The sequence below is a fragment of the Dipodomys merriami genome, unplaced genomic scaffold (assembly GCF_024711535.1).
Source record: "Dipodomys merriami isolate MVZ:Mamm:240054 unplaced genomic scaffold, mDipMer1.0.p SCAF_9, whole genome shotgun sequence".
NCBI lineage: Eukaryota > Metazoa > Chordata > Mammalia > Rodentia > Heteromyidae > Dipodomys > Dipodomys merriami.
Window position 1 is genome coordinate 10,382,123 of NW_027206512.1, and position 64,609 is coordinate 10,446,731.

General features: G+C 38.7%; 1 protein-coding gene and 1 pseudogene across 2 annotated transcripts; one reads left to right on the plus strand and one right to left on the minus strand.

The window, feature by feature from the left end:
- Nucleotides 1-18,558: 18,558 nt before the first annotated feature.
- On the minus strand, nucleotides 18,559-24,289 carry LOC138820940 (matrix extracellular phosphoglycoprotein-like; annotated as a pseudogene).
- Nucleotides 24,290-34,992: 10,703 nt separating this feature from the next.
- On the plus strand, nucleotides 34,993-60,713 carry Nudt9 (nudix hydrolase 9). 2 transcript variants are annotated; one of them, XM_070012849.1, is made up of 8 exons: nucleotides 34,993-35,088; nucleotides 47,207-47,446; nucleotides 48,416-48,511; nucleotides 50,832-50,918; nucleotides 53,115-53,226; nucleotides 54,956-55,102; nucleotides 56,389-56,473; nucleotides 60,223-60,713. In XM_070012849.1, the coding sequence occupies exons 2-8, from the start codon at nucleotides 47,250-47,252 to the stop codon at nucleotides 60,387-60,389; spliced, it is 891 nt and encodes a 296-aa protein (XP_069868950.1). In that variant the 5' UTR covers nucleotides 34,993-35,088; nucleotides 47,207-47,249; the 3' UTR covers nucleotides 60,390-60,713. The 2 variants fall into 2 exon arrangements, with proteins under 2 accessions (XP_069868950.1, XP_069868949.1); XM_070012848.1 differs by lacking the exon at nucleotides 34,993-35,088 and adding an exon at nucleotides 37,633-37,968.
- Nucleotides 60,714-64,609: the final 3,896 nt, after the last annotated feature.

The window sequence follows — 64,609 nt, forward strand, 5'->3', positions numbered from 1 at the left end:
AGCTGGAGCGCCCGCACTTCATCTCGCTGCTTGCAGGAAATGCGCCTGTCCAGCCTGAAAGGGCCCGGAGTCTGCCCTCTGCACACGAGGAACCTGGCGTTCCTTGAAGTGCGCAGACGCTTCCCAGATCCTCACCTCAACCCACAACACAAAAAAAGGATGGCATGTACCACTCCTTGTCAGAGCACACAGCCTTCCTCTCCAAGACTTCAGCGCTGAAACCCAGTGCTGCAGCAGGAAGTCTACCCCACAAGGCAGAAGTGACAGAAGTCTCCGTGGGCTTCACTGTGTGTGGCCATCTCAATCCTATGCGAGGCTGATTTGGCCTCCATCTTTCAAGTACCGGGCCTCCACGTGGTTTAGAGGCCTGGAGCAGCCTGAGCTTTGGCCTTTGCATGGGAATGGCCAGTAAGGTGGGCGCCCCTTGCTCAGTGCTGACCACCTCTCCTGTGACCCTATGGAAAGTCTGCTCTTCCAAGGAAAGACTATTTCTTCATTGCATTTGCCCAGTTACTCAGTTCCACTTCAGCTTAGCACACATCTGTCAGTGTCTGCAACCTACTAAGCTTTGTGGTGGGGTCAAGGTGTGAAGATGTTGGTGCTAATATTGCACAGCAAAAAAGAAAGAGTGTAGACTAAGAGACTATCATGGAGTGGGGTTGGGGGAGAGGGGGACTGGGGAAGGAGATTTTCCTTCTTTTGCAATGGCGTCAGGATTTGGGATGCTGTGTTTAGATGGAGTCCACTGTAAATCACACTTATTTGTAAACAACTTCTCAGATCTTCAGCCCCCTGCATCTAAACCTGTAGTTGGTGGTTAAAACATCACCCCTGCCTTCCTGTCAGTCTCCTCAGAGCTGCTCCCCTTCCCAGCAGGCTCCATGGCTATTCTTCATGCTTCTTTATTTTTTTAAGGTAAATACTTTATTTATGTTGTCTGAGCAATAGTTTCTTAATCAAGATAATAAGGGTTGTGGGGGAAAAAATTCTAGCACAAAGTGGGAGTAAGATTGAGATTGATCAAAAATTATTGGAACAAATCTCAAATCTTTTTTCATTATAAATTGCAATTATATTTGCAAATAATTGTTAAGGTTCATGTTTGTTTTGACATGTAAGACTCCTACTTCCTTTGTAACATGTCTAAATGTTTTCGTAATTATAACTGGATACTTTTGAACTATGATCACCAGGAAAGATGTGTGTCATATTTTAATATGTGTCTAATCCTAAGTCCTCAATATACAGCTACTATATTTAAATTGGTAAGAAATTCTGTGGATCCTAAATGAATGCCAGAGTGACTGCCACAGTTTCTAAAATATATAATTCTTGAATTTGTAAACAGGATAAGCACCAGAATTTTCAAATATTTCATTGCCTTATTATGATTCATGTTCATTGGAAGGTTGAGTTCATGGTGAACTCAATACACCCCACTCTAGGTGAACTGTCAAGAGCAGGTGGTGTCCAGCCTCAAAATTGCTTTTGAAGCTATGTGCTTCAGGAAGGAAAGCCTATGAGACTCTTATCTCCAATGAACAATGAAGCTGGAAGTGGAGCTGTGGCTCAAGTAGTAAAGTTTCAGCCTTTCTCCACTTTCTCCGAGGAAGAAAAGGCCCTAAGTGGGCCAGGAAGCTGAGGGCCTCAGCTAGAGAGAGACCTTGAGGTGGTGCATGGCCAATTCCAGGGACTTAGTGCTCGTTGGCTTCTGGCCTAGGCGGCGCCTGTGCTAAAGCTTTTAAACAGAAGAAAGATCTTATAGAATGATTTGTACTTTATACCACTGGGAAGTTGATCTTCTGTTGATAACTGGCCTTGGTGACATCTTCGAAGGGGCTTCGCAATTTTCTTGGTTGCACTAATCGTAAGACCTGGGGCTTCTACTTTTTCTCTCTCTGAACCCTGTTTAGAGTTTGCTCTTTCCTTTGCTAAACTTAGTTGGCTTCCTGCTTTCTGCACAGGGGACTGGAGAATTTCACCGGGAAGATGGAAAGCTAACACCAACCTGATGAAAGAAATGGTCAGCTTATATCTGTCCTGGCTCCAGTGGAAAAATTTACAAGAGCTAAGGGGTTCTGAGGGGCAGAGTTGACTTCATTGAAACCATTACTGTGCAAGCAAAAGGGGTGTGTGTGTGTGTGTGTGTGTGTGTGTGTGTGTGTGTGTGTGTGTGTGTGTGTGTGTGTGTGTGTGTACTGTCTTGAACTCAGTGACTGGATATTGTCCATAGCATTTTCATTCAAAACAGGCACCCTACCACTTGAGGCATAACTCCAATCCAGCTTTTTCCTGGATAATTGGAGATAAGGGTTTCATGGACTTTTGGGGTTAGCCTCAACTGTAATCCTCAGATCTCAGCCTCCTGAATAGCTAAGATTACAGGCAAGAACACCAGCACCTAGCTACCAAAGGGTGCTTCTCAGTGATTTCCCGAGGAGAAAGTAGAGAAAGGCTGGAACTTTACTACTTGAGGCCTATGAGGGCAGAAAGGCTAAGTGACAGCGTGGGGCTGCAAGTTCAAGCCATAGTACCAGCACAATTAAAAAACAAACAAGACATCTTGTTCTGAAAAGTTCTCTTTGGTCAGCTATTTCTAGTCCTCTTAGCAATCCACCATGTATTGATTAAGTGGCCATAATTTCCCTGTGTTGCCTCTTATCTGTCTCAAGGTATTATTTAACTTGCTTTTCTAATACAGTATATGCACAGTTGTCTTCATTCCTCCAGGAGCAGCTCAGCTTCTGAGTAACATATCCTTCATGTCCTACTCTGTCCAGGCAGTCAGTGGATAATCACTGATTTTACTCCTCTTGGAATTCTATACACTGGGTTTACATTCCCATCATTTTTCTCATTATTATTTACTCTCCTAAAAGTTGAGTATCAACTTTTTCCTTTAGGGAGGATTCTTTTTTTTTTAATTTAATTTTATTTTATTTGTGAACATACTATACAGAGGGGTTACAATTACATGGGCAGGATAATGCGTACATTTCTTACCAAGCATTGTAGGGAGGATTCTTGTTATAACTCTACCTTGTGTACCAAGGCAGTCTGCCTCTGGTTTTCTATATAGTTTGGAATACACTTTCCTGATTTCTGATGGCAAAGCAAATATGCAGTAGCTGTTTCCTGACACTTTTACACTAAGTGGCCCTTTGGAAAACCCCATGATTCTATAATTTTGTGTTCACATAACTTATTTTAAGTTACTGCTAGGGCTAATTTCCATATTATTCTCATGAAAACTTAATGTTCTAAAATAAAAATTGTTTTTTGTTGCAGATGTTAATGCAAAGTCACAGCTCCTTCTTTTTACTTCCCAACTTTTTTGTTATCCTTTGCACTTGACAAAATTAATCTCCAAGAGAAAAGAAACTGGGTGACCAGCATACCATTGACTTCTTCCCAGCTTACCCAGAAGGTTGAGATTTGGAGGATCATGGTTCAAAGTCATGTAGGTAAAAAAAATTCCATATCCAAAAAGGTAGGGCTGGAAGCCTGGCCTAAGTGGTAGAGCAACAGCTAGGCATTCACAAGGACCTGAGTTCAAACCTCAGTAGCACCAAAACTTCCCCAAAACATAAACCTCTCCGCCCCCAAAACAACAAAAGCAACAAGAATAGAAAAGATGGATGGGGCAGAAGAGGCAGGATAGCATTCTGAAAGCTTGCTGATGACTGAATGACCTATTATTTCTATGGTGTAGGGAGTAGTTAATGCAGCTTTTATTCCAGAGCACCTTGTTGCTTACTTTTCATGGTGCCACTAGGAAATCTTACCTTCCACAATGGGAGAATTTTTTCTTATTGGATGGAAATACTCTTTAAACATTCAACACCTGAAATTACAATACCCAAGGCAGGAGACTTACAAGCGCAAGGCCAACCTAGGCCAAGTGTAGCAAGACCCCATTTCAGAAACACCAATCAACACAAGTGTTCCCTGGAGGTAAATAAAGTCTTTCATAGGAAGGAACTATGGTGGTTAGCTACTTTTCTTTAACAGCTGGGGTAAATTGCCAAATGTGTACATTTACTGCTGGATAGAGGAATGAGAACACTTTTATTCTAAGTAAGGAGGGACACTGGTCATCTAGGAGTATCAAGTGGGAGAGATGGAAGCTTAGAAAGAAAGCCAGAAAACACAGTTTTGCTCCAGAGTGGTATGGCTACAGGGGTGCCTGGAAGAGGATGTAAAGTTGGCAACAGGAGTGGAAGACGATTTGAGTTTGCTGACACTGCTGCTCATCAGTGCTGTACTGCTGCTCATCAGTGCTGCTTCTTGCTGCTTAGTCTGACTGTGAGGTAGACCAGATGTTCTCAACTGTGCTTTTACCCCCTAATTCCCAAGAAGGGAAAGTTTTTTTGTTATGTAAAAGGCACAAGCATACAATTAGGATGGGAGCAACTACAAAGCATTTCTGGAGGAGGAAATTAATATCTAAAATGTCTCCTTAGAAAAGGCCATAAAGAAAAGAAACCTGAAAGTATTCATATAGACAGATTAATTGCATTGTTTGCTATACATGAGACAGAATTACAGGCATGAGCCACTGATGTCCAATAACATTGACATGGTTTTAAACTTACATTTCAGATCTGGGTTTATGTCAGTGTGGATTCATAGTCATTCAGTTTATATGCCCTGAAAATCAAGCTTTTCCTTGCTTTTAGTATACCTCAATGTCATGTTTCCTCATAATCTCAACCTCTAAAAGTTTGTGTGTCTCAATATTAAGTCCTCAAAACTTCATGTTTCTTTATCTACATTTTTTTCTTAAGTGACCTAATTCAACCTGGTGTTCATAAACATCAACCCTTTATGGATAATTCTATCCTTGAGCTTTTTTTGCTCAAGGCAAACACTGTATAACTTGAGCCACAGCTCCACTTCAAGCTTTTATGATGGTTAATTAGAGGTAAGAGTTTCGTAGACTTTCCTTCCCAGGCTGGCTTCAAACTGAGATCTTATATCTGAGAATACCTAGGGTTCCAGGCTGGAGCCATCAGCATATAGTTCTGCGAGAAGATATTTATAACAGAAATTGGGTCAGATAACAGTGGAAGCAAAGAGGTCTCATGACGTGCTGTTTTTAACTAGGGAAGCTGGTGAGGTTGTTCCGTCTAAGTCTGAAGGCCTAAGAACCTGGGAGGCTGAGGTATAAGTTCAGAGTCTGAAGACTTGAACTCAGGAGAACTTGTGTCCCAGAACAAAGGAAAGTAATAGCCTGGCTCCAGCAAAGAGAGTGAATGGATGCTTACTTCACCTTTTCATTCTTTTTTAGGTTCATTGTGGAGTCGGTCATACCCAATAATGTTTTCTTGGCCTACAGATTCACAAACCATTTTGAAATAATATTTATGAATGATCTGGCCCTGCCAGGTTGACATATAAAATTAACCACTGCCACCATTTTTAGTATTTACCTATGAAGTGTTTATGTTATTTATTAAATTTGTATGTTATTATATTATAAACAATCTTAGGACTACTTAATAGGAGTCAATTTATCATTAGTGTGAACATTAATAATCTTAAAATTAATACTTTTAAAAGAATGAATAAGTGCCACGGATTCTGAAGACATTTCCAAAAAATGTTCTTTATTTTAAAGACATTTCCCTTGGCGATATAAATACTGATAATAGAGACTTTTGTAGTGCTAAAGTGTGTGTGTGTGTGTGTGTGTGTGTGTGTGTGTGTGTGTGTGTGTGTGTGTGTGTGTGTGTGTGTGTAAAGAGTGCTTTTACTTCAATTCTATGCTTGGTGCCTGATCTTGTCACTCAAGGCTCTCTGTAACTTGAGCCATGGAAATTCCTGCAGTTTTGGCTTATTGCTGGTTAATTTGAGAGAGAAGACTCTCACAAATTTGTTAGCTCAGGCTAGCTTTTGGTCCTGAATTCTCAGAGCTTAGCTTACTGTGTAGCTTAGACATGAGCCACTGGTACCTGGCTGTAGTTTGGATGTTTAATGTTCTCTAGAGGCTCTTATGTTGAAATCTTAGTTCCCAGGGTAGTATGATTAAAAGCTGCTAGAACCTCTAAAAGACAGAGTCTAGTAGAAGGTTTTAGGTCACTAAGAAAGTGTCCTCAAAGCAAATAGGAAAGGAAGGGATTCCAACTCTTTGATTTTCCCTCTTTTACTTCCTAGTCACTAAGCAAACACTGCTGTCCCTGCTCCACTTTCCTATCAGGATGTGCTTCCCCCTACCAGGGCTCATCAATGCACTGGAGCCTCCAAAGCTATGAGTCAAAGTAACCCTTTCGTCTTTATAAATGGACTACCTCGGGTATTTGGTATTCTGATGAAAAGCTGACTACCATAAACAGAATCCATCTGTCATGTTGTCATAATCATAAAAAAAAACAAAAGTTTGTGGCACTAGTATAAGCTGAAGTCTTGCTCATTGATCTCATTTATCTCATAAGAAGAAGAAGAATCACACTTCCTATAGACCTACTTGAGATTAATGAAACCTCTAGAAACCTCTAACAATTAGCGCTATGGACAGGGGTAAGGCTCAGCTCCACATGAAAAGAAGTCTCTGTTCCATATATTAGAAATTATGAACCTATCACCAGTTCTCTTTATAAAAGTCCAATATACTTGTATGCCATAGGATGTGTGTTCATCATTGGCTTTTGCTAGGAAATCACTATCAATCATAAGGCCAGCCAGGTACTGGAAGGGGCTTGCTCAAACACTGCCATGAGAATGAGCCCAAGCTAGCTTGCAGGAGGAAGAAAGGCCATGAGAAAGACAATGAAGGCACATCCTTCCAAACACCAGGCTTCAAAGTGAGGCTGAGATGGGGCTCAGCCCTCTGCTGCTCAGCTAGCTAGCCACAGATCCAAGAAGGAGCTCTAGAAAGATCAGCTGAGCAATCTAGCAAAGCTGGAGGCCTATGAACTCAATAAAATGCCTGCTGGTTTAAGTCTCTGACAGCTTGGAGATGTTTATAAATACATTTTTCCAATTACTAAATCTACATGTTTAAACTTACATTTTAAAAAAAGAAATAGTTTTTATTGGTATTGTAGGGTTGATATACAGAGGGGTTACAGTTACACGAATCAGGTAATGAATAATGAACCATGTCTCCCCCTCCATCGCTCTATCCCAGTTTTTCCCCACCCACAGCATATCCAGGTCATTTTACACATGGTATCCAGTGAGCAACACTGCTGTATTTGTTCATCTTTGTATCACCTTTTATGTGCCCTCCAATACCATCCAAATACAAGCAAACTAACAAGACAAAAGGAAAACAAAAACAGCAATGATGGTAACTAAAAAATATCTCTTGTTTCCTTTTCTTGGAGTTCATTTCATAAAATATTATTTTAAAGAATATGATCATCTGTACCTATTCATTGAGCCTTTTTCCACCATTCCTTTGTCTTATGTTTAAACTTACATGTGTTCAATTTTCTTTCAGTTACTAAATTCATTACATTTATCATAATAGTATATTATTTACATATATACATATTTAATGTTTATTTTAAGTGAAGAGGGATTCCTACCCATATGTCTAGGCCCATTACCTTAATTTCTATTCAAATAATGAAAATCTGAGAGGCTGGAGGCATGCTCAGTAGTAGAGTACTTACCTAGCAAGTGTGAGGCCCTGAGTTCAAACCCTTTTACTGCATAATAGTAACCATCATCATCTTCTCAATAATAATAGATAGCTGATTCTTACTCTTAGTATTTGATGTAAAATATCTCTCTATCCCATTTAAACCACATGAATTGTGCTTTCCTGAAAGCAACATGCTGTCATTATACAAAGAAGATTGGCTTAATAAATTCTAAGTGGACAGTCAATAAACATGTATTATAATTACTTAACTGCTTGCTATAATATGGATGCTTGACTCTTTATCATTCTGAATGACCTAAGTCAGTTAAGCTGTTTGCAGTTATTAGGTCCTGGGAACTTCTTTTCTACAGCTGTGATGCCATGATGGTCAGACTGAAAGCTAGGTAGCATTTTCTCTCAGGTTCCAGCATTACTGAGTAAATGTCAAATATAGACAAATGGCTGATCTTTAGACACTGTGAAACCATCCCCCCCCGCCCACCCCCCCCCCCTGGTCCTTTGACTTTGTTCAACAAGCACTTTGCATCAAAGAGTCACCTTAGGCCCATGATATAACTTTCTGGTGACAGATTCTTCTAACCTTGACTGTGTTAGGAAATAAAATCCTCTATTTAGCAGGATATAAGATGACCCTGCTCTAGAAGAGCTAGGATACTGTGTACATCAGAGTAGCTCACTCTGTGTCACTCAGAGAGAAAAAAACCAGTGTATGCTTTCTGGCTTGCTGCAAGTTTCTCAGGTTTATCACTCTACCTAGGATTAACTCCGTTTTTTAAATTCATAGGATGTTTTTTCTTTTTAAAAATGATTTTTTATTATCTAAATATTTGTACAAAGGGGTTTCAATTCAACTTGTCAAGTTTTGGATACAATGAATCCTGATCCAAACTATGTTCATTTTAAATTGATGCATAATAATTTCAAATATTTATGGTATACATTGTGACATTTCAATATTTAAATATAATGCATAATAATCAATTAAATCAGTGTCATCTCAGACTCTATACAATTTACCAGCAAAAAGCTGGACTGGCTCAAGTTTCAAATCACAAATGGAGCAAGCTCAAAACCCTGTGTTCAAACCATTGTACCAGAAAAACAAACAAAACCACAAGATGTTTCTGCCTTAGACTTCTAACACTTCTTATGAGAAACTATATACATATAAAAGGCAAATAGCCTGGTGTGGAGGTTGAGGAGGAAGAGGGTGCCAAGAGGCTCAGACTCTCAAAGCACAACAGAGCTAGTCCTTGGTTTTAAGGAAGTCTCAATGTTAGTAAGAAATAAAAGAGATTTTTCAGTTAAGAAAACTGCTGGCTATTATCTAAGGAAACAGGGAATCCAAGGTTTTATAGAAGAGGTGTGCAAAAACAAAAAGTGGATTAAATGTTTCCAGGGGGCTATTACTATTCCAATAAAAACACTCGTGTTTTTTATTATGGAGCTTTAAGGTAAGGGGTCATGGACATTATAACACAAGGTCACCTGTTTGTATATTTAAAAAGCCCAAGTGACCTTTGGTTTGGGAAAGTACTTTAAGGGAAGTAAAGCATGAGGTATAGAAATTCCATATTAGACTTAAGGCAATTCAATGCTTTAATCTTCAAAAAACACTCCTAGGAAAAAGTATATGCTAGCCACAAACAGAAACTAAGCCTTGCAAGTAAACCCAATGCAGAGCCCATATGTCCTATTACAGATGAATATACCAAGAAAATGTGATAAACAGAATAGCATTATGGCATTTGGAAGGAAATGGAAGGGGGGAAAATGATGTTAAATGAAGTAAGTCAGGCTCATAGACAAAGAAGAGTGCATGCTTTCTCTCATAAGTGGAAGTTAGAGCTACATTCTAAATATATATAAAAACATGGTCACATTAATATCTACATAAACATTGTCTAAGGGGATAATTGCAATGTTATAATTTTTTGAACAATTAAGTTAGAATTTAACAAAGTGAATACCAGGAAGATGAAACATGTTGACACTTTCCATACAGAGAACTATTTCAAATTTGATTAAAACTGAGAATGACCATAAAGCCCTATGCTTATTTTTATACAAAATATTTTTCAGAAAAGTGAATGAGGTTGCTAGCTAGTGACATCTTCTAAGTTTTTAAAATTTGCCATCTTTGGAGTCTGGTTTTCAAAACTGCCTGTAACTTGGTTTACTGTCTGGAGCATTTCCTAAGACACAGAGTCCCAGGACCCTGCAAGGAGCAGAGACTTGGGGTGGGGTTCCAGGAGTGGGCTTTGTTATGGTAATGACTCTAATCTGCACTAGACTTAAGGTCTTCTGTGTAGACTGGGAGAAAACTATAAATTTTCTTTATATTTTCTTGTTTTCTGTAATTTTATATGCTGATCTTTTGTAACTGCTATAGAAGCTATATATACAAGATACATGCCCCTTGATTAATCACAGGCTTCTCTTCACTGCCTTTTGAGACAGATGAAGCAAGAGCAAGGTGGAATCATGATACCTTGTTTGCTCAGAATCCCTGGGAGACCACATGCCAGCTTGAAGATTCATAATAGAGATTCTTTCCATTGGCTGCAGATGGTTTTATGGGTGGAGGCAGATTTCACACATATCTTTCAGAATCCCAGGCATCTCTGCCTGTTAGATAGTACCGTGGGCTCCTCTTTCTCAGTAACAATTTTTTGTGGGGATGAGAATCTTCTGTCACTTCAGGGCCAAGGGCAGATCTGGTGAGAGAATGCTGTAGATCCATGGATCATCCCTTAACAATTTTACTTGCCAAATTCTGTACTCACAGAACACCAACTTGTGATTAATGAAACCACAAACTTCACTTCCATTCAGCACCTGGTGGCTCTTGACTTTGCACTATTAACTTGGTCTCCTTTACTTCCTACTTTGTCTCTTTGTCACACTTGGTTCTGTCCTAGTGAACAATGGGGTCGTAGCCTATTCTGATGATCTCTATGTATGTGCCCTGTAGAATACCAGGGCTCTGTAACCCCAGATAATTTCCCACAGAGCAGCAAATTAGGAAAGCCAGACACAAATAGTGTGAGCAATTTCTAGTTCACTGGAGTCTGTCTAGGGTCCTTTTGGTATGATCTTTTCCAATTCGCTTTTCATGCTAATGTTATCTTGTTGATATGGGATATCCAGAAGGACAAACTACTTCTTCATCATAGACTGAGGCACAGTGCCTGGCTAACATAGAGGATCTGGACCTACGAAGGACCTACAAGGAGACCCAGGAAAATCACTTAAAGATGATGGGGAAAGATGCCTGTAGTGTTTTAAAACTTGGGCTTATATTAAAATTACCTGAGGCACTGGTACAAATGAAAACCTTAGACTCTTCAGCTCATGATTTATATCATGAACATTACTCTGGTTTCAATTTAGTGATTAAAGATTGACACCAGACCAACTACATCAGAAATATCCCACGCTGAAATATATTTTGCTTTTTTTTTTATAACAGTACATCTTATCATTTTAAGTAAAAATTGTTTAAATTATTAAACTTTATAAAAACCTAAAATAAATGGTTTATTTTCTTTTTTTGGTTTTTGTTTTTGTTTTCTTATTGTGAAAATAATGTACAGAGGAGTTACAATTACATGGGCAAGATAATGAGTACATTTCTTATCAAGCATTGCAGCCTCCTCCTTTGTTTCCCCTTCCCATCCTCCCACTGCCCCCCTCACCCAATCCTTCCCACCCTTCCTATCCCCCCACCCCTGCACCAAACTTGTAAAGTTCGTTTTTGACATAACGACTCATACATCTCATTGTTGCAATGGGTCCACCTGTATCCCTATTTAAACGATTTGTTTTTCCCCTACCCCACCACAAATTATACAGACATCAAATATAGTGAAAGCAGGGGTTATACTGTGGGAGAGGGACATACAAAGCAACAAAGAAATAATCTTATAAATGTGTTAGAAACAATCGCATGAAAGAAAAAAAAACATTTGAATACATATCTTAGGGTTCATTTCCCTAACATCAACTTATCTGACCTTTTCTGCTTGACTCAGACATATACTAGATATTGCAAATAAGGGAAACCATGGGACCTATGTTTCTTTGGGCCTGGCTTACTTCACTTAATATAATTTTTTCCAAGCCTTTCCATTTCCTAACAAATGGGGCAATGTCATTCTTTCTGATAGAGGCATAGAATTCCATTGTGTATATATACCACATTTTCTTTTTTTTTTTAAAGCTACCAGCACAACTATGTTTATTGCAGCATTATTTACCATAGCTAAGATATGGAACCAACCCAGATGCCCCTCAGTAGATGAATGGATCAAGAAAATGTGGTATATATACACAATGGCATTCTATGCCTCCATCAGAAACAATGACATTGCCCTATTTGTTAGGAAATGGAAAGACTTGGACAAAATTATATTAAGTGAAGTAAGCCAGGCCCAAAGAAACATAGGTCCCATGGTTTCCCTTATTTGCAATAACTAGTATATGTCTAGGACAAGCAGAAAAGCTCAGATAAGATGATGACAAGCGAAATGAACCCCAAGATAGGGACACAAGTGGTTTTTTTTTCTTCCTGGCTATTAGTTCTAACGTATTTATAAGGTACCATGTGATTTTTTTTTTGTTGCTTTGTATCCTTCCCCCATGGTAAAACCCCTGCTTTCACTGTATTTGATGTTGGTATAATTTGTGGAGGGGAAGGGAAAAAACAAAATGTTTAAACAGGGATACAGACTGACCCATTGCAACAATGAGATATACAAGATGCTTACGTTGAAAAATGAAGTTTACAATTTAGGCAGGGGTGGGGAGGGTGTAGTTGAAGAAGTGGGAGGGAAGGGATGGTAGGGGAAAAACAAAGAAGGCAACAATGCTGGATAAGAAATGTGCTCATTACCTTGCTCATGTGATTGTAACCCCTCTGTACAGTATTTTCACAATAAAAACTTATTAAAAATTTAAAAAAGAAAAAGAAAACTCAGGATAATAGCAACTAACATGCTGGGCCGTCATGAGGATTAAATTGGATAATGGATTTACCTCATCCTGCAAGCAATAGCGTGGTTTTCTTCCATGTTTCTTCCATGTTCTTCTAGATGAATAGTGGAGCCACTCTCCCTGCTGAGTGCTTTGCTGGTACATTCTGTCTTCGCAAGACATGGCTCAGCAGCAGGCCCTCAGCGGCCTCAGTGGCAGCGCCCCCGACGTCCTTCAGATTCATGACATGAAGCCTCCGGCAGGGCCGGGCCAGGACCCGCAGCAAGGCCGGGCCCAGGGCCCAGACCCAGACCACGCGTGCACCGAGGTCCTCCACGGCCTGTCACTCACGGGCTTCGCCCCCAAGAATCCTATACCACATTTTCTTGATCCATTCATCTACTGAGGGGCATCTGGGTTGGTTCCATATCTTACCTATAGTAAATAATGCTGCAATAAGCATAGTTATGCTGGTAGCTTTAGTGTGGTCTTGTTTGTGATCATTTGGGTAAATGCCCAAAAGTGGGATTGCTGGGTCAATGGGGAGCTCTATGTGGAGTCTTTTGAGGAACTTCCATACTGCTTTCCAAAGTGGATGAACAAGTTTACACTCCCACCAACAATGCAGTAGGGTTCCCTTCTGGCCACATCCCCTCCAGTATCTGTTGTTATTAGAGTTCTTGATTTTAGCCTTTCTAACTGGGGTGAGGTGGTATCTCAATGTTGTTTTGATTTGCATTTCTTTTATGGCTAGAGACGTTGAGCATTTCTTCATGTGTCTATTGGCCATCCTTCTTTCCTCTTCAGAGAGGTTTCTCTTTAAGTCTTTAGCACACTTATTTATTGGGCAGTTGTTTCTTTGAGGATTTGTTGTTGGGGGATTTAATTTTTTGAGTTCCAGATATATTTTAGATATGAGACCCTTGTCGGTTGTATGGTTAGTGAAGACCTTCTCCCAATCCGTGGCCTTTCTATTGATCTTGGTAGCTATGTCCTTTGCCATTCAGAAGCTCTGCAGTTTCATGCAATCCCATTTGTCGAACCTTTCTTTGATTTAAATGGTTTATTTTCTTGGAGGTGGGAGATACCAGTACTGGTACTTGAATTTAGGGCTTCATACTCTCCCTTAGCTATTTTGCTCAAGGATGCCTGGTACTCTTGAGCCACACCTCTGTTTCTGGCTTCTTGGTGATTAATTGGAGGTGAGTCTGATATACTTTTCTGCTATGGCTGGCTTTGAACTGTGATCTTCACCTCTCAGCCTCCTCAGTAACCTAAGATTACAGGCATGAACCACAGGCACTTGGCAGAAAATGTTTCATTTTAAATGATTAAAATTCTGTTATTAGTCTATTATTTTTAATGATCATAACAACCTACTTAAAATTCAAATATAACAACAACTATACTTTTATAAAGGGCATATATGTCATGCTAAACTGTCCCCATACATTTGTATTTTAAATATTGTTTTTTAAATGACAGAGTTGTTGTAGCTCTTTTTATCCTTATTACCAGATTCTAAATCAAATGTGTTTCTGTAGATTTTCCTGCATATAGTGTGAGTCTATTCTTCATTTTTACTTTCTTTTTCTCTGATGTCTAACCTTAAGATTGAACTGTACTTTGTTGCTCTTTGTTTCCTGACTTCATTGGATTTTTGCTACGTTTTTAACCCCCACTCTTCCTCTTTTTGCTATCAGATCCTCATTCTATGACTTCCATTCAATCCCATCCATTTCTTCTCCTCCATTGGGTCATCTAGTACTATATCTTAACATGTATGGTTCTAGGCATTAATATTCTGAGTAGCAGAGATTATATTACTTGGGGTTGTTTTTGAAAGATGGAGTTTGTATACTGGTTCAAAGGAATGTAACATATGTAGTTCCAAAGACCACGTTAACAAACTGGGAGGAGCTATTAGGGCTGCCCTTCAAGTTCTGCCTATCTTAGTCTTCTTCCTTCCTGCTCTCTTAAGGTCTGCCTCCCCCCTACTTCTCAGTCTTCTGCTTAAGGTGATCTTTCTTAAGCTCTAACATACTTGTAGTGTGATTTAAGAACAAAGACACTTATACCTTGTTTACTTATGGTGTTGTACTGTCTGCCACCTTCTTAAGGGTGTTAATTCCTGAAGAAAAGTGGCTCCTATTGAATCCTCTCTTCCTCACTTCATTTATATTTCTGTTGTTCAGCTATCACATTTACCTTACCCATGGGGGGAGGGGGATTGGGGGCACTTTTTTTTCATTCAGGGTCTGGGCCCTGACCCTGAGCTTTTGTGCTCATGGCTAGCACTTCTGTGCTTTTTGTGCTCATAGCTCCACTTCTGGCTTTTTGGAGGTTAATTGGAGATAATAGACTCAATACTTTCCTATTCAGTCTGGCTTTAACCTTCGATCCTCAGATCTCAGCCTCCTGAGTACCTACTATTACAAACCTGAGCCACTAATGCAGGACATGCTTTGTTTTGGTGTTTTTGTTTTGAATTACTTTCTCCTTCGCTCTATTGTATCCCTGAGGAGTGCCAGGAGCAGTTTCTCTTCTTTGGATCCTCTCAAAATTTTGTCAGATGTGCTTATTTAATAAGTGTTTTCACATAAATCCAAACAGAAGCAGGTATTTTCACCTCACAGCTGGAGTTCCTTAGAATATATTAATGGAGATAGCTACAAACAGACAAATCCCAGCAGGAGAAGGAGGTAGGGGTACAGAGTGGTGACAGCTGAGCTTGCTCCTAGGACTAGTAGCAGCCATTTTGTCTCTTGGGAACATGGTGGCAGACTGCCTCCACTCTATAAATCGTCCTTATGAGGCAACTTCAGAACATTTTCTGCCCTATTTTAGATACCTGTGTTTATTAAAAAAACAAGAAAGTTAGGATGGTATAATTCAGCAAGAGATGTATGCTGTGACTGCAGAGCATCCTGTGTGGCTAGACTCCCAGGACTGTGTCCAAAAACAATGCCTTGTCATGGTGAATTCCTTCTGGCAAATTCTTTCTGGCTTCCCTTAAATGGGTGAAGAAAATGTGAAGCTTGCCAGTGTTTGGGAGAAGTATCCAGGAACACTCCAGTGTAGAGTCAGGAAACAAAGTCTGACCTGGGAGCTGGTATGCGCAGTTTCCCCATAGGACACAGACAAGGATTCTTGGCCTTGGGAGGCTCTATCTGAAAACATGCAAGTGAATGTTTGCTTTCTCCACTCATGTTTTTCTTTTATAACCCCAGGTGTTTTCACATATAAAAGTCCATTATAACTTAGGAGTATTGGCTTGAGCCAAATTTTTCTATGTAAATTAGATTCTAATATAGTTTTCTTTATTTCCTTGATTAAACCAAGGATCTTTTAAGGTTCCAATAATCAATTATTTTATTTGAAAACAAAGTGCTAAAAATCACTTATTTTGGAATTCTGATGGTGGCAAGACGTGATATGGAAGGCTGTCCCTTGAGACTCCCTTGCTGTTCCAGAAGATGGAGAACAAATGCAAGATATTTGTAATTTCTGGGGTTTAGTCAACCTTTCTTCTTCTCTTTCTTTTCTTCTTCCTTCTCTTTCTTTTCTTCTTCCTTCTCTTTCTTTCTTTCTTCCTTCCTTCCTTCCTTCCTTCCTTCCTTCCTTTCTTTCTTTCTTTCTTCCTTCCTTCCTTTCTTTCTTTCTTTCTTTCTTTCTTTCTTTCTTTCTTTCTTTCTTTCTTTCTTTCTTTCTTTCTTTCTTTCTTTCCAATCTCTTTAGTACTTATGATTAAAGGTAGGAGCCACTGGTGCCTGGCTAGCATTTCTTTGAAGGGTCTTTCTCTCTCTCTCTCTCTCTCTCTCTCTCTCTCTCTCTCTCTCTCTCTCTCTCTCTCTCTCTCTCTCTCTCCTCATACATACACAAAATACCTATTATGATTTGTGGCTCTGTATGCATTTACATATAATTGTATATTATATATATATGTGATACATGACAGCGTACTTATTGTTTTGTTTTGTTTTTTTTGTCGGTCGTGGGGCTTGAACTCTGGGCAGTGTACTTATTGTTTAACAGCAAGACTCTAAGCTCAAGCTAAGAACAATTCCTAGTGTAGTCATTGGAACACGTATTCTCAATTCTACATCTATTGGTAAGATGTAAAGATGCTCATATAACAGGGAGAATGTGAACACTGAAGGATTTCTGCATGATGCAAATGGTGAGCTTCAGATCATTTGAGCCATTACTACTACCTGTTTGGATGTGACATTCTAGATCTGTTCCATAGATTACCTTACCGCTTGCATTTCATAAGCAACCATCTGTTTTCTACTCAAAGTAGTTCAGACCCTTTTGAAGTTACTATAGTTTTGTATTCACTTAATGTCATATACCATCATTACTATTACTAGCAGTATGGAGGGTTAAAACACTTGCTAGGCTGACATGCTAGAACTGAGCCATGTCTTCAGCCTTATATTTTACTATTTAATTTTATGGGTAAGGTCCCCCTGTCTGAGTATGCACCTAAGCAGAAAGCTGCTTAGTTTGGGACTTATTGTTTTGGACTTTCTTCCTGGACTTGCCTGATATCATGATCCTCCCAGTGTCAGCCTCTGACACAAGGCTCAAGATGGTTCTGTGCCCAGCGATAGGCTGAGAAGGGGTTTTTGTGAATTTTTCTGCTTGAGCTAGCCTCAAATCATTGTGTTCCCATTCTCAACCTCTTAAGTAGCTAGGGTTACAAGCAGGGCAACCAGTTTGAGTTATACACATTAACAAACTCAATAATCTAATGTGTTAGTCATGATTTCAATTGTTGGGAGTTTATGCTTGACAAGACAGTCTTTGCTCTCTCTTTCTCCTCTCAACCCTTCTCACTTAGAAGAATGTCAGGGAGGACAAGAAGACCATTAAACAATTGGTTCAGATATGAGCAACAAACACAACTAACAATGGAGATCACAGTCCAGAGCGGAGACACTGGAAATAAGCAGTGTCTGATAGGACTGGTTCTGTGGCCTCTCTAGGATTATTTTATCCTTTCCCTCTTGCCTAGAAAATGACGGTTGCATCTCAAAGGTCATATTCATTTTAAGAGAAGAAGAGCCTCAGAAAGGAGGAAGGGTAGTGCTAGATGTAGTATGTTCCTTTTCTCAGAGAGAGGCAAGCTTTCCAGAACTCCTCCTCCTTTCTTATCAGGAGTTCTAGCTGTGATTTCCAGATCTGTGTCAGAAGGTCATCATTATTGGAAAAGCATCTGCCCACAAGGAAGGGAGCTAGAAATCCTTTGGGATAAGCCAATGAACAGTATCCATGGAAGTACATTTTTACCTTGCCTTTTCCTTTGTGTTTCTCCTTGAATTTGTGGCCCTCCTCCACCTAGGTCTCCAATCACAAAGCGGGTAGAATTGCTCAAAGTGATCGCCTGAGATTTCTTTTGGGAAATAAAACTTCCTTCATTCAAAGTGATAGATATACAACAGAGAAAAGAACACAATTGACCATGAAACAGGAAATCTTTATTAGAGTAGAGGAAGGTGAGCAAATGCTGGAGTCAGCAGGAAGAGAGGGCACATTCAGGCTGCACCCAGTGGATTCATGGAATAAGCACACACTACCTTTGCCAGAGGCAGAACTAATCTTGTTGCTTGTGAAATGTGACACAGACAACAGTTCCTATAGATCATTTAATTATACATTGCTACAGAGAAATGTTGCATATTTTCATGTCTTCATACCAAATAACATAGCAAAATATTGTAACATTCACAAACTAAAAAGACATTTCTTCATGCTACCTAGTAACATAGCTCCTTCATGGGTCTTATTTACTTTTTTTTTTTTTTTTTAAAGCACTATCATATAGAATAGAATATTACATTATGGCCATGAAAACAGCAAAACCTCCTGCAAGAAGGCTAGAGTTGCCATGTTTCTCAGTTTGGGGGCCCTGTCCTTCCTCCTGTGCCTGAACTGTCCTTCAAGGCCACCTTGCAGATAAGTGCTGTTTAAACTACACCCAACAAGGAGCTCCCAGGGGACTTGTCACCCTCACTCTCGCCTGAACAGCCACTGTCAGATGACTCACTGCTATGGTCGCTTTTAGAAGGGCTAAAGCTCCCGTGGGAATGGGGTCTCCTGTATCTCCAGGGACCTCTTCTTGCAGATGCCCTCCTCTCCCACTTTATTCCCTGTAGAATTATGTTGTTCATCATGGCTTTATCTGCCATGAGTTATAATACTCCTCTCATTACTGGGGACATTGTGGGAGCCTATTTCATTTCTAATTTCATTACCAAGTGTTAACAGGTTTTGACTTTTGCCCTGACTGGAAAGCCTTGGTTTCTCACTTCATACCTCTTATATTGCTCTGGTCCTTTATTGGAGCTACCCTTGCCATGTTTAGGGATTTCATTGTAATGAGCGCTTTCATTTGTATTTCTACTACTGTCTTTTCCTTTCTTTCTGGAGGGTGAATTTGGATAATGGAACTCCATTTTTCCTTGATGAGCATTTTAGCTGTCAGTATTCACTCTGCTTCCTTCTTTTCCAGGGAGTTCCCTAAAATTTGATATCCCCTACGATGTCATTGTTGTGCTCGACCAGGCTCACACCAGTACCTGTCTCTTTCCTCTGTCACTACTGGCTCCAATGACACTGCCACCATGTCCTGTCTCTGGAAGCTCTTTGTAACCTGGCAGTCTTGGGTCAAGATTAATAGTCTCCGATCCACTTTGGCCTGGGAGCTCTGTTTGAATATCTGGACCAATAACTCCTCCTTCACCACAAACATCCTTAAAAGGCTGGCCATCCCCACTGAATGGAGACAGGCCATTATTCCCTGTCTCCTGAGGATCTATCTATGTCACCACTGCCTTCAAAGTCACTGAGGATTTTTCGGCCTTTGGGGACCCGTGTTAAGTAGTGAGTGTCACGTCTGATATGGTGGTTGCTCTTTGTACTGAGCTTGTGTGGTCTTGGAAACCTCTTTGACAGTTCTTTTTCCTTCTGAATGGGTTTTAACATAGTTGAACCTGCTAGAATTTTATCACAGTGCTAAATAAAAGCTCAAAAGCAATATTGTTGTTGCTTTTATGCCCCTGCTAAAGTATGATTTTCAACAAGGTAATTATTTTCTGTAATTAAAAAAATAGTACAATCTTTAGACAATATCTAAAAACCTAGCTGTCATATATTTAGCAAAATTAATAGAGATTTGGGGGGGGCGGTGGCTCACGCCTGTAATCCTAGCTACTCAGAAGACTGAGATCTGAGGATGGAGGTTCAAAGCTAGCCTGGGCAAGAAAGTCCATGAGACTCTTATCTCCAATAAACCACTAGAAAACCGGAAATGGTAGAGCGCTTGCCTTGAGCTGAAGAGCACAGGGACAGCGCTTAAGCCCAGAGTTCAAGCACCACGACCGACCAAAAAAAAAACAAAAAGAATAGAGATTTATTGAAAGAGATCATTCTGGAATGGACAAGGCAGGTTTCAAGAAGAGTGAGCTGCGTTTAATGATGCTGCAGATATGGATCTGCAAATGCGGGGGCGGTGAGAGGAGATGTTAAGAGTCAACTCTTTGAAAACACAGCAATTGAAAGACAATATTGCTAAATCTCTATGTCTGGAGCAGAGAAATCCTAAATAAGAGGTTTGGAAATATCAGAGAAGTTGAGAGTAAAGTCATAGTTACTAAAGGCTAGAAAGACTTCAGAGGGAGGAAAAGACGAAGAAAGGTTTAGTGATATACAATATAAAATTAGATAAGAACAAGAATTTCTAGTATAATATTGTATCTTAGGGGGATTATAAACTATAACAATATGTTGTACATTTCAGAACACTTAAAGAAAGGCTTTTGAAAGGTTTTACAAGAAAGACATGATAAGTAATTTGGGGCTATAGATATGTCTAGATTCCATTAAATATTATATAAACATTTCATAATGTTCTTTAACATGGATCAAGTATATTATTATACTTTGATGTATCCATTAAAAGGTAAACAAAGCCAGGTGCTGGTGGCTCATGCCTGTAATCCTAGTTACTCAGGAGGTTGAGATCTGAGGAACTATAATCTAAGCCAGTTCAGGTAGGAAAGTCTATGAGACACTTATCTCCAATTAACTACCAGAAAACCAGAAGTGCAGCTTTGGCTCAAAATGTTAGAGTCCTAAACTAGAGTAAAAAAGCTCAGGGACAACACATAGGCCCTGAGTTCAAGCTCCATAACAAACAAACAAAAGACCCCAAAACATAAATAGAGAGATAAAAAAGAGGATAAGAGATAAATATATAGGTAGATGGCTTTTTTTTTTTTGGTGGATTGAATTCAGGGCCTGGCCACTGTCTTTAACCCTTTTTGTGCTCAAGGTTAACACTCTGCCACTTGAGCCACAGTTCGAAGCCAGCCTGGGCAGAAAAGCCCCTGTGAGACTCTTATCTCCAATAAACCACTCAAAAACCGGAAGTGTAGCCAGGTGCTGGTGGCACACACCTGTAATCCTATCTATTCAGGAGGCTGAGATCTGAGGATCCCTGTGCAAAACTAGCCCAGGCAGGAAAGTCAGTGAGACTCTTATCTCCAATAAACCACCAGAAAATGGGAAGGGCTGCTGTGGCTCAAGTGGTAGAGAGCTGGCCTTAAGCTGAAGAGCTGAGGGACAGCACCCAGGCCAAGAGTTCAAGCCCCACAACCAACAACAACAACAAAAAAACCTGGAAGTGGTGCTGTGGTAGAGCACTAGCCTTGAGCACAAAAAAAAGGCTCAGACACAGTGCCCAGGCCAGGAGTTCAAGGTCCACAACTGACAAAAAAAATGTGAATGAGGAGAAGCTAATTTAAAAAATATAGTAATAACTCTGCATTATGCCTGATAAGCAAATTTCACCATATAGAAAGGCTTCATTTTTTAGGAAGCTCACATTAGGAGAGCAACTCAGAATGATAGGCTTTCATAGAAAGGACACACACAAATGCTAGGGCATTTTGTGGAAATCATCATTGCAGAAACATTTTCCCACAATTAGTCTGTGTGTTCAAGTGCTTTGGTGAGTGAGTTTCTAGCTGTAGCTATTTCCAACTGAAATAGGTCAGTCAGTTACAGGAGCCCTGGCAACATGCCAATGCTATTGAGAGCTGTGTCAACTAACAATCAAATCTAAGACATCCAAATGGCTTTGGAACTGGTTCCTACTTCATTTGAAAGTGCTGGTTCAGAAGCCTATAGTAGGCATAGAGTATGGTAAATATGTACTGTAGGTCGGCAGTTTTGGAACACACCATCATTTTCATTTAAGAACAGAATTTGAGATGGGAATCTAGCTCAGAGGTAGAATATTTCCCTAGCATGTGCAAGCACTTTGGTTCCATCAGTAGCAAAAGAAGAAAAAGAGGAAAAGCAAAAACATGGATGGAAAGGAAAGAGGGGGAATAGGAGGAAGACGTGGAGAATTGGAGGAAAGGAGAGAGAGGAACAGGAAAAGGATTCCTCGGAATCCTTCTTCTTCTGAGGAAGAGGAAAGGAGAACGAGGAGAGGAGGAAGTGGAGGAATAGATAAAGGAGAGAAGGAAGAGACCGTGGGGAAGACAGAATAGCCATAAACAAAACTAGGAAAGCAAATCAGCATAAATGTTTTAAGTATCTGTGACAGTTTAGATCATATTTAAGTGTTCTCTCTCAGAAAAATATAATTACCAGTTTCACAAATTGGAGATTGGTGAGAAAAGAACAGATTTTATGCAGATGCTTTTATTTTGGTATCTTGAATATATTTACCAAATATGACATCACCTAAGATGCTAGTAAACAAAATTAAAAATTTTCAATTTAATATAGAAGTTTCCTCCCCTTCCTTTTCCTCTCCAGCCCTGGGGCTTGAACTCTGTCTTGGCCTGTAATTGTCCCCAAGCTCTTTTGCTCAAGGTTAGCATTCTACCACGCTTCTGGCTTTTTCTGTGATTAATTGTAGATAGGGACTTTCCTGCTCAGGCTGGCTTTGAACTGTGATCCTCAGATCTCAGCCTCCTGAATAGCTTAGGAGTACAGGCATGAGCCAACAGTGCCCCGCCAGAGTTATTTTTATACAGAAATCTAAATTACAGGCATATGAATTGTTCTCTTCAACTACATTATTGATCTTAATTATGTAAGAGTCTTTGCAATATAGTCACAACCATGAATGCTTTATGAATATCTCTCCAGATGGTAAACATGGAGCCTGTAAACAAAGTTTTTGAAAAACAGAATGAAAGAGAAAGCCAGTCTACTGTCAGGTAATGAGAATAGCACCATGCCATTGATCCTCTACATTTAGCTTCTTCCTTACAGTGTTCAAGTAGGAGATAGATCCTTATGGAGGGCACAAATTTCATTGACCTGGGAACAAGGCACCTGTGGGCCCAGAGCTACTGGTGAACTGTAATCACTGACTTTTAATCATCCCTACTTAAGTTAGGGTATACTCTCCAAAAGAAGTTTAAAAAAAAACTCCCAGCAAGATTGTTATCTTTGACTGAGAATAGAAAATTGTCTGTAAGCATAGAACCACATACTGTTGTCATATGAGAGAGAGGATCAGGTGTATTGTCTCAGGTGATTGTTTTGGTACACAAAAGTGTTAGAGTTTCGTCTATGTCAGCTTTCAAGAGAACATGTTATTCTTTTCAAAAGGGAAAGGAATAAGCCTGTCAACAACAGAAGCCCCTTGCTTGCTTCACTTTTCTGTACTCTCTCTCTAGTTTAGTGCAAGAATTCTGTAAAGGATAATACTGTATGCAAAGGGAGTGAATTATTCCTTAGTGAGAAAAAAATCACTTTTCTTTTTCATCTCCTGCAAGGACAATTTGGATAAATATATTTTTGTATCATTTTCTCTTCAGTTCAAATTTCAGGCCTGGAGTGTGGCTTTCCTGGTGCACTGCCTGCCTAGCAAGCATAAGGCCATGAGTTCAAACCCAGCACTATCAATAAAATACAAAAAAAAAGCCCCCAAAAGTATAAATTTCAGAAGTTTGTTCAAAATTCATAGTAATCTCTTTTTTAAAGGCTTGCACTAGCAGCTTTTATTCTGTGATTTAAACAGTGACACAACACTTCCATTATTTCTTGTATTTTTAGGATGGTTTCCATAACATGCCAATTCTATTCACATGAATCCAGAAGCTTACTGAAGGAGAAAGGTCCAGTTTAAAATAATGCAATATTAATATTGTCATTTTCTTCCTAAACATTACCTTTTAACAGTTCCCTCACTCACCCTCCCCCTTCCCCCCATCTACCTATTATTTCGGTTTGTGATAACTCATGGAGAAACTAAGGTTAAAAAGTCTGTGTTATTTTATATTACAATAGGCCTCTTAGACTAAGATGGTAGTTGTACACCTCCTTCTGGGCTTACGTGGGTAATTTAAATGAGTAAAGCAGCCTGTTCTAAGCAAACACGGTCCACCCCAAGAACTTGAAATCTATGGCTTAGAGCACGAGGAGCTGGGTGGAAATTTTTACAGTAAATGCTGTTTTTTCCACTCCACCTGCTTGGTTACCCTAGTCTTTATATATATATATATATATATATATATATATATATGTGTGTGTGTGTGTGTGTGTGTGTTTATTGTGAAAATACCATACAGAGGGGTTATAATCACATGAGCGGCGGAAAGGGCCATGCGGCCTGGCCCCGACACTGGTGGGCACCGCGTTGGTGCGCAGAGCACAGAGTGCCCGCAGAGGCATTCAGGCAGGATCCGGCCGGGCCACGAAGCAGCCTAAAGCCGCCGGGCTTCCCACGTTCAACCCTAAATCCAAGCTACTTTTCTATGAGAGAAATATCCAAGCAGTGGCCTTGATGCTACCCCTGCAAATGGGGCATTTTCTTAGAGGAGTGCACTCCTGGCATATCAGCAGATGGCCATAAGGAGTAAAAAAAAGTAGGGACTTCTCTGCACATATATTACAAGTTTGTTCTTCTTGCAGTCTCCTTAAAAAGTTTTATCCAGGGTAGGAAGGACACATGTCAAATGTTGAAACAGAGCCATTCTCTTGTTCCAGATTAATGACAAGTCATCTACTGACATTGCTTCCACTAGTCTGTCCTTCTTTCCTCCTCGGCTTTAAGAAGTGCTGACACGGTATCATTAACTGTTTATAGTTCTCCCCAGTAGTGATGATTCTACTCTGCACTGTCTCAACAATGTGTAGATTGCACCCACAAGCAAGCTCAAGGCTGAAAAGGTTTAATTCATTGAAAAGAACATGGTTTTTCTTTCTTGCTATTTCTTTGTTGCTTTGTATGTCCCTCCCCAACGGTGTAACCCCTGTTTTCACTGTATTTGATGTTGGTATAATTTGTGGAGGGGAAGGGAAAAAACAAATTGTTTAAATAGGGATACAGGTGGACCTATTGTAGCAATAAGATGTACAAGATGTTATATCGAAAAAATGAACTTTACAACTTTGGCGGGGGGGGGGGGGGGGGGGGGGGGGGGGGGGGGGGGGGGGGGGGGGGGGGGGGGGGGGGAGTCGTAGGGAAGGGATGGGAAGGGGAAACAAAGGAGGAGGCAACAATGCTTGATAAGAAATGTACTCATTATCTTGCCCATGTAATTGTAACCCCTCTGTATAGTATTTTCACAATAAAAAAACTTATTAATTTTTAAAAAGAACATGTTTTCTGGAGAGAGCGCTCAGGGTTGCCCTGCTCACAGAAGGCTGCTTAGGGAAGTATTTCCCTTGGTTAGCCAATCTAGGCACTCAGGGATGGCCAAAGCCATGATCTTCTAGGGCCCAGCTCCTGCTAGAACTGCAGCAGATCTTGGCATTGGCCTCATAGTGCTAGGCATGCAAGAATTTGCAATGGAAGAGTTAGGACACAAAGGCCTCCACATAGATTTCAAAGGTGGATGTGAGGTTGAAGCTGAAGATGCAATGGAGAATCCAAAAAGTTAATGTCTGTCAGGGGAGCCACGATGAATGGTATGAGCTGAAGGTAGAGAGGAGCCAGCACATAGGCTGCAGCTAGCAAGAACTTGGGAACAGAGCTGCCCAGAGCCTTTGCAACTTACGTGACTACCATAGGCTGTGGATTGTAGACATGTAGCTGTTGTATTTAATGCTTGTCCTGCTACCTTTTCCATCTTGCTTTGATCCCATTCTTCCCATATCACAACTCTCCACTTGGGGGATGGTAATTTTTGTTATGCGCATTTGCGTATTGGAAGTTTATAACTTACTTTTTGATTCCACAGGTCCTTATAACTAAGAGTTTGCCCCAAGTCTCAGAAGAAATTTTGGACTTGAACTTTTGAGCGATACTGGAACTGTGCAACTGTATGGACTCTTGGTTAAGAACAGAATACATTCTGCATTGAGATACACATAGCATTTTAGATGGGGGCAGGTGTCAAATATCTCCCCAGGTTAAATGAGATGTGTTGACAGGGGTGAACTATGATGGTTTATCGAGCTCAACTGAGTAGACTGAGAAGTGGCTAGAAGATCAGGAAAGCACATATCAGGGTTGTCTATGAGGTTGTTTCCAGTTAGGAGTAACTAAGTGGAGAGAACCTTTCCCAGATGAGGTGACACCATCCCATGGGCTGTGGCCCAGATGGAATAAAAGGGGGAAAGGATGAAAGCTTCCTTTTCCTTCTTCCCTCCCTCCCTCTCATTTTCCCTTCCCCCTCCCTACCTTTTCCCCTCTTTCCCTTCTTCCTCCCTTTCATTCTTTCTCTCTCCCTTTCCCTCCCTCCCTCAACCCCTCCTTTCTCCTCCTCTTTCCTCCCTCTATGCCCCCTTTTCTATTTCCCCCTCCTCATTCCTCTCTGTTCTGCCACCTCTTTCCTTGCTGCTGTCTGAAATAGTGAGCCAGATCAAACTTTACTTCCCTTAAGCTGTTTTCTCAGATGCTTTCCCAGCAAGGGAAAACTGATTAGCACAATTTTGTCACTTTATCCTGTCACACAAATTCTAAAGTCTTCTTCTGTGCCTTTGTCTGTTACAGCCCTATCCCCATCAAATACACTATGAAGTCTGATTCCTAAATATTCCTCAGTGTTCTTTGATTTGTTCCAGTTGCTCCACTCCCTTAAGAGCCTCCCCCGAGGCCTTCTCTCATCACTCCTGTATCCCATCCCTCCTGCACATCCGCTCCTAGGCATTCACTCTCATTTGCAGGCAGATCCTTTCTTTTAAAAATTATAATCACAAGTAAGATATTAATTATTTTTATTAATAAAAATTTAAACAGCACACATTACCAAAAAATATTAAAGGGCCTCAAAGTAGAATTCAGTGTTAGTCCAATTTTTTGGAAATCCTAAGGGAAGACATCACTGGATATTTTACAGTTCTTACAAATTCTCGGAAGCATTACAGAAAACATAGAAAATGTCTAAAATGCTAAAAGTAAAGCAACTCATTCATATACAAGTTATTTGTGTAAAATTATTTTTGAGATTTTTGTTGTCTATAATTCTCAAAATTGTACCAAAAAAATCACTATGAATGAAAGTCACATTGAAGATTTGTTTCTAGTCTAATTATATATATATATATATATATATATATATATATATATATATATATATAATGGAAATTCATATTAGAAATTTTCATCACATACAATTTCTGGAAAACTGTTTTTACCTTTCTATACAAGAGCATTTCTGAAATATTGGATCATATGTCCAAGCCTAGGGTTCATAGTCCCACAAATGCCTGGCCACTCAGTCTGTCATGAATAACAGAGGAAAACTAAACCAATCATTTGTGGGACTGGGTTATTCTAGCCTAGATGTATGTTCATAGTTCATGAGTAGTCTTACAATATACTTTGGGTTTATTCTTGGTGTCTTCTGGATGTTTCTTTATGGTGCTTGTAGCATCTCCTATTATGCTCTATTATGCTTCTATTTTGCTCATGTCAGTTTTTCAGTCTCTTTTCTCTCTCATTCACATTCCTTTCATTATTGTTGTTGTAATTTTGTTTTTTGTTTCTCCTTCAGCTTCTATGTAGGTTTATCTATCCAGATTGTTTTTCTTGCGTATTTGACAGGAAATTTTTCATAAGGATCTCTGTTGACAATGGTGCTTTCATCTTCTATCTTTTTGATTGGTCGTCTTTCAGCTGGATAGTGCCTATTTCATTCACTTTATTGTGCAAAATGTTCCTTTGTTGAAATTATCATCTAGGTTCATTGCATTCCTTGCAGGTGTATGGTCATTTTTTTTTTATGGTGTGACTGGTATGTGTAGGTATCTGGTATTTCCAGTAGTTGAAAACTGTGACAATGTTTTGGTAACTAGTTTGTTGTCTTCAGCTGTAAGCTTTAATAATTGTTGAGTGTTGTTTAAAGTATATGTTTGTCCCTATATATGTTAAGAGTTTTTTCTATCATTGTGGTTTTGAAAAGTTTTTTGGTGGCTGGTGAGATTTTTTTTTCTATATGGCTCATTACTTGTGACTGAATGTTCCAGAAAAGATGTTATAGTTCTTAATAAACAAAGTTTTTTATAACTGCTTCTTGTATTGTTGCGGCTGATGTTGAAGTAGAATTTCTTTTTCTAACACAGATATCTTCCTTAGTGCCTCCAATCTCTTCTGTTGTAAGTTGTCATTCAATTGGGGCAGTTGGTAGCATTTATTTTTATCTTTGTAGTTTGGTGACTCTGTCTGACTTGTGAAGTTATATAGACTGGGCAAGGGAGATGTTGAGCATTGACCCTGACTGTGTTGAAGCTTAATTAGTTCTTGTTTTGTTACCACCAGTGCATGATTATAACTAACATTGATGCCAGTGATTTTCAGATTGCATTTAGCTTCCTTCTTCCCTTTAATGTCTACCAAATGAAATATGGTAGGTAGAAGTTTAACTCAGCCGGTGTGCAGGGTTTGGACATAATTTTTTGTTAAGTCATCCTTGATTGGTGTAGGTTCTTCAGTTTCTAGATTGTCACTGGTAGCCAAAAGTCTGTTGGCCCTGGGGACTTACATTACTATTTTTATTTTCGCTGAGGACAGTGAGTTAGACTAATTCCTTTGCCCTAGCAGGTAGGAGTCGAACGCGTTTGCCTGCTACTTTGGTAAGGTTAGCAGTTTGATTCAGGATCTTGGTACTCTCAGTGGCCTTGTCTACTGTAGTGTCCTGGGCTGTTGAATGAGTTCTAGAAGCCTGGATGTCCACAGGTGTGGCCACAGATGACTGGGTACTCTCAGTTTCTTGCACAGTCTTGCTGAGAGAGTTGGTCCCAGCTTGCTTTAAATCCTCTACTTCCAAAGTAGATTGAGAAGCCTGGGTTCTAGAAGTTCCTCCCTTAGCTGTTTGGAAGTTTAAGGTTTTGTACAAAATGTTGGTGGAAGAAGCACCCTTCTTCCATTTTGGCTGGTTGGTTGCAATCCTAGCAGCCAAGTGTTCAGTGTAGGGAGCTCTGGAGTTGAGTTGTGAAACCTGGAAAAAGTTTGAGAGGTCAGAAGGCTGCCTTAACAGCATTCAGAATGATGAGAGCTGGCTGTGGAAGGGTTAAAACAGACAGCTCTGGAGGTTAGAGACTGGATTGCTACTCCCCTCCCCTTCCACCTTCCCTTGGACTGGCAGCTACACTGGGGACCTTGACAACTTTTATCTTGGGCTAAATATATTGACACATGTCTATCTATCTATCTATCTATATGTCCATATATATATATATATATATATATATATATATATATATATGTATATCCTATCTCAAAAGCATAAGGGAACTAGTGTCTCTCACAAACTCAGTTTTAGCTCTGATTTTGCATGTATCCATAGTAACCTTCCTTGTGCTAACTCAAATAAATATGCTTGCTTGTGGGGACTTGAGGTCCAAGTGCCAGAGAGCCTTGGGACTCTTGAACCGCGCTGATTTTCATCTCTTATTCCTTTCTCTGCCTTTTCTAATTTTCTTCTGCCTGATATCCTATCATGCTGCCTTGGGTTTCAGTTAGCAACAGTTCAGTGGTTTGGTCCTTAGCTATTCTGGGGCTCAGGTCAAAGGATACACTCTTAGTGATCTTTCAGGGGGACCTGTCTAATTGAACATCATCGACTGATGAACTAGCTTTTATGCTGGTGGTGTCTCCAACAACTTTTCTCTCAACTGTTTGAGAGCTCTTGGATTTTTTTTTTTGTCAAAATGATATTCATCTTCCTGGAGCAGATATTTGTCCTTTGCTGTCACCTCATGCCTGGCAGCAGGAGGTCTGGGATTTCTTCAGGCCTCAAGTCAGATCCCATTGTCTTGGTGACCTCAGAGGACACTTTGCCCTTCCCTGCTTTAGTGTCTCTGTCTCCTGAATATTTCCTGGAAGCCAGTTTACCAATGCCCCTGCCTTCAATGAAGGGTACAGGGGATGAAGGCTTGGATAATTTGTCTGTCTTTGTAGGGGCTACACTGTCAATGACGTGAAGGGAAACAGTGGTTATAAGCTGAATCTGAGACCCACTGAGGATACTGGGTGTCCTCAGTGATTATGCTGTCATCATCACTGCTCACTGGGGAGGTGGTGTACAGTGGATTCTGTCCTTAAAGTGGGGGAAAGTGTTTTGGGTCTGACCTCTTCCTCAAAGGGATATAAAAAGTTCTTCCATTCATGGTCAGAAATCTAGTAGGGTCTTTGCAGATAATCCTCCTCTGCAGTCCCAGTGGATGATTTTGGGGGGACTCTATCCACTAGATGGGGACTCCTTCCATGCTATGGAGTTGGATATTGATCAGTGTTGGTAAGGTTGAAGGACTTACGTAGATGACATTCTTTGCGGCAAAAAAAAAGCTCCATGGAAGTGGCGTTGTAGCTCAAGTGGTAGAGCACTAGCCTTGAGCTGAAGAGCTGAGGGACAGCGCTCAGGCCCAGAGTTCAAGGCCCACGATGGAAAAAAAAAAAAAAAACCTCCTGTAGATGTTCACCTGGGTCTCCATCTTCCAATGTATGGAAACATAGGATAGTTGGAGATTTGTCAATATTGTCAAGCCAGGAGGGTTTATGAGGGTGACCATCTTTAGTGGCAAAGGCAAGAGATTTTCTACAGTCTTGTCCTTCACTATAGAAGGCCTTGGGATGGCTGGATATTTGCCAGCATTGGTAAGCACGGAGGGTGTGCATGGATGCTGATCCTCCAAGACAAAAAAAAGGAGCCCCCGTGGATGATTTTCATTACTCTCTGTAGTGAATTATGTGGGTACATTGGCTGGTGTTAAGCCAGGAAGGTCTGTGCATATTATGCTTCTCTGTGGTAAAGATAGGAGCCCACTGGATAGTTTTTATGTGTATGGGGGACACCATCATCCCCCATGTAGGGACACCGATTGAATATCAGCCAATATCAAAAAGCTAGGACAGTGTGCTAAGATAATCCTTCCTTATGATAGGCATGGGATCCCCACTAAATAATGGTCTTGGGATTTCCTTCCTCCTGGGGGACCACAGTACTTGAGTACTTGCCATAACTCACTGAAGAAGCCCAGTGCCCGCTCATTTCCTGAATGTCAGTTGAAGTCAGCCAGGCAGATCACTGGCTGGTGGAGGCTTGGCCTTTGGTTCCCTGCATTGGAGGTTCTGTTGCGCAAATTCTCTCTGCTCTTTTGGAACCCCAATGGGCCTTGCTGGTCTCAAAGCATATGTACAATGATCTCCAATTGATATTTTACTAAAGTAGACAAAAAGTCCAAATTCTGTAGATTCCAAACCTAAGAGAAGAGCTGTGGCATGACTTTGGCTCTTGATCTTGGATTTGGAACCAATTGTGTTTTGTGTATGATCCAAGCAATGTGACCACCTCTCTAGATTATGACTATCTATGCAGCAACTCTATGATTCTATGGGTGGGGCTGAAGGAGAAAAATGGTGTCTCAAGTGAATGAGGCTGAGCCATGTGTCCCTTGGTAGTCTTCTGTTGGCCCCCTATGTGTCAGTTAGAATAGTGACATCTGAAGAAACAACTGCTTTATAGGCTATGAGTTTGTCTATAGCTGTTAGAAGGGTCCAGAGAAACTAAAGTGTTCTGTTTTGGGGTAGTTGGAGGGTCCAGATTTGGAGAGTATTGTCATCAACTTCACTTCCATTCTCCAAAACCCTTCAGATCCCCTTCAGGGTCTGTTTGGGCTGTCTTCTGTACCTCAGTGTAAGGGAGTGCTGAGCACCTTCGACTCCAAAGGATGAGGCAAATAAGCTGTAGAGGAGATGGTAGTGCAAGGAACAATTGCCAAAACATCATTTCTTATGTGCTTATCGTGTTCTAAGTACTGAAAGTTGAAAAGTTCCTATTTTCTTTAAGTTAATGTTTTAGTACATATCTCTCCAATGTAAAGAGGTTCTGAGGAGCAAAAGAGAATATTTAGGTGTGTGTGTGTGTGTGTGTGTGTGTGTGTGTGTGTGTGTGTGTGTGTGTGTGTGAATTCTGTCATGGTTCTGCCAACCTGACACAAATAAGTAAAGTGTCATTTAGGCTCACAGTGTTGGTGTTTCTGTCCAAGGCCACAGAGAGTGTGTGACAGGCAGCAGCTTACAACAGGACAGCCAGGAAGGAGAGAACTAAAATGCCTATGTTCATGGCAAAGATTTGTTCATCTTAGCACTTATATATTTGTTGGCATTCGCTGAAGGAAATACCGCTCCTAACTCTTGAGCTACACCAATTAGTTTTATAATCTTCCCCTTGTTAACTTAGAATCTTAAATTATTGTTACTATAAATGGGCTATGCAGAGGGATTACAGTTATATAAGTCAAGTAAAGAGTATGTTTATTTCTGGGCAGTGTAACCCCTTTCCTAAATATCTCCAGTTTATCCCTCTCATCCCTACCTCCAAGCTGTGTAGTTCATTTTCAACATAGTATCTAGTGAAAGCCACTGCTGCATTTGTTCACCCTTTGTCCCTCCCTTTCTATGCCCCACTTACCCTCCTAAAGACAGATAAGTGAACAAATCTGACAAAAAGAAAACAAAAACAGCAACAAAGGGGAAAAACACTCATTTCCATTTCTTGGAGTTCATATCGATAAATATTATTTTATAGGATCAGATGCACATGGACATTAATGCCTTTGTGTCCCCCAAGAGTATCCTCCATTAGTCTCACTGTTTGTGAAGGCCTAGAGTCCTGTATAATTTATCATGTCCCTAGGTATTCTAAGTCTAGCTTCCACATATGAGAAAAATAGGTGCTAACTTGCTTAACATGATTTGTTCTAGGTCCATCCATTTCCCTGTAAATGACATATTATTATTCTTTCTAATGGCTGTGAAAAATTCCATTGTTTATAGGTACTACATGTTTTGATCTACTCAACTCTTGTAGGGCATCTGAGCTGTTTCCATAACTTGGCTATTTTGAATAGTGCAGCAATGAACATGGATGTGCGTCATTATGGTATTCTGCCTTGTGAAATTCTGGGTAGATACCCAGGAATGACTCAGCATCTTTTAAGAGAGCTTTGACTACTTCTTTCCTTTAATTTCCTTTTCTTTAAAATAGAGATAATGTCAGTCTCAGTGAAAGCATACATTTATGAAAATAATATTGCTGGATTGTTTTTGTGTTTGATTTTGTTTTCCCATGCTCTACCTGTAGCTGCCAATTAATCAAACACCACACAGCAAACTGGGAGGAGGAAGATGGAAAACATTGGAACATGACATAGGAGTGTTAAAAAAAACATTTGTAAACATTCTAAGAATTTGGTAGCATAGATAGAAATAGTATTGGCAAGATATGTAGCTGGGCAAGACTCACATTGGGCAATCAAGATGGCAGCAAGACAAATGAACAGAAGGAAGGGGAGAATACTCAAAAATCAAAATATATCCTACAAAATTTAAGAAAAGCAAAGAAAGTCATGACTTGGGAGAGATGGTGAGAATGTTGAAAGGGTTGACATTGATCAAGGCACATTATATTCATAAACTGCTTTATTGAATGGCAGTGCCATTGTACAATTACTTAATGATAACAAAATATGATTTAGAAAAACAGAGTGGAGAACAGTAGAAGGTAACATAGAATTAGAAATGATGCTGCACCATTTTATCCAGATTAAACTCTGCTGAATAATGACTATGGGATCACTGTTAGGGTTATGTATCTACAGTTTGTTGTTATCTGTACCTTTGAATGTTTTAAATGCATGTGACCTTCTGTTGCATATTTCTTTCTTGTATTGTCTTTCCTCCCTGACTCTGGGATAATGCAGTAATAGATGGATAGCCACTGTGCAGGGTTGGCTACATACTGCATGGTATCATAAAGACTCATTGAGATAGTTACCAAGTGACTTGGTCTCATCTTACAGAATTAATTTGTGAATGAACCAGAGTAGGCCTGGGCCACTTATATCAAGTAACTTGCCTATTGTGGCAGACACTCTGCTGTGTGCTTCATTTAAAATTTTCCCAACCTCATCTCCTATTTGCCATATTTTTCAAAAGTAGCTACCATGGTGAGGAACAACTTTAAGTGCACTCCAAACAATATAACAAAGGTACATACGAAAAGCACTTTGCTGCATGTCTGAGCCATGGGGCTTGCCACATTCATCAGGAGTATCCTTGGTGATATTGAAACATGAAATACCTTAAGATTGCTCTGTACCATGTGTGTGTAACAGGAAGTGGGACATACCTTAGACCAAGATAAAACAAGGTCTAGCATATAAATTTGTTGTTTTTTGAAATTTTTTTTCTGTCGTAGTCCATTCCATGACTTAAGCACTTGGAAGTAAGCAAGAAACAAAAAACATTTTTACTGGAAAAAAATGAAATTAAGACTGTAGCTTGACTGGGTTAAACTAGCAGAATATTGCAGGAAATTACAAAGTGGTTTCTGTCTTCTTAGCATAAAGTATAGCACTTTTAGGAATTATCCTAAATATTTTGAAATGTTGTCTTCATTCATTTTTGTATCTTAGAAACACAAATCTAATAATAAGATAGTCTCAAGTAATGGCATAGATTCATTTGATGCTTGATAATATACTCTTTTTTAAAGGTCTTCTTTTTTTCTTTCTTCCTCTTTTTTTCTTTCTTTTCTCCTCTTTTCTTTCCTTGTGTACCAGTCCTGGGACTTGAACTCAGGCCTGAACAATGTACCTGAGCTTTTTTTTTTTTCAAGGCTAGCTCTCTGCCACCTGAGCCTCAGCTCTATTTCCAGCTTTTTTTTTTTTTCCTTTTGATTAGGGCGGGGGTGTGGGTGTGGGTGACGATGCAGGTGTGTGTGTTGGGGGGGGGGAGAAGGTGTGGGTGTGGATAGGTGGGGCAAGGTATGGCCACACAGGATGGAACCTTAGAGCCTGGTAACCTCCCAAGGTCTGAAGGAGGAGAGACACTGCAGTCCAGGATGTGACCTCAGAGAAGGGGGAGGTAACTACCTCCAGGTGTGCCAGTCACCCAGCACAGGTGCTGGGTGAGACTTCCTGCTTAGAAAGAGTTTGCCTATAAAGGCTGGCACTGGGACTGGCACTGGGACCTTCCCAGGCGGACTAACACTATCAAGCCTCCTAAGTATCTGGGATCACAAGTGAGTTTAAATAATCATGCTTAATTTATTGGTTTCCATGGGGTTTTGCTAACTTTCTACCCAGGCTTCTTTCTATGATCTTTCTGGTCTCTGTCTCCTAAGTACTTAGAGTACAAGTATATAGGCGTGAGTTACTGGCTTTGATTAAAAAAAAATACGTTGTTATCAAAGAACTGTCAGCAACAAACAAAGGCAAAACTAAAGTGATAAGGAAAGGTTTATTGAAGGTCTGTTGCCATAACGACCAGAAAGTGGCAGAAATTCTCCAGCTGGAAAGGAAACTAAAGAGGAGTCCCTGTTTATTTTTAAGTTTGTATTATTAATTATTTTATTATTGCAAAGGTGATGTACAGAGGGTTAAAGTTACATAAGTCAGGTAAAGAGTACTTTCCTTTTTTGGACAATGTCGCCCCTTTCATTCTTCCAGTTTTCCCCTCTAGATTGTTTTTTTTTTTTTGTACCAGTCTTGAGGCTTGAACTCAGGACTTGCTCTTTTCTTTTTTACTCAAGGGGAGTATTCTATCACTTGAGCCATACCTCCAATTTCAGCTTTTTTTTTTTTTGTAATTTATTGGAGGTAAGAGTCCCATGGGCTTTCCTGATCAGGCTGGCTTTGAACCTTAATCTTCAGACCTCACCTTCCTAAGTAGCCAGAATTACACATATAAACCATTGGTGCCTGTCTCCTGGGCACTTTTTTTTAAAATTTTTTATCAGTGGGACAATTTTTTAAAAATGTTGATTACTATGGTGTTTCAAACTTTAAACATCTTTTCAGCATAAGAAAATTGCTTCTTATAAAACACAAAAATTAACATGCCCGATCTTGTCTAGAGATGTTTTTAATGTTTATGCTAAGGTAAAGGCAGAAATGGTTCTAAGATGTGCCTAGGCTATCTGAATTTAATTGGCATTTACCCAGAGACAAAGCTCTATGTTTGTGATTGGAGGAAGTGTTGCAAGTTGAAGCCAGACTTCACCTCTTACAGGGACTGGGGTTTATTGTGAGTTTATCTCCCTGGGTATTTGCATATCTAAGGAGAGGCTATCCAGTCCGACAGGAAACTGTAGTAGACTTGTCTGAAAGGGTAGAATTTATCATTGTAAGTCTTTTAAACTAACTGCTCTAAGAAAGGCTACGGGACTAATTATTGCCTGCCATCAGGTTTTGGCTGAACAAAAGAGCAAATTGTCTCGACTTTGTTTTTTCAGGCATTTTAAGGAAGCCTTGGGTCATCCCAAAGACAGGATTTTAAATGTGTGGAAGCATTACTAGTACTGACTGCATACACGTGTCAGTGCGGAAAGCTGCACAGAGTTATTGTAACAGTTCTGCAGTTTGCAGGATAGTGGCTGTTAAAATTTGATTAGTTTGACTTGTAAGATGATTAAGTTTTAGAGTACGTCGGGGTCATACTGTTAAAACAGTGAATTGTATACCTGAAGTTTATACATTTTCAACATATATAAATGAAATGGTAATAAATGAAAGCTTTAGACAACTTGGGTTTGTAATAGGTACTGAAGATTCTTTTGCTGAAAAGCACTGACTCCCTGAATTAATTAAAAGCAGGTGAGAAGTTTGGCATCTCAGCCTCTGATTTTTGTAAATGTTTTGGAATCCCAGAAGGTTAGGGCTGATATCTTTACTGGGAGGGATGAAGGAATCTGCCCCCAAGGAAAGGAAAAGCAGAGCCTCCCAGCAGGGACCATACACCAGGCAACAATGGTTTTCTTACCCAGAGTAAAGGGATCCCCTCAAACAGCAGGAACTTCTCAGGAACCCCTTCTAAACCCAGCAATCAGAAAATGATCCACTCTGCATACCTCTCAACCTTACACCAATTCCTTTTCTACTTAAGCCTAAAGTACAGGTCTGAACCCTGAAGATGGGTTAAACTGTTTTCTTGCCTGGCCTATCATGCCTTAATAAACTTTCGCTTTCATCTTTAGTCAGTGTGTTGGAGTGAGTGGCCACCCGGAGTTTGGTCCTGGAACTTAAAACTCTGGTTTGGACACTCTGCAACTGAGAATAAGTTTTGCCTTATGAGTTTATCATCCAAGCTGTGCCTATCTTACGATTTGCCTACAATGTCACAGGTTTCCCAGGGCCACAGCCAGGCAGAGCCTCGTGAAATTAGCAACAACATAGAATGACCTGGGTTTTTTGGTTTGGGGTTTTTTTAAGGAGGAGAAACGCCTCAAGATGCATGGATTTGATCTCATTTCTATCTCTTCCTGTAACGATGTTATTCAAGATATGTCTAGGACGTCCAGTTATAAAAAGCCAGGGCCTTCAGACATCTCGCACATTCCTTCCCTTTGAGTTTTCCCTTTTTTCCAAGCTTCTTCTCTTGCACAGTTTGGGAAGTTCTTCCATCTGGTCTCAAGTACGTCGGCGCCGACTGGGAAGTTCGCCAAGTACGCCTGCGCGTTAGGACGACCGTAAAGCAAGGCGCCACTCCGCCTGCGCGACTTTCGTTTTGCGGCCGGCTCGGCCGTAAAGCGCCGTCGCGCAGAGCCGTCCCGGGGCCTGTGGCCGGCGTTCGGGCTGCGGGTGCCCGAGCCCTGGGCGCTCTTTGTGGGTGTGGGCTTCCGCGGCGCGCCTGGGAGAACGCTGGGCGGTTACTTTGCGGGCTCGCGGCGTCGGTGCGGTTAGACCAGGCAGCTAGTCCCTTCCGGGACCGGGAGCGCGGCCGGGTCCTCGTGCCCGTCGGATCCCCGGAGCCGGCTCGGGCCGCGGCGGGCAGAGAGCGGCCCGCGCCGGGCGCCGATGGCCGCGCGCCCCCTGGGAAGCGCTGTTGCCGCCGTGTCTCTCTCGGTGGCCCTGGCCTCCGCCACCGTCGGGTCCTCGGTGTGCCGCCCCAGCCCGCCGTGCAGGTATTCCCGCTCCCACCGCCGCCTCCGGTTCGCGGGGCCTTGGGCGAGGGTGGGAAAGGAGCCCTAGCCGCAGGCCAGCTTTCCAGAAGGCGCCGAGATAGGTCGGCCTTTGGAGGAAAGGATCAAACCAGTGATCTGGGCCTTTCTGGACTTAGCCTCCCGCCCTCCTTCCCCTCCTCCATCCTCCTCCCTTCCCCCTCCCCTTCTTCCTCCTCTCTTTCTCCTAGGGTTTGAACTTAGGGACTTTACTCTCGCCCACAGCAGGTGCTCTATCACTTGAGTATGCCTCCAGCCCGCATTTTAGCCGGCTGTTTTGGAGACCAGTCTCAGGCGCTGGCTCATTTTGAAATTTGCGGTTGGCTATGAGTCACCAATATTATGGATCACAAGAGTTTTCAGTATCCCAGGTTTGGGCCGGCATATTCTTTTTGATGACTACTTCCCACGGGTAGTGGAAATGCTTGTCAGCTTGTTAATATAAGCAAGCACACGGCTCTCTTTATAGAGGAAGCCTGGTAGACCGTTGGCCCTTGGTACTAGGTTGCCTGGACTGGAAGATTTCAGTTGAGGGAGTGTGAGAGCAGATACAGGTAGGTGAACAGGCCAGGACCTCCTCTTCTTTCCAGACTTTATGAAATTTAAAAAAAAAAAAAACACAACTTTTGACTTTATCTTGGAGGTACATGTAACTATTCCAACTTAGTTTTGAGGATGTGGAAGGAGGCAGATTATTGACTGGGTCGGTAACCACTTAGGAGCTTTAGGCCCATTGACTTCACACACGGAGTCTTTCAGAACTTCTCTTGTAGAAATGGTATCCCTTCCTCACACATTGGTGTGTATTTTAAAATTAATTTCTTCTATTCTGCCTTCCATCTTGCTAACATTCACTAGTGGTGTCCTCTCTGCCACTGTGAATTTGTTTTCCTTGTGTACATGTTTGCCTTTCAGTGGAAATTAGGAGAGAGAAAGGAACAGGTCTGTCTGCTCTGGAAGTTACGAATGCTATTTTTGTTATTCCCCCCACCCCCCATAATGATGTAAAGCTGCTCGGTAGTTACTCTTCATTTTAATGCTGGAAACGCTAATAAGGTATCTGAAGAACCAGAGACTTCATGTAGTTGCACAGAAAAATAGCCAAAAGTTAAGCCAACTTTTTTGTGTGTGTCATCTTGGGAGAGGCAAAAGAAATGTAGCATCAAAAAGTAGCTCAAGCCCAATGCTAGTGTCTCAGGCCTATGATCCTAGCTACTCCGGAGGCTGAGATCTCAGGATCTTGGTTCAAACCCAGCTTGTGTAAGAAAGTTGAGATTCTTATCTGCAATTAAGCACCAGAAAAGTAGAAGTGGAACTGTGACTCACATGGAGAGCACTTGGCCTTGAACAAAAAAGTTGAGGGCCAGTCCCCAGGCCCTGAATTTAAGCCCCAGGACCCGCACAAGGAAAAAAAAAAAAAGCTTCAGCTGGCCTGGAAGTTGTATGTAGCTAAGCTACATTGATCTTGTGATCCTTCTGCTTCAGCCTCCTGTGTTTTGGGATTATAGGCAATGTACCACAATGCCCTCCATAGTATTTGTGATTTGACTAGAATCTTTCAAATGTCTTTTCTAAGAAAAAAAGTTCTCTTAGGACAATCATTGGTGGAGAATATTTTACATTTCATTCCTTTGCTTACATTTAAATTGTGTGACCTAAAAATGGCATAGTATAGCATAATGTTTAGAGCCTGGAATTTGGAGTCAGTTTGCCTGGACTTAGATTCTTTGTGTGACCTTTATTTAATCTCTTGGCCTTAATGCACATTCTTCCAAAAGAAGGTTAATAGTACCTAAACTTAAGAGTGTGAGGATCAAATAAGTAATAATACACTGCCTAGAAGTTTACTACTTCTAAGTTGAAAACTGGTTTTTACTTTGCAGCATGTATTTTATCCCTATTTAATATCCAGTGGGGCTCCATGTATTTCTTGTTCCTGTTCAGTAATGCAATAAAAAAAAGGCCTAGGTTATGTACAATAAGTATTCTTAATCTGATACCTTTTGGTTTCTTAGATTGAACAGTGGACATAACATTAGTACTTCTCTGTGTGGAAAGTTCAGTATTTTTTTTTTTCCTTGTGACATTTGGAAAAGTAAAAAAAAGAAAAAACCTTAAAAATTGTTTTGGTGCTTGGTTGGGATAGAGTAGTATAAAAGTCAATTTCCTGTGTATATATTTTTTTCCCGGTCTAATTGAAAGGCTCCCTCTATAAGCTAAACTTTGCTTTTAGTAACACACGCTTCCTCCTTTTCTCCTCCTTCCTCAATGTTCTGACTTCTGTCACTCTCTCCTTCTTTTCCTAATTTATTATTTTTTCTCACTATGTAGTTTATGTTAGGCAGGAGCTGGTTATTAGTTGCCGAGGGCTGAGATTACAGATGTATGCCACCATGCCTGATAGTCTGCCACTTACTAATAAAATTAGTTACAGTCAAATATTCTACCTTACACAAATGTTAAGTTTCTGGAGATAATAACTTACTCACTGATCAGATGCTGATTCTAATATTTTCCCCATACAGAGTGAGTGCAAACAAGTAACAGTTACTTCAAAACCTGTAAGTGTGGTGAATGAAAGAGAACGGCTTAATTACGCGTAGAGCTATAAACACACAAGAAAGAAACCAGTTAAAAATCAAGGGAAAGAAAAAAATTTGACATTTCCTCTCCAAAGTTGTCATACATTTTGGTAGTGACCTAAATGACTTGAAAACTTAGGTTCATGCAGAAGTCTACACACAGATGTTTTTAGGAACTTTATATATAATTATGAGAACCTGGAAGCAGCCATTTATACAAATGTAAGTGCTGATGTCCTTCAGTAGGTGAATGGATAAACTAGTATATCCAGAAAATAAAATGTTACTTAGTGCCAACACATGAAAACAAGAGGTTTTTCTTTGTTGTTGTTTTAAATATACTATAAAATTTCTTTTTTCTAATGTATGTGTGTGTGTTTTCCCTCTATGGCTTATCCCGTTGTCCCTGTATTTGATTTTGGTACCCCGGGTATTGTAAACATGTTTCTCTGAATTAGGGAAGGTAATTAGGGAACAACAAAATGGTGACAAAGGACAAAGGGTGAACCAGTGCAACAGTGATACTCAAGACAATATGTTAGAAATGAACTGCACAATTTGGGGGGAGGGAAAGTGGGAGGAAAATGAGGGAGAGGATGACAAGTTGGTCAAGAAATTTGCTTACTATGTGTGTAGCTGTAACTCCTCTGTACATTACCTTGACAATAAAATTTTTTAAAAACTAGCAAGCCATGAGGAGATATGAACACTATTATATGCATATAAGAAGCCAGTAGGCTGTATGCTTCTAACTATGATAGTTCTTGAAGGCAAAACTATAGTGGTATTAAAAAGATCAAGAATTGGGAGGGGTTAGATTAGTTGGGAAAGCACTGATAGCATAGATAGTTGCTTTTTAAGTGCATTTTCTTTGTGTATGTGAATGCTGGTCCTAGGGCTTGGACTCCGAATCTGGGTGCTATCCTTGAGCTTTTTGTGCTCAAGGCTTTTTTGCTACTTGAGGCATAGATCTACTTCCAGTCTTTTGGTGGTTAGTTAGACATAAGAGACTGGTGTACTTTTCTGCTGGTGCTGGCTTTGAAGCACAATTCTCAGATCTCAGTCTCCTGATAGCTAGGATTACAGGTATGAGCCACTGGCTCCTAACTCTAAGAGTGTTTAAAAATGTTTGTTTATTGTGTATATTGGTACTGGGACTTGAACTGGGGGCCTCGTTCTCTCACTTGGCTTTTTCAACGGCAAGGCTGGTGCTGTACCCTCCATTTAGGGGGCTTGATCTTGGTCTGGGTGCTGTCCCTGAGCTCAAGCACTTTACCATTTGAGCCACAGCTCCATTTGTGGAGTTTATTGGAGGTAAGGTATCATGGGCTTTCCTGCCTGATCTGGCTTCAAACCAAGATCCCTCAGATCTTAGCCTCCTGAATAGGTAGTATTACAGGTGTGAGCCATCTGTGCCTGGCTTGGTGGGTTTTTTTTTTTAAAGCTTTCTTTTCTACAGCACTTTAAGTTCACAGCAAAAGGGAATGGAAAGTACAGAAATTTCCCATACAGAAATTCTTTACAATAACATATTAACTTCTCTCTATATAATGTACCTGTAGAATTGTAAATTTATACTATTTGTTGAACCTTTACCACAAGTTATGTCAGAGTCCCATAGTTGATGTTAGGGTACACTCTTGTCCATTATGAGTTTGGGCACACGTGTGTGATTACATTTCCATCATTATTTACTATGTACACAAACGTTGAGCGGTCAGAATGTGCGATGTGCAATATTTGAATGTCAGTTAAGAACTTTAATCTTAAATTTTCAAATGAAAAATCAATACAGATGTGAATATATGATTTGACCAAAGGGTGTAAATTTGTTCATTCATGAACCCTATTATGGTGTTTATGTGATAGTCTTAATTCTTTTAAAAATTTGCTTCACTTTCTCCTTGTTTTTAATGTTTTTATTCTTCCAACCCTTTTTCCTTTTTAGTTCTATTCTCCTTTTCTATCCTTCCTCTTCTTTCTTGCTCTTTTTTCTTCCCATTTCCCTTCTACCTCTACTCATTTCAGTAGTGTATTTTCTAACTTGTTATATGGGTTATATGAAGATAAGGAATTTTTAATTTTAATATATATTTTTTGAGTTTTTCCTATGTTCATAGAATATAACATAGACATTTGTGGTAGCAGAATAATGTTCCCAGCACCTCCTCCAAGATAACCTCATCTTAATCCCTGGAACCTTTTTATATTTATTGTCCATGGTGAGTGCCATGGCTCATGCCTGTAATCCCAGCTCATGAGCCTGAGATCTGAGGATCTTGGTTAGAAGCTAACTCTGGTGGTAAAGTTCATAAGAGTCTAAACTCCAATTAACCACCAAAAAGTTGGAAGTGGAGCTGTTCCTCAAATGGTAGGTAGAACCCTAACCTTGAGCAGAAAAACTTAGGGACAGTGCCTAGGCCTAGTTCAAGCCCTAGGAACTGCTCTCCCCCCCCCCCCCAACACACACACACACACACACACACACACAACACACACACACACACACACACACACACACACACAATGTTGCCTTACATGAGAAAAGAGACTGTGTAGATATGATTAGGGTTAAGGACTTTAAGATTTGGAAATCACTCTTGACTATCCATGTGTACCTGATCTAATTGAACTTGTAAAATGGAAAAAATGTTTCAGCTCTGGTCTGAGAAAGATTATTAAGAAGTAGTTACCTACTTCTTAGGTGGCTTTGCATCTAAAGAGTAGGAGCCACGACCCTCTGAACTCTTTATATAGGTGGTAGCTTTGCTGATGAAGTAAGTAGCTTTAGCCCAGCAAGTTTTATGTTGGAATTGTACAGAAATATTAAGATATACAACATACTGTTTTATGGCAAAGTTTATGATAATTTGTGATAGCAGTAATAGACAACTCATTTTTACTCTCTCAAACAAAATAATTGTTTTATTAAAATGAAAATTGCATATATTTCTGTAACTTGCTTTTTTTAATCATATGAATGTAAAATCACCTGATACTATTTTCAGTAGCAAGTAAGTTTCATCCACATTTGTTCCTTCTTTGTTACCTTTTTTTTTTTCATAATGTTTTTCCTATGGTTACGAAGTGATAACCCATTGTGGTTTTGGCTTTATTTTTCTAATCATTAGTGATGTTGTATCTATTCATGTGCTTGTTGGCAATATATATCTTCTTTGAAGAAACATCTAACATTTTTTGCCCATTTTGTAATTGGATTCTCTTGATGAGTTGTAGGGGTTCTTCATGTGTTCTGAATATTAACCAATGCCTTATAGATAGATGATTTGCAATTTTTTTCCATTTCATGGGTTTCTTTTCATGCTTTCATGACCTTGTGTCCTTGATATAGAGAAGTTTTAAATATTTTGGTATGTAATTTACCTGTTTTTTTTTCTTATGCTTTGAGTGTCATATTTAAGAAATTATTGCCAGATCAAATATTATGAAGGTTTCCAGTGTAAGAGTTTTATCAGTTTAATTCCCATATTTAGATTATGTTTTTATTTTTAATTTTTTTTACTTGTCTCTTGGGCTGCTGTGTATTGAACATAGAGCCTCACATCTTCTAGAAAGTACTTGACAACTAAGCCATACCTCCAGCCTTCATTCAATCTTAGCTAGTCTATATGAGGTATAAGGTAATGGTGTAAGATTAGGGGAAGGTTCTCATTACATGCAAATAATGTTTTCCCACTATCATTTGTTGGAAAGATTGTCATTTCCCCTTTGCACCATTGTTGAAAACATTTGGCCTTAGCTGGGAGGGTTTATGTCTGGTCTGTATTCCATATTTATGGAAACATCACCCTAGCTTTATAGTATATGTTTATATCAGGAAGAATAAGACCTTAAACTTTGTTCTTTTCTTTTTTTAAGCTAATTCCGACTATTTGAGCTTCTTTGAGATTCCATAAGGAACTTTGGATATAGTTTCCTAGTTTTAGAAAAAACAAGTAGTGCTTACATTGCATCTGTAGATCATCACTTTAGATAGTATTGCTAACTTAAGTCCTCAGTCATTACAAATAGAATGTGTTTGTTGCTGTCTTATTTCTTTCAGTGATGTTATGTAGTAGTCATTGTGCAAGAGTTTTGCTTTCTTGGTTACGTGGAATTTTTTTTGTCAGACATGGGGCTTGAACTCAGGGCCTGGGCCCTGTCCCCAAGCTCTTTACTCAAGGCTAGCACTTTACGACTTTGGACCACAGCGACACTTCCAGTTTTTGAGTGGTTAATTGGAGGTAAGTGTCTCACAGGGATTTTTCTACCTAGGCTGGCTTTGAACTCCAGTCCTCAGATCTCAGCCTCCTTAGTAGCTAGGATTACATACTTGAACCACTGGTGCCCAGCTTTAACTACTTTTTATGTGTTAAATTCACTTATTATAACAGTTTTTTTCATGGACTTTTTTTTTGTGTTTGTGAGGGTGTGATTGGCAGATAGAGATAATTTACTTCTGACTTTTTTTCTCCTTGTTTAATTGGTCTGCTAGGACAATTCATCCATATTGAATAAAGTGCTTATTCTTGATCTTAGAAGAAAATTAATTCATTAATTACCAGAGTATTAGCTCTGAGCTTTTCATTTATAGTCATTATTGTAATGTTGAGGTAGCTCTTCCATTGTATGTTTTTAATCATGAAAGGGTGAACTGTGTGAAAAGACTTTTCTGTATCAATTAAGCTGATTATGTGTTTTTTTTCTGTTTTGTGGCATGTTGATTTTTACTGATTTTTGTATATGGAACCATCTTTCCATTTTAGCAATAAGTCCCTTGGTCATGATGTCTGATCTTTTTAGTGTTCTGTGGAATTCTGTTAGTATTTCTTCTTTTTTCTTTTTTTCATTTTCTTTGCCAGCACAGAGGCTTACATTCAATGCCTTGTGCTTGCTTAACTTGCTTGCTCATAGCAAGAACACCTTCAGTACAGCTTTTTGCTGGTTCTTGTGATTGATTGCATTTAGTTGACATGTCCCTTTAGTTTTTGTCTTACCTGGAAAGTTCTTCCATCTGTACATACTTTCCTGACCTTACCAGTTTTTAAGAATACAGACATTTAGTCTGTAAGGTATATATTAACCTCATGTCCAGATTTGGGTCATTAGTTGTCAGAAATAATTGTTGCTGGGTGTTGGTGGCTCATGCCTGTAATCCTAGCTACTCAGCAGGCTGAGATGATTGAGATTCAAAGCTAGTCCTGGGAGGAAAGTCCTTAAGACTCTTATCTCCAACTACTCAGAAGCTAGAAATGGTGCTATGGCTCGAAGTGGTAGAATGCTAGCCTTGATGACAAAAGCTCAGGGACAGTGCCAAGTCCCTGAGTTCAATCCCCAGCACGCACACACACACACACACACACACACACACACTTGTGTGTAAATGGTGCTATGGCTCGAAGTGGCTAGTCTTGGACAGTGCCAAGTCCCTGAGTTCAATCCCCAGCACGCACACACACACACACACACACACACACACACACACACACACACACACACACTTGTGTGTAAATGGTGCTATGGCTCGAAGTGGCTAGTCTTGGACAGTGCCAAGTCCCTGAGTTCAATCCCCAGCACGCACGCACACACACACACACACACACACACACACACACACACACACTTGTGTGTATATGTCTCAGTATCCAATTCACTATTCATCATGGTCAAGTGAGTGTTTTCCTATCAACCATTTATCTAAGAAAGGCAAATTGAGGGGCCTAGGAAGGTGGCTCAAGGGTAGAATGCTTGCCTTGCATGCATGAGGCCCTGGGTTCGATTCCTCAGCACCACATAAGCAGAGACAAGCTGGAAGTGGCACTGTGGATCAAGTGGCAGAGCACTAGCCTGGAGCTGAAGAACTGAGGGACAGTGCCCAGGCCCAGAGTTCAGACCATGACTGACCAAATTAAAAAATAATAAGAGCAAATTGACTAGTGTGGTATGAGAAGGAAAAGAGCTGCCATTATTTTACGCTGTCCTGGAATCCACCTTTTCTTTTAAATGTCTTATTAGGGGTCATCAGGAATGTTATTTTAAATATTTTAGGCAAGAGGAGACATGAAAAATTTTGTGTGTATGTAACCAGTGTGAATGTACTATACAATTATTTCATACTGTTTAAATTTTGCTTTAGCGTATATATATATATATATATTTATCAGTCTGCCTTCAAATGATATTACACTAATTGCTTCATATTCAGTGTAAGAATTTTACAACAATGCAGTTTCATTTTCCTATTTTTGTATGCTTTTTTGCTGTACATTTTATTTTTGTTAGATTTACTTTATAAAAATGTATTTCTTCATATAAACCCAAAATTTTATTCCACAGTTATTTTTATGATTAAGTTCTTAAAACAAATTTCCCCTTCTAAACAGATAAGTGAACTTGTGTTTTTTATCCTCAACTAAAATCATGTGGTAGCTACATTAATGAGATTTAGTTACTAAAAATTAGGTTTGGAAACCTGAAAGATGGGTGATACTGTATACATCATAGGTGAATTTTCTGATTTTAAACAGTTTTTGAAATTGAAAACTGTGTTTGAGTCTTTGAGTTACTCTTTAATGAATCTGTTCTGTTTTTTCTACAAAACAATTTTGTTTCCTTCCCAGAAACCCATTTTTGTCCTGTTGTTTTCATCTTAACGCCAACATCATGTCTGGTTCTAATGATGCCAAAGAGAATTCTCACAACAAGGCTCGGACATCTCCCTACCCAGGATCTAAAGTTGAACGGAGCCAGGTTCCTAATGAGAAAGTGGGCTGGGTTGTTGAGTGGCAAGACTACAACCCTGTGGAATATACTGCAGTCTCTGTCTTGGCTGGACCTAGGTGGGCAGATCCTCAAATCAGGTGAGCAAATCAGCTGATACTAGCTACATATAGGACTTTTAGAAAAGGTTGTGATTACATTTGTAAACTGTCCTTTTTAGCACTTGATAAATCACTTTTATCTGTGCTTGACTTTGTTATAACTCGTTTTCCACATTTGTTTCCTTTCTGTACCCCCTCCCAAAATCGGTTCATGTTTGTTTATTCTTCTGGGGGTTTTATGAGGCTCTTTCCTAATAATAAATCTATTTTGGTTCAGAAAATAGTTGTTTGTTTTGAAGTAACTGCTTATGACAACTTTTTTTCATATGTTAACAATTGAGTTATCAATGATACATCTCTTTGGTTGCTGCTGTTTTTGTGGAAATGGGGTTTGAATTCAGAGATGCATGCTTGCTAGGCAGGTGTACCCTGCTGCTGAGTTCAGTCCTGTTTTTGCACAGATTATTTTGATATAAGGTCTTATGTCTGGGCCTATGTCTAGACAGAAATCCTCTTTTGCTCTTGCTATAGATGACATAACAGATGTGAGCCACAGCTTCCTATATAGTTTGGATGACAGGTATACACAAACAATCCCAGTGACTGATTTGAGAAGCAGTCTCAAACTTTTTTGGGTGGGCTTGCTTTATACTTTGATTCTGCTGATTTCAGTCTCCCAGATAATAAGGCTAACATCCTTTATGGTATTTTCTAATATAGCTAGACTTGAATTTGAAGTAGTGAAAATATTTTTCAGACTCTTTCCCAGATTACTGTGAATAAGATGGTGAGAAGTTAGATTAGTGTAAAAAAAATAGAAAATGGATAGGTAAAGGATGAGGCAGGGAGAGAGAGACAAAGGTAGAGAGTTATATACATTCAAATATATATGTATTTGAAAATAAAAAGTAACACTTAAAATGTGCTGTTTCAAGGATAGTGCTTATTGTGAATAACAAATTGATTTATTATTGTTTTTAAAATTTTATACTGATGTTCTTCTTACAGTGAAAGTAGCTTTTCTCCCAAGTTTAACGAAAAAGATGGGCATGTTGAAAGAAAGAGCCAGAATGGCCTGTATGAGATTGAAAATGGAAGACCTAGGTAGGTACTAGAAAAGAAGCAGTAAAGGGTCTTCAAAAGGTAAAACGAGTTAATATTTATTATGTAATAGAATGCACTGAATATAACATGAAACTATATATGTAAACTCATTAAATCTTCATAGAACTCTAGGTGGTTACTTTTAGCTCTACAGGTAAGAATGTAAGCACTTTGCATACAGCTAGTAAGTAGCAGAGGCAGGATTTGAATGCATCGTTTTGTAATTTCATCTTGAAGGTAGAAATAATTCAAATAATTATTTGAATAAATTAATAAAAAAGTTGAAAATTGTATTTTTAGTAGGTGTTTATTAAACAAGATAATGCCATAAGTAAGAATTTATCTTTTAGTAATGCAGTTTGAACTCTAGCCTCACAGTTGGCTAGATAGGTGGTCTATTACTTGAGCCACGTTCTCAGTCCTGTTATTATTTTTTCTAATGCCAATACTAAGGCTTGAACTCAGGACCTCGGTGCTGTCCCTTATTTATTTATTTAGTCATTTATTTGTGTTGGAGTGGAAAGGCTATATTAGTGAGGCCCAAAGACCCAATGCACATTTGGCATAAACTTTACTAGATAAATTTTATTTTGCTCTTAGCTTTTTCACTCAAGGTTGACACTTTACCCCTTGAGACAGCTCTACTTCGGCTTTTGGGTGATTAATTGGAGATTAGCTACTCACAGAGTTTCCTGAACAGACCGGACTATGATCTTCAGATCCCAGCTTCCTGAATATAGGCATGAGCCAGTGTCACCCAGCTCCAAACCCTGTTTGTATACTTTAAAAAATGATTCTTTTATGTTGTGTATGGTAGGATATATGTATGGTATGTATATGGTATATGTATGATATGTATGTGGTAGGATATATTCGAGTGCTTGGGAGACTGAGGCAGGAATATTGTGAGTTAGAGGCCAGCCAAGGCTATATAGCAAGACCTTATCTTAACCCATCTACCCTCAATATTAAAATCATTTTCTGTGCATCTTTAAACTTTGCTTATTTCTTGTAAGATGACATAACAATGAGGGAGATAGGTTGAAAAGATAAAAAAAATAGATTAGTAAGATGATTTAATAATAAAATACTAAAAGATAAAAAATTACCATGACTCAAATATAGTTTAAGAGAAGCAGCTCAGTTGTGATTATGCCTTGTAAAGATGCTGCAGTCTGTGTTCTTAGTTCTTCTAGGACAAGGAAATGATAGTGTTCTGATTTCAACCCAATCTTTCACATTTGCTTAGTTCTCTCTTTGTTGTAATATACTCTTCTATGTTATTGAGTCCTTCAAGTCAAACTCTTGGATGTAACTTAGTCCTTACATCCTTTTCTGGGTAAAATATATGAATGTATATGTATATAAAAGGATAGGTACAAAGCCTGTGTTAGAAAAGCAGCTCTCTTTAGGAAAAGATATAATTGGAAATCTATCAGGATTATTTTGTCATGCCTCTTCTTTTCTCTTACTCTATTGGCTTCATTTCTGTCTTTGCAAGCAACCTTTTCTGCTTCTTAGGCAATAGTAGTCTATATGTCTAGTTTAGTTTCTGATTTACAGATCATAAGACTTGGTCATCTATTGAAAACTAACATTTTCTCTATTTGAAAAGAGTTATTGTCAGCTGGCCAAGTTTCTTGTATTTCTGTTTATTTGCAAGTCTTGCTGAAATATTTACGAGTCTAGTAAAAGCAATATAAAAATGCAGTCATAAGAGCAGTTGTAGGGATGTATAATGAAAAGAGATGACTGGAAATTACATAGTGGGAAGACAAAAAATAGGATTATAAAGAGATAAGACTATAGAATAGGGCATTTTATTGGAGCATTAAAAATTGCACATTTAGGAATATTAAGTAATAATGTGTGGCATCAATAGTGATTAGTGTATATGGCTAAAAAGTAAATAAGTGTTTTTATAAAATTAAATTTGGAAATGTGAAATCTATGAAATTTAACTATCTTATATGCTGCAAAAATCTGTGAACTCATTGAGGAAATTAATGTAAATATGTAACAAACTAACAAGAATGGTTTAGGATTCTGAAATAATGAAGTCTTATTAGATAAGGCAAAGAGCATTAGAAGAGTCTGGTAAGTTTCAAGTTTGTGTTTAGGATAAATAAGAAGACATTGTGTAACTACTTTAGAAATCAGATCTTTCTTGTGGCTCAAGTCCAAAGTTTAAAACATGAACAAAAGAAAAACTTAAGTAATAGTAACAGTGTAATGAGGTTTATGATTGCAGTGTCAGATATGTGATATTGCTTACTGACCACATTCCGTTGACTTTACAGCTTTCTTTCTTTTCCCACAGAAATCCTGCAGGGCGCACAGGATTGGTTGGCCGGGGGCTTTTGGGGAGATGGGGTCCAAATCATGCTGCAGATCCCATTATAACCAGGTATGAACCCAAATAAAACATTTTAGGAGCAAATAGCTAAGTGATCAGAAAAATAGACTGTAGCTACATTTGTGTACGTATAGATGTATATACATGTGTCTGTGTATGCCTATGTGTTTGTGTATATATACACATGTATGTGTTTGTATTTATATATATTCACATGCATACATGTATACATATATAGTCACATAAATGACTTTCAAGAGACTGAAAAACTACAATAATAATGTATGTGAAAAATTAGGTTAGTGTTGTAGGAATAAATTAATATTACCCACAGTTAACTTATCCAATATTTATCAAGCATTGTTTTGTTTTCAGTGATGTATAAGCATTTTAAAGGACACTAAAAAAAAAAAAAAACAACAGTAAGAATTCAAAGATTTGATTCCCTTTCATTGAAAAGCTCTGGCCCGGGGCTGGGAAGGTGGCTCAGTGGTAGAGCGCTTGCCTTGCTTGCATGAAGCCCTGGGTTCGATTCCTCAGCACCCCATAAGCAAAAAGAAAAAAGCCAGAAGTGGCGCTGTGGCTCAAGTGGTAGAGTGCTAGCCTTGAGCTGAAGAGCTGAGGGTCAGCGCCCAGGCCCAGAGTTCAGGCCTCATGACCAGACCCCCCCCCCAAAAAAAAAAAAAAAAAAAAAACCCACCTCCCTGAAAAGCTCTGGCTAATTTATAAGATGGAAATCTTGAAATACGAAAACATCATAGTATAGTCATGTGTTCTTGGCAATAGAAACATGATCTAAGAAACATCATTAGATGGTTTTGTCATTGTGTGAATAGCATAGACAGTATTTTCACCAAGTTAGGAGGTGTAGGCTAGTCATCTCCACATGGTCTCAGGGTGTCATCAGGAGGCACTGTATACACAAGATATATGTGGCTGCTGCTGGAGATGCATGGCATTCTAATTCTACAGTAAAGGCTTTTGAAATAGAGGGAGTACATTTTAACTGAACAATAAAAAAATAGTAACTATATAAACCAGTTGTTATACATTATCAAGCAGTTATATACTGTACATACTTGTTATGTGTTGTGTTTTTATAAGACTGGCAGTAGAGTAAGTTTGCTTACACCAACATTACTAAATGAGAGTAAGGTGTTATGATATCACTAGGAAATAGGAATTTTCCAGTGCCATTAGTAGAACTGTGGTTCAAGTGGCAGATTGTCAGCCTTGAGCAGAAAAAACTAATGGACAGCACCCAGGCACTGAGTAGTAACACCAAAACAAACAAACAAAACAAGAAAAAGAGCTAGGGCTGGCTTTGAATTTGATCCTCAGACTTTCGCATCCTCAGTAGCTAAGATTGTAGGCATGAGCCACCAGCATCTGGCTTGAAAACTACCTTTTATACCTGCTAAAACAGTGTCATACAAGCTGTTGTTCAGTATACTTGGTGAACTGCTAAGTGCAAAAGTTACTAGATTTTGTTTGTGTTTTGTTTTTTGTTTTTACTATGTGTAAGTTCTAAAAAGGGTCCTTGGATTTTTTTTGTTGTTGTTGGTCGTGGGGCTTGAACTCTGGGCTTGCGTCCTGTCCCTGAGCTCTTCAGCTCAGGGCAAGCACTCTACCACTTAAGTCGTAGCGCTGGTTCTGGTTTTCTGGTAGTTAATTGGAGATAAGAGTCTTATGGGCTGGCTTTGAACTATGATCCTCAGATTTTAGCTTCCTGAGTAGCTAGGCCTATAGGTGCATGAGCCACTGGTGCCCAGGCCCTTTGATTTTTTTTTTCTTAATTCTTTCAGTCTTTGCTTTGCATTTTGTCCTTAACCTTTTTTGGGTAACATTTTAAATATTAAAAACTTTATATCCTGAATTTTCATTATGGAGAATATAGTATCTGTTATAAAAAGTGCAAATGTACAATGCTGTTTTTTGTTCTGTTTTTTTTTAAACTAGTTGATTTGAGAAAAATTGATATGTAATCAGTTATTAAGAAAATAATCCAGGGGGAGGGGTGGGGGGTGGGAGATGAGAAGGGATGGGAAGGGGAAACAAAGGAGGAGGCTACAATGCTTGATAAGAAATGTACTCATTATCTTGCCCATGTAATTGTAATCCCTCTGTACGGTATTTTCACAATTGAAAAAAAAAAAAAGGAAAGAATCTCTTCATAGGTTATTTTTCAGGCTTGAGATAGAAACTCAGTCTGTTTTAAGTCATTTTGTTTTACTGTTCTGTTCACAGGTGGAAAAGAGATAGCAGTGGAAATAAAATCTCCCACCCTGTTTCTGGGAAGAACATCTTACAGTTTGTTGCCATAAAAAGGAAAGACTGTGGAGAATGGGCAATCCCAGGAGTGAGCATTACAATTTGGTCAAATTAATGTTTAAATTCTTTTAGCTACTTCATTTTCTCTAGGGTTGTTATATGTGGACTTTACTGACTCCATTTTTCCCCACTGCAATGGTATTCTGTCACTACCAGGAACAAGTTTAGCATTGGTGTCATTGTAACATCTTTAGAGAAGAAGATGGACTTAGTAATTACTGCTAGTCTTGTGTTCTGGTCTTTCTGTTTGCAAGTGGGTGATTTGGAGGTCAGGATCTTCTCTCTAATAGAATCATGAATACCTCACAGATTGCATTTAGGTGTCTAGCATGTAGTAGGCACTCATTAAAGTTGGTCCTATCCCAACCCTAGTTCCAACTCAAATAAAACTCTTATTAGTGTTTTTTGATAAATTTTGATAAGTTGAGAGGTAATCAGAACAATAGCTTTTATACTTGCTTCTTATACTTTTACAGTTTTCCATGTCACCATGAGGAGCACTTTTATTAGCCTACAGTTTGAATGCATGCTGGTGAAATATTTGAAGTGACCTTTTAAATCATTTATAATAAGTGTGGTTGCATATTTTATATTTGATGCCTTATTGTGAAATGAGATGGTTTGCTATGAGGGTGCTGCTGTCTGCAAGAATAAAGCTTTAGGCAAATTAATATAGGACAGATCATCAAATTTCACTCATGCTGAGTGCAATAGCAAAACAATGATTTCATCATAAGCTTTTATATTTTTATTGTCATTTGAAATTCTGATCAGTAAGGACAACTTGCCGTGATACAATTTTGTGTTAGTCATCTGCTCAGTGTAACTTGAGAATCTACCCTTTGTCAGCTAGTATTTTAGTAATTGAGTAAACAGCAGAATAACAATCATTTGATGCTAATATTCCAGTGAGAAGCATATAAGATAAATAGTGTAAATATTTTTTATGCTTGAAAGTTATAACTATTAAGAAAAAAAGCAAGATAGAAGAATAAGAAGTTCTTGAGATCTTATATTTGAGATAGTACAGTTAGAATAGTCCTCATAGATCAGGTGTCATTTGAATAAATGTCTGAAGGAAGTGGATAAGTGAATTGTGTACATACCTGGGAATAAGCATTTTGGACAAAGATACTAGTAAGTGCTGACATGGAGGAATAGAGGTGACTATTATGGGCAGATAGGATTAGAAATATATACTTGCCACTCAGTCAATACTTGTGCAGTGAATCACAGCTTATTAATTTTCTAATCTTTACATTTCTATACTGGACCTGGGGCTTAAACTCAGGGCCTGGTGCTATCTCTGAGCTTTTTTGCTCATGGCTAGTACTCTACCACTTGAACCTTAGCTCTGCTTCTGGCTCTTTTTTTTTAATTGGTGGTTAATTGAAGATATTCCTTCCCAGGCCAGCATGTAAGTGTGATCCTCATATTTCAGCCTCCTGAGTAGCTAGGATTACAAGTATGAGTCACCAGTGCCTGGACATCTTCTACTCACTTAAAATTAAATATATATATATATATATATATATATATATATATATTTATTATTTTTATATTTATTTATTATCTTTTAAGTAGTTGTACAGTCAAGTTGCCATTCAATAAAGCTCTTTATGTATACAGTTTGTTTTGATCAATGTCACCCCTTTCAGTATTCTTACCTATCCCTCCCTACCCACCCTTTCCCTCACTTTTCTTAATTTTGTAGGGTATGTATTGAATTTTTTTTTTTTTTTGCAATTTGACTTCAGGGAATGGTAGATCCAGGAGAGAAGATAAGTGCCACATTGAAAAGAGAATTTGGTGAGGAAGCTCTCAATTCCTTACAGAAATCCAGTGCTGAAAAGAGGGAAATAGAAGAACAATTGCACAAACTCTTCAACCAGGAACAATTAGTGGTAAGAAATGATGGTTCCAGGAGGGAACTAAATAATAGTCCTATAAATTAATGAAAGTAGACTTCAAGTTCACCTGGAACCTTCTCTGAATAAAATAGACTTCTTGTATATTTGAGATAAATATTCATAAAAGCAACTCAAGATATAGAGAGATCACTATTATAAATAGATTTGCCTTGAATTTATAGCCCAATTGTAGACCAACTTTATTAATTTTTCCTTTTTTCCTCAGTATTTCTTTAGGTATGAGCTAATATGACAGAAAAGCTGTTTTTTTACTTGATGAGGATCTATCCAACAGGAAAATCGTGTTTTTGTTTACATAAACCTCTCTGAAATATTTATATTTTAAATTATATAAAGATTTTTAAAGATCCCCTGTATTAATTAGAATAATTTACGTGTTTATGAAATTATCAGAGAAGTTATTAAAACAAAAATGCTTAAATAATCAAACATTTTTAAAAAACATGTGCAAATCTGACTGTTCTCAAATACTCTTTTTATTGCTGGTGATTGAATTTAGGAGCCCCTACATGCTTAGTACATATTCTGTTACTGAGCTATGCCACCCCAATCTCTCTTAAGTTTTGAAATTTAAGAGTATTGAATTTTGTGAATTTTAAAATTGCTTCAAAAGAGAATATTACCCTGCAGGAATGTAAACAAGTATATAGAAGCAATGCTGAAGGCTCCATGATAGTTACATTTCTTTTTCTAAAAAGGTTTGAAGTCAGGGTCTTGCACTTGTTACCACCCCAGCCACATACATGCCAGTCCTACATTTTTTTCTTCTTTGGTGGCACCAAGTTTTGAACTCTGGGCCTTGCATTTACTAAGCCAGAGCCCTTCCACATGAGCCATGCACCAGCTCCGTCCCCCCCCCCCCTTTTTTTTTCAGAATTTTATCCAATTAGGATCTTGTATTTTTGACCAACTCTGGTCTTAGATTACATAGTCTACTACTTATGCCTCCTGAATAGCTGGGATTACCGATACAAATGACCATGCCTGGGTTGTTGGTTGAGATAGGATTTCACTAACTCTTTTCCCAGGCTGGTATTCATCAGCTGTCATCCTGATCTCTACTTCCCAAGTAGCTGGGACTATAGGGATGAGCTATCGAACTCAGGTTTATCTTAACATTTTTAAGCATAATAGTCTGCATTGTTAAGTATGTTCATGTTTATGTTCCTGAATCTGATGAAGGTAACATGCTTTTGTTCTGCCTATTCCTGTTTCACTCTAGACTTTTTTTTTTTTAATCTTTCTCTTTTTAAAAATAGATATATAAGGGATATGTTGATGATCCTCGAAACACTGATAATGCATGGATGGAAACAGAAGCTGTAAATTACCATGATGAGACAGGTATGTATGCATGTATGTATGTATGTATGTATGTATGTATGTGTGTATATATTTATTGCCAGTCCTGGGGCTTGAGTTTAGGAATTTGGACTCTGTTCTTGAGCCTCTTGGTGCTCAAGGTTAATGCTCTACCACTTGGGCCATAGTAATTTCTGAGTAATTTATTGGAGATTAGAATCTCAGATTTTCCTGCCTAGGCTGGTGTTGAACTGGGATCCTCATATCTCAGCCTCTTGAATAGCTAAGATTACAGGCGTGTGCCCAGCTGAGACAGGTAATTTTATACTCACATTTACTATATTGTTTGGATTAGAGAATCAGGTTCAGCCACCATACTGGAGCACAACCATATGTAGACCAAGAGCTACTGATTTTAGGATAGAATTTTATGGGAACAAAGGTGTTTGTTATTTTTATACAACACCTCTAATGCTGAAACAGTTCATCCTTCTAGGACTGGGAACTTAAGAGAAATATGTAAATGTAGTTTAGAGTGAATTGTACAAAACTGCTGACATATTTGTTATTTTGAGGTTTAAAAACTGATCCTTCAGAAGTTGATTAGTTTATGAGTTGTTTACTGTTTTTACCCCCATGTCTTTTCTTTTTCTAAAAATTAAAGAAAAAAAGCTGTACTTCTAATTCCAAGATCTTTGGCATATCTGAGTTTGATTCTGTTGCTTGGCTTTGTCTCTTAGACTGTTTAGTTTTGCCTTTTAGTGTACCTTGCAGTTTATTTTGGAAGTTAGACAAGATTTAAGGCAAGTAGGCCTTAGTGTAAGTAGTTTAAGGTTATATGTTTATCTGGCTAGTTATGCTGTTTTTGCTTACTATAGCCACAGGTATCAAAAGCTAAAATTTACTCTGGTGTCTGTGTGTGCATGTGCATGTGCGCTCATGTGGATGTGCACATGCAGACTCACACATGCACACATGCTAGTATTGGAGCTTGAACCCCAGAGCCTATGTACTGTCTCTGAGTTTTTTCACTCAAGGCTTGAGTAACGTAAGTCTGCTTCTAGCTTTTTTCTGGTTAATTGGAGAGAAAAGTCTCATGGACTTTATTGCCCAGGTTGTCTTTGAACTGTGATCTTCATATTTCAGTCTTCTGAGTAGCTAGATTTACAGGTGGGAGCCACAGGCACCTGACAGATGTCTTTGTTTTGTTTTGTTTTTGTTTTTGTTATGTGATACCAAGGAATCAATTCCAGGGCCTCTTGCATTCTGGGCAAGCACTCTACCACTAAGCCACATTCCCAGCCATGCCCTTGATTTTCTCTCCAGACTCTTTAATCAGGTCTGAGATAGGCTCCTCTCTCAGTAGTATCTTCCTTTACTGTAAGTTTTAGGATAGGGGAACCCTAGGAGGATCCTATGACTTTCTTTCCCTGAGCTTGTCTGTGCTCCTGAGCTGCAGCCTCCACAAGTGCTTCTCAGCTTTCCTTCTCCTCCTTTCTGCCTCAGATCACCCAGGTTAGTTGGCCTACAGTTGGTATTTCCCTCCTCCCAGTTATTTAGGCCTTTATAAAAAAAATTGTACATGAGGGCAGTGTACTTTAGATGTGTTTCAGAATTATTACTTTCTCTTCACCCTGCTGGAAGCCAGAGAGAATTTTTCTCCAGTGAGGGCTGGCAGGATGCCCCTAACCTCAGTTCTCTGAGATCTAAGAACTGTTAATTTTTAGTTTAGCTTTTTTCATGTGATGATGACAGAGGTGACACTTGAACTCTACATGTCAGATTATACCAATCTAAACTGCTAAAAATTTTGTATAATATTTGTATAATAGAATTAAGTGCCCACAGACATGAGTGGAAAACTATTAATTCTGGTAAAACATGATTTTAGAGGTTGTTATTTACAAAATCCAACAGTTAACTATTTGGGTTTAGATTTACTTTTCACTTCTCTCTTTCCATTAATGGCTGTATGTTGCAGTTACATGACAATAGACATAGACCCTGGTTATTTTCAAGGTCAAATATCACTGAATGCCTGGTTCATCCTGGGCTGTAATCCTCTTGCTTGTGCTACCCTATGACACTAGGGATGATAGGTATATGCTACCTGTATTCAAGCCATTGGTTGTGATGGAATCACTCAAACTTCTTTTCTACTTGGACTGGCTTTGAATGTCCTACCTTGACCACTGCATCCCAAGTAGGTAACAGACTTGAACCACTTTGCCTGATGTCTCTCTCCCTTTCCCTCCACACTCTCTTTTTTTGTTTTGTTTTGTTTTTAAGAATAATTGAAAGGGTTATTCCAGTAAAAAAAAAAAAAAAAATATATATATATATATATATATATATGTGTGTATGTATGTATGTATGTGCTAAATGCCATGGTGAAATCCTTTGGTACAATTAATACTTAAAAATGAATGAGAGGGAGGTAGAAGGCTTGAATGGAGAGAGTAAATGTGGATAAATATGGTTGAAGTACTTTACGTGCATATATGAAAATAGAACAATGGGCTGGGAAGGTGGCTCAATGGTAGAGTGCTTGCCTAGCATGCATGAGGCCCTGGGTTCAATTCCTCAGCACCACATAAATAGAAAAAGCCGAAAGTGGCGCTGTGGCTCAAGTGTTAAGAGTGCTTGCTTTGAGCTGAGGAGCTCAGGTATAGCACCCAGGCCCAGAGTTCAGGCCCAGTAACCAACAAAAAAAAAAGAGAGAGAGAGAGAGAGAGAAAATAGAACAATGAAACTTGTTGAACGTGTTTTCGGAATAGAGGCCAGGGGCTTTAGAGTGATAGAGGGGGGAAGGGTGATAAGGGTACATTGTATGAGGATATGGAAATGGCAAAATAAAATCCTCCTGTACAACTAGTTTACACAAATTTAAAAATCTTAAATTATCACAGACAAGAAAAGGAATAATCCCCCTTTTAAAAATTTTCCTTTTTTTAAAATAAAATTTTGGCCATACTGGAGATTGAACTTAGAACCTTTGCTTGCTAGGCAGCTACTCTACGATTGGAACTATATCTCCAACCTCCTTTTTGTGTTATTTTTAAGGTAGAGTCTCACTTTTTGCCAGAGCCTGCCTGGGCTGCAATTCTCCTACTTGTGCTACCCTATTGCTAGAGATGACATTGTGCAACACTGCACCCAGCTATGTGCTTCTCTTATAGCTGGGATAAAGCTACATGTCACGGTACCCAGCCATTAGTGGAGATGAGTCTCTCAAACTTCTTTTTACCTGGGCTGTCCTAGATCCCTGATCTTGATCTCTGATTTCTAAGTAGTGAAGATTACAAGCTTGAGCCAGCTAAAGGAACAGTTTTCTTTTTGGAACCTCCACCTAATATTTGGGAAATTAGTTGAACTCAGGCATTTGGAATGTTTTGTTTTCTAATTTCCTTAACTACTAATATAGTGCTGATTTAAGTTTGTTTGTCTATTTTTTATACCATCCCTGGGGCTTGAACTCAGGGCCTGGCCACTGTCTCTTAGCCTTTGTACTCAAGGGCAGCACTCTACTGCTTGAAACACAGCTCCATTTCCAGCTTTTGGTAGTTAATTGAAGATAAGAGTTTCAGGGATTTTCCTGCTGGGGCTGGCTTTGAACCATGATCCTCATATCTCAGCTAGGATGTAGCTAGGATGACATGTATGAGCCATGAGTGCCTAGCTTATGACTTAAGTTTACAGTAAGAACAGTTGAAGATAGAGAATTATGCTAATAATATGGATAAATAAATTCCTTTTTGTGTGTGTGTGTGTATTTTTAATTTGATGACTAGGTGAGATAATGGATAATCTTAATCTAGAAGCTGGAGATGATGCTGGAAAAGTGAAATGGGTGGACATTAGTGATAAACTCAAGCTTTATGCCAGCCACTCTCACTTCATCAAACTTGTGGCAGAGAAACGAGATGCACACTGGAGTGAAGACTCTGAAACTGACTAACATGGACTATTGCTGGTCTCAGTGTAAGCCAAAGGCCACCCAAGACCTGTGCTGAGAAGAAGGCAGTACACAGAAACCATACTATAAAAAGGTCATTTGGAAATTATTTTATTCTCTTTCAGAATGTTTGTATATAGAAGATTTTGCATCAGAATAAAATGAGCAAGTATGTTGAAATTGAACATGGAATTGTAAACTTTCTTGTAAAAAAGTTTAAAAATTGTCATATTTTACAAGTATTCTAAATTTAAGCATGGCTTATATTAAATTTAAATAACCTTTTTTTTTGAAGAATTGTATTGAGAATAAAAATATAGACATGTACTTTCCATGTAGTCTTTGTTGGTTAGTTCTTTTCCCTTCTTATCTTAAGAGGCCTAAAGGATGTTTCCATCACAGCAGACTCCTTGGGGGAGTCCTACCATTAGATGTGTATAGTTTAATGTCTAATCTGATTTCCCTTCAATATTTTCCTTCAAATGATCTTATGGACTCTGACTTAGAAACCTTATATTTAAGCAGCTTTATAAGGAATTTTCTGTTATTTTAATCAATACAGATTAAATTTTGTTTTTCTTTGTGGGGCCTGAACTCTGGGCCTGGGCACTGTCCCTAAGCTCTTCAGCTCAAGGCTAGCATAGCACTCTACCACTTGAACCACAGTACCACTTCTGGCTTTTTCTGCTTATGTGGTGCTGAGGAATCAAACCTAGGGTCTCATGCTTGCAAGGCAAGCACTCCACCACTGAGCCACCTTCCCAGCCCCAAGAACTCATATTAAGACATTTTCAACTTAGAAAATATTCAGGTAATTGGTCATTTATAGATATTTACTTTCCAATAAATATTAAAAGTTATAGCTTAACTAATATGTAAAAACTAACAAGGAATTGAAATCAGGAAAGGACAGAATTGATTTGGTTTTTTGTTTTTTGTTTTTGTTGGAGAGGCATGTTAAAGATTGAAACAGTTTTTAAAGAGACACATGGCTAATATAAGTCACAGCAGAAAAGAGAGGATAGTGTACTAGGGTCTCTAGGATGCAGGCAACAAACAGGAAAGGAAAAGACTGCTACCTGTCCTTGTGAGCTAATTCTGAAACTACTTACAAAGGCTTTTAAGAGTTTGAACAATTTTTATGAAATGTGACATCTACTTATGCTTTATAGTTTTGATACACTTGAACTGAAATTCATAAAGACATACTAAAATTTTACTTAAAATACTTAAAACAAATAGTCTGTAGATAATAGATTTTTGAGGCATTTTTCACTGGGAACGTATATAGCATATGCAAAATGACAAAGCCACTATCAACTAATGATAAAATAGAAGCCTATAATCTTCTCATAACTGTAATATCCAGCACCATCTATTGAAAAAAAAAACAGATTAAGATGTTAATGTTAAGACCTTCTGAGAGAAATACCTGCTTCTGTATTACTAGGTAATACTCCCTTCTTTATTTCATGACTTTTTTCATGACTTAGGAAAATATTCCTTAGGCATAAGAATTTTTTTTTTTGTTTTAGGGATATTTAATAAAACCGGTAAAATAATAGACATTATTTATTGAACATTTATATAATTATACCCCTTAAGACATAAATCCTGTGAGGTTAGACAATAGTAGTCCTGTTTTATAGATGAGGAATTTGGTATTTTCAAAGATTGCCTTTGCCCTATTGGGCAATCTTTAGGGAAACAACTTGGATTTCAATTCCAGTCTATCTAGTTCTAAGTTTTATTCTTTGTCATAGCATGTACTAAAGTTAGGAGGTCCTGTGACTTGCTACCTTAAGGATATAATTTGAAAGGTTATGTGTTACATAAGCAGTACTGATATTACAAAATAATTTGACTATGGTTGGTAGCTTGAAGTTTATAATTGCTCCTAATTGGCTAGCATTGTTGAAATTGTTCAACTTTAGCTGGAAGACAGTTTATTTGATATCTATTTGATATCATTTATCTAAGGATAAATGGCCACAATCAGTGTTTGTCTTGCCAGCAAGTACTCTTTAACTTTTGAAATAAATCTCAAATAAAATCAGATTTACATAAGGTCATAATTATTAAAAGTTTAAAAATTTGGTAGTTAAAGAAGCAATTTGAAAATTCCAGCTGCTTTTAGTGTTTGAAGTTTTAAATTATAAAATTTTTTTATTGTTTGTTCTTGTTTGGCATTCTGAGAGATTGAACCTAGGGCCTTGAGCCTTCTAGGCAAGCACTTGACCATTGAGGTATACAACCAGCCCATGTAATAAAATTGATTAAAAATAACATCCTTTGAAGAAACTTTTTAATCAAGTTAGTCTTATTTACATTTACTTTTATCATGATATTGACTTACTAGTATGAACAGAATCTTAGGCGGTAAAACTCTTTAAGGATTTAAAATGCTTAAAATACATAATAGTGCTTGAAAGATATTTGGAGATTTTACTAACCGTATTTAGCTTCCGGCATGAATTGTGGGAATTATTTCTGTTGAAATAGACAGTACAAGTTACAGTTAGTATATGAAAGTATGTCCACTGTAATTTTTTTCTTCATCTTGCCATCTCTCCCATTTTGTGATATTGATGATATGTTGATACAAGTGTGATTGTGAATTAGGATAGAAAACAATATAGTTCTGTTATGCTTAGATGCTGGTACATTGAAGCATCAACTGTCTTATCTACAACATGGATCTTAACTTTTCCTGCTTTGTCTCTGGTGGGCCTGACAGTATTTGAAATGGCAAAAGTACTGATAAGTACTTTAAGGCAGTAAAACTTTAATAGCAGGAAAGTTACTAGGTGAGAGAAAATTCAGTATCTTTCTCAAAATTGGGACTGAAAATACTTCCATTCATTAGCTTCTTCCAAGATAAATTGTAATAAACACTTTCTGTATAAAATTTAATAACATTGATTCAGATATTTAATAAATAACAAGAAAAATACTTTTCTGGTTTATATATTTATATATGTATACACAGATACTTACATACACACACATTTTGTATGTTTGTACAGATACATATATATTATACATGCACACATACACATCTTGTGTGTTTGGTTTTTGTGTGTGTGTGTATGTTGGGGCTTGGCCTCAGAGCCTGTTCCTGAGTTTTTTTCTTAAGGTTGGTGCTTTACCACTTGAGCCACAGTTCTACCTCCAGTTTTTCACTGGTCCATTGGAGATAAGAGTCTCATGGACTTGCCCAGGCTGGCTTCAGACCGTGATCCTTAGATCTCAGCCTCCTGAGTAGCTAGAAGGTATGAACCACCTGCACTCAGTTAAAAATGTTTATTTTAAATGGAAACAAATTTGATGATTATTCAAAGTAGAAGTTTCAAGTTAGTATTCTTTTCACCAAGCAGGCTAATGCTCTTCTGTTAGGAAGATGTATTAACTTGCCACGTGAAAAGGCAAGGTAATCATAATTAACTAGGTTTGGTCAAACCATAACCTAGTTTGGTCAAGACCATATAATTTTAGAAGGCATTTATCACTGTCTATAGACAAAAGCCTATTTAAAAGTTCCTCACCTAGTATTGCATAATTTGTTTAACCTTAGATTTTGTGAGATAGCATGCCTTGTGAAAAGATTACCTTTATAGATATGCAGAAACTTTGATCTAAAGGTTTTGGAGGAGATGGGTTCTAAGTGGGTGGATCCATTCGGATTGAATTTGCATACGTTTTTATTGTCCAGAGGAGTTATTCTTACCTTCTTTGACATTGTCACTTACTTTTGTCAATATAATCAGAAATAAAATCTTACCCCAAAGAAGCCCTAGAAAATAAGAAAAATTAATAAGCTACTGTCTCTTATCCATTCAGCAAATATATAGTTAATAATAGCATAAAACTAGGGACTTACCCCCAGTTGATTTAGAATAGAAGTGATTAACTGTGAAAGAAAAATCAATGATCAGTATTATCAGTGATCTATTACTATTAAATATAATTGTATTATTATGAGATATACAGAGGGATTACTGTTTTATAAGTCAGATAACAAGTACATTTCTTTCTGGACAATGTCACCCTTTCCTTTGCTTTCCTCCAGTGGGTTTATTTTATTTTATTTTTTTTAATATTATTTTATTTTATTTGAGAACATACTGTACAGAGGGGCTACAATTACATGGGCAGGATAATGCATACATTTCTTACCAAGCATTGCAGCCTCCTCCTTTGTTTACCCTTCACCTCCCTTCCCA

Coding starts and splice junctions, on each gene's coding strand:
- Nudt9 (XM_070012848.1), top strand. CDS start 37,862: ATGGCCGCGCGCCCCCTGGGAAGCGCTGTTGCCGCCGTGTCTCTCTCG. Junction 48,512..50,831: donor ATTGAAAATGGAAGACCTAG/GTAGGTACTAGA, acceptor CTTTTCCCACAG/AAATCCTGCAGGGCGCACAG. Junction 56,474..60,222: donor AAATTACCATGATGAGACAG/GTATGTATGCAT, acceptor TTTGATGACTAG/GTGAGATAATGGATAATCTT.